The sequence below is a fragment of the Elgaria multicarinata genome, chromosome 2, assembly GCF_023053635.1.
Source record: "Elgaria multicarinata webbii isolate HBS135686 ecotype San Diego chromosome 2, rElgMul1.1.pri, whole genome shotgun sequence".
Taxonomy (NCBI): Eukaryota; Metazoa; Chordata; class Lepidosauria; order Squamata; family Anguidae; genus Elgaria; species Elgaria multicarinata.
The window spans coordinates 33,030,884-33,099,766 of record NC_086172.1 but is presented as its reverse complement, the minus strand read 5'-3'; the positions used below and the strand labels follow the sequence as shown (position 1 = coordinate 33,099,766).

The window sequence follows — 68,883 nt, the reverse complement described above, 5'->3', positions numbered from 1 at the left end:
TCTGTAGCAGACAAGCAGGAAAGGAAACACTTCTCATAAGTGCTTGGATCTCAATTCTGTGATGAAACTGAAGGTAAATGCAGCCAATTAACAGCTTCATTTAGAAAAGCTCTGCTTCATTGTTTCAGCCTGCCAGCCATTCCCTCTTTCAGGCTACTCCATTCCATTCACCTGGTTTTCCAATTTTCCCTACAACTGGTGTTCAGCATACTATTTATTTATTTATTACATTTCTATACCGCCCAATAGCTGGAGTTCTCTGGGCGGTTCACAAAAATTAAAACCATTCAAAGTATAAAACAACAGTATAAAACCATAATATAAAATACAATATAAAAGCTCAACCAGATAAAATCAGCAGCAATGCAAATTTACAAATTTAAAACACCAAGTTAAAATTTATTTATAGACTGTTAAAATGCTGGGAGAATAAAAAGGTCTTCACCTGGCGTCTAAACGCATATAACATAGGTGCCAAGCGAACCTCCTTAGGGAGCTCATTCCACAGCCGGGGTGCCACAGCAGAGAAGGCCCTCCTCCTACTAGGGCCACTGAGCATGCTCAGTTCTTTTTGAGCTGCTTCTTTGCACGGGGTGGGGGGAGGTTCCTCTAAGTTTTTTGCTCAAAGGATTTTTCCTATTTCTGCAAACTTTCGTCTGCCCCAGAGAATGCCTTTACCTCCTCTCTGGTTTCTTACTGACTCCAATTGGCCTGCATTCCTGTCAGTACTCGCCAGCTAGATGAGTGAACTATTGGTATATATGATACTAACCAAAACCTGTGTGCTTTGGGAGTTCAGAAAAGTCAGCATTACTTTTAAATGGCAGGCTTCTTGGGCATTTCTCTTTAACCATTATAGATGTATAAAAGTAGGTGTGGTGGATTCCTAAGGAACTTCAAACAGATTGTTTAATCATCGTATTATCGTACTAATCCTTCCCTGAGGCAACACATTTTAACGTTATATTTTCATACGGAACAATGCAGGCAGCTCCAAGAGGGGGTAAATAATCATCAGTTTAATTCTTAATCAGAAGTGATCTTGGGAATCACCAATTGTGTGCGCCAACTGATATGTACTGACATAAATCTGAAATTGCTTTGCATTTCCCTAAGGAGAGAAAGGGGTTACTAAAGGTCTCAAGCATCTGTTACGTAGAGCAATTTCTCTCTCTCTCTCTCTCTTTCCCTCCTGTTATGATTATCACAAGACACCTTCAATCTTTCATAACTATGATCTGTCTAAAGAAGTGTGATGAAGTGTCAAACTCTATACCATTGGGGGAGTTCTGTTCAGTTCAAAATTCATCAAGCTCATCCCCCTTCAATTAAGGCAAGATTTTCCATAATCTCAATTACGGTGCACTGGAAGCATTTCAACAAGCATGCAGTTCAACAGCTAAATCTTTAACCTCCAGAAAGGGGTGTACCAGCCACACACCTAAAAGCAATGCCTCATCCAGCAGCATTTCCACATGGCAAAGCTACTGCCTCTGAGGAAGTGTGGCCCCACTGACAATAGTCTCCATCATCCATTAGCATTTCCATCTTGCCTGGGTTGAGATTGAGTTTATTGTCCTTAAATTAAGTCTTTTACGGTACTCAAGCAATCATTTAAAGAGAATTCAACTACTCCTGATGGCAAGGGAAAGAAAAATAAAGCTGACAATACTGTACCCCAAACCCTCAGATAAACTTACAGTAAAGTTTTACCAAGTCATGCTTGGAATCAAACTTTGGGGGCCTGTACGACCCACCTCCCAAGGAGAGCTGAATTTTACAAGTCTAAAATTCTTGTCCAGCTTGGTCTGAGCTGCCTAAATCTTTCTAATATTCCCTCCCACCCCCACCCACGTTTCGAGTCCTCAAAGGACTTCCCTGGCAGCCCTCAGCTTCTTCCAAGAAGCAGCAAAAAAGCAGATGGGAGGATTCTCCCCCGCCTTTCCTTTCACTGTTCACATCTCTCCATCATGTTGATTAGGGGCATGTTGGGGTAACAGAGAGATGTTCATCCCTCCACCTTGCAGCAGCATCTTGTCATGTGAAATTGCTCATCATTAATTACTTGAGTTACCAAAAAAATTAAACCTCCAGGCATATCTATAGGTTTTCCTAATTGAGGTGACAAGGAGTTATGCCTTATCATGAGTATCCAAGCATGCTTTATAAAAATGAAGCAACATGTTTATTTTAGTAGTCTACTATGACTAAACATTCTTATGAAGATTTTGTATAAGACGTTTACTGTAAATCCAAAGGGAGACACATTTTATTTATTTATTGTTCTATTCATATCCTACCCTTCATTTAAAGATAATCCCATTAAAAACCTTTACAATTTTGTACCATCTAGAGAGAAGAGCATGTAACATTGCCCTTGTATATGCACAGGCAAGGCCACAGCATAGTATAGAATAGATTTTTTTTCCCACATCACAAAGCCATAGGAAAACAATTATACTTCGATGTCTTGTTCCGAAATACTAACCCAAATGAATAGTAATTGGCACAATTCACAATATTTAAAAAGAACTGGTTCCAACAAGATTTAGGTTTCAACCCATATACCCATATGTACCTGCCCGGACCTTAAGATCATATACAGGGGCCTTCTCTGTGAGCCCCTGCCAAAGGAAGTGAGGCAGGTGGCTACTAGGAGGAGGGCTTTCTCTGCTGTGGCACCCCGGCTGTGGAACGAGCTCCCCAGAGATGTCCATCTGGCGCCTCTACTGTACTCTTTTCATCACCAGCTGAAGACCTTTTTATTCTCTCAGTATTTTAACACTTAATTTTATCTTAAATTTTACTGTTCTAACTCTGTATTTTAATCTTACATCAATTTTGCTGCATGGTTTTATCCTGGTTGTGCTTTTTATACTGTATTTGTGTTTTTAACCTGTTGGTTGTTTTATTATGGTTTTAATTTTTGTGAACCGCCCAGAGAGCTTCTGCTATTGGGCAGTATAAAAATGTAATAAATAAATAAATAAATAAACCTGAAGTTGGGAATAAATCTAACTGAAGTTAGTAAAGGCCACTTCTGAGTAAACTTGCCTAGGTCTGGGCTGCTATTTAAGCATGCTTGATTGCACCCAGTCACTATGCTGAATTAATTCCATATTACCTAGTCAGACAGGAAATAATTATTTGAAAGCATTATTACTCTATTAGTTGTCTATAGTCAACAGACAAAATCTAAAGCCTAGAGAGGAAGGTCTCCTCTTCCTCCTCTCCTGTGCAGCTTTCTGGATTCCATAGAATCACATGCTCTACACTGATTTTTGTTTATATTATTACTAAATTGTTCACATTTGAAGTTGGAGATAATATGAAGAACAGGAGTCAGAAGTTACTTCCAGCAAATGCAATTGACAAATATATCCCAAATTAAAGGTTTGGAAACCCACACATATACACATGCTGTATTTCCAGACATTGAAGCCATATTTTCCCAACTGGACTAAGCAACAGTTTTTCCACTAGAAAACCTTTTTGTGTGTGTGTGTTTTGTATGTAAGCAAGGACTCTCATAATGGTTCCAGACACTATGTTATTATAGCTCAGTCATTCAAGGGGGAGCTCTCCTCAAGATTTCTTTCATTTAAACAGTATTTGACTTTTGAATAATGAAAAACAGATTGCTAGAATTACACAGTAAATGCAGATAAAACAAATCTACATTTGGCACTGCTGTATTCACAAATATAACATTCTCTCTTTAAATACTACCTGAGCAAATGAAGGAAAGTATATTGAAGGGAAAAATCATCACCATAGAACCTCTTCTCAGTAGGGGAACTAAAATTCACATAACTCTGGAGGAAGCTGCTTTGTTTAGTTTATGGTTTCCAAATGCTAACAAACTCAATTTTGCCTAATTTATTTTACACTGTTGTTTTAATCTTAATTGAACACCATGGGTGAACTGGCCCTGGTCCAATTTGTCAGACGCTCGCCCTGTCTTCGCCCCCACGCACAGTACTGTGCAATCTTCTTTTGTGGCTCAGCAAGCATCCGATGTCATGAGCATGCCCACCCTCGTCTAGAGGCTCCGTGGTGCGTAACAATGGAGGCTCCGGAAATTGCACATTTTCTCCTTTGCTTAAATGGGGTCTTTACGGCCGCAATTTACACAGCGGTGGAAATTACATAATTTCTGGAGTCTCCACTGTCACCCACAATGGAGGCTCCAGACAAGGGCAGATGGCTGGGAGGCACTTGTTGGGCTGCACGAGCACTTGACCTTTGGGCCCGCGAATGCACCACAGGCACCCAAGGGGGTCTGGGGGGAGGGCGGACACACAGGAATCTGTCAGGTTCCTGGACTCAGTCAGGTGCTCACAACATCCCTATCCACAGAACATCCTTCTCCTTCCAGCCTAATCCATGCAATAGTTGCGACTAAGTTATGAAGAACTTTACATTTTCTATCGCATTTTTCCCGTTTACAAAACGCTCTGCCTTCCTCATTTTTGTTTATCCCAACAAGCCTGTAAATTAGAATAGATTGAGAGGAACAGGTTCCAGCAAGTGCTTTAGATATGTTACCCCCTTTAGATATTGTACTATTTGTATGTTTGATATTGTTTCATACTGTGTATTGTTGGGTTTCCTTTTATTGTATTTATTATAAAGTGCCTTGACTGTATTGTTTGGAGAGAGGCAACATAGAAATTAAATAATAGTAATTCACTCCAAGGCCTTCCTTTGAAACCTAATGCCAACTGTGCTGCTGTATCACACACCACACACCACCCCCTCGTAACAATAACAAAAGTATTACTAAGGATAGCTGGGCTACAGCACTTTGCAATAAACTTTGACCAGGATCATTATGGAAAGTATTGCAGAGCAGTTAGTATGACACAATTGCTGGGGCCTAGTGGAGCCTAAACAGCCTAAGTGGAGCCACTCTATAAAACTTTGGTAAAATCTCTCATCAAAGCTGCAGATAACTATGTGCAGAATGCCAACAGAAATTTCCCTGAAGTTGTTTGAAATCAAATATTAATTACTTTTCCAGTGAAAGAAAAATGATACTCCAGTGCCTCCTGGTGGTTGTGTAGTTAGTCCACTTATCAAAATACAGAATTTTGGAACTCTGCAGACAAACAAATGTTAGCTGATAAATGGTAGAAGTGAAAGAAAGAAGTATCATAAAGTGTTTTTTTTATAGGTTCATTATATAGCAATAACAATCCAACTCATATGTTTCCTTCCATTTTATAGATTTCTCGCCATGTTAAAATATCTTTTTGTCCTTAAGACTTCCTGAGGTGATTTTTTCCCCTGCCCTCCACTAACATGAGGGAAATTAATATCTTTCCACAAGGAATTCTCAAGTTGCAAGTTCTCTCGTCCTCCTATCACATGTGTGTGTGTTTGTGTGTGTGGACAGAATCAAATTAATATGTGGGGAGGCACAATACTCCCATGAGATTTACCTGCTCCACCAAAATGTTATGCTGTTGCATGGAAACCAGATTATTTTAGCCCTGGGATCTCCATTATAACTTATGAAAACTGCCAAATTTTCCATGGTGCTTGGAACAGGCCAATTCCTTCAACTGCTTTAGGATCCCTCCCAGGGCTGGTGCCAAACTATTTTGTGCCCTAGGCAAGGTGAGCTACTTTCGCCCCCCCCCCCCAATTTTTTTTTTTTTTTGCCAACTTCAATTTAAGAACAGATGTTTTGTAGAATAAATAAGCACAAAACTTGAAACTGCTAAATTTATTTTTAATTTCAAGAATAAGTAATAATCAAATTTTGATTATCTATCGCAAATACAAAAGAAAATATTTTGGCACACAAATCACTTTGAACTAAAGGGCACTCAGTATAATGTATACCTCCGCTATTGGCAACACAACATTAAAACCTTTGACTTTACACACCTTTAAGTTTATATACTATTTTAACGTAACCAACCCGTCATGTTACCACAATCCCAGGGAGCTCAGAGGTGATGGCCTTGAAACCACAGGGAGATGACGCCAAATAGGTAACAAGACTATATGGACCAACGGTCTAACTAAAAATGGCAGCCTCACATTTCATATATCGAATGAGGGAATGCTAGAAGCAGGGGGAATTTCTTATTAAGGCAGGGTGACCATCTGTCCTGTTTCCGCCGGACAAATCCAGAAATGGGAAGAAAATCTGGCAACCGGCAGGAAATTTAGTAATTGATTAAAAAGTCCAGAATTTGTGATCTCTCCGGCCCTTTTCTTGGCCAGCGCAAAAGGCCAATCTTGGCCCAGCTCTGTCCCCGAGCGCTGATCTAGCCTTCTGCTGGGTTGGCGCCATCGCATGTCCTGCCTCATTTATCCCAGGTTCTCTTACCTGAGCACTCGGTTTTGCGCCCAAGCCATGGCCCCAGGTGAGGTGGGTGGCAGCACCCAGGCCCTGCCACTGCTTCATCCTATGAGTGAAGATGTGGGGCCTCTGGCGGGGCTGCGGCAAGCCTTGCTGGTGGTGTTGGTGGCCACCTTCATCGCCTAGATCTTGTACGGCGGCAACAACTACAAGGAAAAGCCATTGGCCGTTTACTGCAGATGGTGGGGGTAGCGACTAAGCAAGTGTCTTGTCGCCCCCTCTGGCAAGTGTGTGGGCATCGGGAGCAAGGATAAGGCTTGGTGAGCATTCCTAGGCACCACTGTGGTGATTGGTGACACCTGAGGTCCTCACTGGGAGTCTTGCAGCACCAAATTATGAGATAAGGTTTACCTCTGAGGCCAACCTTACTCAGAGTTTTTCAAGATGAGAAGAAGTGACATTGGAAGGCTTACCTACCCCAAAAGGGGAATTCTGGTGGGTGACGACATACTTGCATCACCTATCAGGATATGAATGGCTCACCCAAACCCTATTATGGCCAAGACCTTGGCCAAGATAGGATGCCCACCTAGGACTCCATCTCCCTTCTCAGAAAGTTAATAAATGTGGCTCTATTTAAATCCAACTTTTGTCTCGTTTTTTTATTCTGCCTTCCATTCCCGCAAAGGCCATGTTTTAAAAATTGATTTGTCAATGAAGAATATTTATGAAGAATATAGTATCCATCCTTTGCATGGAAAGGATCCTGTAGGAGATAATATTGACTTGTATGAGATGCATATTGTAGAAAATACTTGAATAGGTCCTTGGGAGAAATCACTGAAAGCAAAGTGCTTTCCAGGCTTGTTTCCTTGTAGACATGGAGGACCTCATATTGACAGGCAGAAAAAAGTAACCAAAAATCAATATAGGAGGAATACGGTTGAATGTGAAGATTCAAAGTTCTGTAGGAAACATCCATATTTTTTCCATACATAGTGAACTAAGTGCACTGTCAAGTAGTATTGCACATACGTTAGTCTGGTGCATCAATTTCATGAGATGACTGCTAAAAGAAAACTAAATCTGATGCAGTAATTCAGGAAGATTTGCAAAACATCACATCCACAATGCGAGGAACTATCTGGTCCAGGCACCAAAGGCCACATTGAAAACCAGAGTGAGATAGATCAATTATTACAACCCTGTGCTTCTACTGACTTGGCTGGCTAACATCGATGTACACTTTATAGCAGACACTTGTATGGCATTGACTGGATAGGTAACAGCATATATTAGCAAGCATGAGAAGTCCACTTTGCATAATGTTTGGAACATTATTGGTTAAAAATCAGACGTTTTCCCCTTGTCTTTGGAGTTTGGGCTTAAAAAGTCTTGACACACAGAGTATGGTGCAAAGGAGGCTAATGATAGCCTTTAGGGCAGAGCCCTATACAGAAAGTCAGCAAGGATTTGGTTCTTGTCAGTACAGTTTAAGCAATGTAAGGAAAGAAGAATACGAAGGAGCTGAAGAACTTAGCAGAAAATAATCGGGCCAGTCATGCTGTGTTGCTGGTCTTGCTGGATTAGCATATAATATTGGGGAGGTACTCTGTGTCACCTTCTTGTGCTTCCTGTAAATCATGGGAGTAAAATGGGAGTATAGAAAATGAGGTGGACGATGCTGAAGTGTTAGGAAAAGTGTTTAATCCATTAGTTCTGTTGATCATTGATGAAATGATTATCGTTTGAAATCTGATGCTTGCTCAGATTCATTTGAGTCTGCAGGAAATTTTGAAAAGCACTGACAATACACTGTTTGGAAAGAAGCACCATCCTAGGAAATCTGTTGCAGCCTACCTCTGTAAAAGGGGAGGCCTGTATTTCAAAGTTTAAGAAATAGATCGAATACTATTCTTTGCATCATTATTAGATATGTAAATTGTTGGTAATTCTTTTTTTCCTTATGCAGGAAGGAATTATTTTGGTGTCATTCTCCACCAAAATAAATTCAAAGGGAAACTCTGTGAAATTGCAGGACTATAATGAAATTTCTTGATTAGTTCCATCTATTTAAGCTTGAATAGAAATAATGGTTCCCTACCCCTATTACACGTGTTAATTAACATAGCATGGGAATATTGTATTATCACCAATTACAGCTTTTTTGAATGGTCACTCTGCTTATGATAACTTTATGTAGAGTTGTCAGACTATACTGTCTGCATTTCATTGCCACTGTGCCATGAAAACCTATGCTAAAACAAATCACTTAGACATTAAGCTGCCACAAGACCCTTTAGCAGTTTGGCTACAATAGACTTCATCCCCTCTGAAAGTTAAAGTTGTGCTGCATTCCATGGCATTACTCATGCAAAGACCCGGCCCAATGCATCCTTTCCAGTTTATTTTTCATCGGATGTTTTCCTGACTTTTTAATCCTGAAGCTAATAAATTAAACTGTGATAGGAAAATACGAGTGATGTGTTTTCTTCCTTATATTATGGCCCATGTCTATGAACTATAAACAGACAGACACAGCTGGATAGTAAGTACTTGTCTAGCTGCTAAATGTTCCAGTTACATCCTCACTGCCAGGAAACTTTTTTCTATGTGTGTGTTTTTAATTGTGCCTTTTCAGGGGGGAAATTGTCTCTGCTTTTACCTATACAGTTATAACCGAGTATAAACAGTGGAACATGAACAAACTGCATTATTTGATTTGGACTTTCCATCACAGCTGTGCCATGTAAAGTTCCTCTCTGTATTCAGCTCGCTATTAAGAAATACAACTGATATTTCACACGTCTATTTGCCTGCACTTTTCAGGACAGAAAGCAGCATTTAAGGTTTCTTCCCAGAAAACTTGGAACAGCTTGGCTATGCATAACTACTCCCTTGCTGCCTTTACAATTGTTAAGTTCAAGGGCGAACACCCACTGGAGTACAACATCCATGCAGCACATTCATAGACATGCAGAGACACTCTCTTATAACTGTTCCACATTTTTGGAATGTCCTGCATGTTGTGCGACAACCCTGTGAATTAGCAGACAGCAACAGGCCCCTGAAATTAGTTCAAAGGGAAAGCTCAGTTTCTCCATGCTGGAGAATAACTCTTGGGGTTGTTACTCTTACTCCGTATTTGAGGCAAGCAAGCCAACAAGATTTCTATTTCCAGGATGGAAAACCTAAACCTCAGCAGCATCACCAGAAGAAGATTTAGAAATCTAATGCCTCAATACATGGTTAGAAAATTCAAAACTGAAACACAGGGATCTGCAGGCTGACAAAATAAAAGCTAAGCGCAAGGCTGGCCGCAGATGAAGGCAGTGAACGGTCCACTTTTTTTCTTTTTTGCATTTTATATGTGCTTTTTTCTAAGTAAGGTTTTATACATTTGTATTAAAATATCTCATTTTCTTTTTTGACCCCCCCCCCTTTTTGGGTTTCTGAAGTGTAAATGCAGGCATATGTTTCAAAGACATCAAAGCGATGGACTTATAGCCCCCTTCCAACACTGCTATTCTATGATTCATCAGTACTATAACTTTGTGAATAATGTCAGAGTTATTGACAAGAACAATGCTGCCAAATGCAGTCGTTCCTCAAAATCAGTTCTTTGGGAATTCTGAGTAGCATTCCACGTAATGCTGAAAATCATGCTTTTCGTACTCGCCTAACAAAAGTTTTATGTAATGCTGAAACCTGCAGCAGAGACTGGTTATGTTAGAGTATAGTAAAATAATCTCTGTACTGTATGCCAAGGTTCCGTTTCAATAAAAGTTCTACGAATACATCACTGCTCTCCAAAAAAAACCAGATGGAGCATCAACAGAGGCTGGAGAAAGCATAAAGACGGACTACCATCACATGAAAGTTCAACATCACACCAAGAAAACTATGTAGCATGGAAATCAGTTAGTAGGATAGCTTTGTATGTCACTAGAGAATTTAACTTTGGGCTGAACTCACAAAGGTCAATCCTTTGTAGTGGGGCTGTTGTGGAGAAGGCGTGCCTGTTGTGCTGAGGCCCGAAGAAAGTGTTTGTTTGCCCCACCCATGATCTCCACAGGTACTTAATAGGGCTGTGCTCTGCTCCATTCCAGATCCCCTAAATTCGGATTCGAGTCAGGTCAGGGGAGGTCCAGATCGATCCAAACCATTCCGGAGCTCCAGATGCCATTTTGGGTCAAACAGTATTGGAAGAGTATGTCTCCCATTAATGTTCTCTTCTCCTGGCTAATCTTTCAGTCTCTCTTCATAGGGCTTTGTTTCCAGACCCCTGATCATCCTGGTTGCCCTCCTCTGAACATGCTCCAGCTTCTCTTTGTCCCTCTACAAGTGTGATGTCCTGAAATGCACTTTATAATCAATATGTGCCCTAAGCAGGGCCAAATACAGAGGAGAAATTACCTCACATGATTTGGAAAACAAAACTATTTTAATTTTTCCAAAAAATAGCATTTGCCTTTTTTTCTGCACCATAACAACAATGGCTCTAATTCAGCTAGTAATGCAGTGTAATGTCACTCATGTTTCCTGCCCCTTTGAAATTACTTTATTTTAGTAATAAAGTAATTTCAAAGTAATAAAGAAATTACTTTATTTTAGTAATAATGTTAATTATTGTCATTTCAATATTCCGTGTTCTAAACTTTTTTCTGCTTTAGACAACATTATGAATACTGTACATTTAGATATTAACATTGTAAGTTATGCAAAATGAAGACTACATTTATAGCTAAGGACATATTTTCATTGTTAATTGCACACACATGTCTTTCGAAAATGGATTTGGGATTATGTAGCTATTATATACATTTCAGCACTGTAAACTAATATGAAAATAACATAAACTTGTAAAGCTTACTCTTAACATATAAGGTATACCACTCTTAAACATTTTTAGGAACACTTCTTTCAAAGAAATATTATATTTAATACTTTTGGATGTGGTACTCCTACTACATCAATGGTTACTTAAGAAGTAAAGTACTTAAGAAGTATTTTATTTCACTGCTTCTCTATAAATATATAAAGAAGAAATGATAGGCAAATGTAGCATATAATGAAGACATTACTGTAGTGCTGAAGTATCAGTAATGCTTGTATTTTCAATACACCTTGTTTTAAATTCTACAATATGGATATCGTCCAAGAATTACTATAAACACGAGCTCTGATTGTCATTACTATCAGTAATGGCAAGACAAAACAACGAAAACTATTGCCACAGTTGACCGCCCAACTCCAAAAAGATCCACAGCATTCTTGTAATAACCAGGATTTGCCAGTTTCCAGATAGATATAGCCACCTTCTTCTCAACTGGTATAGGTTCTCTCATTGCAGTGCGTTTTCGAAGGAGAGAAGGAGTTAACAGTGCTACAATTTCAAATAAGGTGGAACGACTCATCCGGAAGGTTTCAATCCACTGGGCATCACTCCAAACCTTTAAAACAAAGTTTTCCCACCAGTCTTTGCTGGTGGGTATTGCCCAGTAGCGGCGGAAGACAACAGGAAAAGTTATAAATTTGGACATTTTTGCCATATCACTCATGTTGAGGTTAAAACGAGCAACAAGGCAAGCCATCCTTCTCCGGTAAGATTTCTGGAAGGCATTCCTAGACCTGCTAATCATGCACGGCTCGTCATCCAAATCTTGCAATGCATTAATTGCCATCTCCAAGGCATGTAATGCCACGGTAATCAAGTCTAAGAAATTTGAAAGATTGAAGACATTCCTGTCACCAGCCATCACTGCACTATCGTCAATGCCAAACTCTGACAATCCTCAATACACAATACTTCTCTCCAGAACTCCCGCCACAAAGATTTCAAATTAGGAGCATGCGCATAAAGGAATGAAAAACTAGGTGCAGAAAGCACAAGAAACGGAAGTGGGAAGAGACAGTCTGGGCATTAGGAGGATCATAGAAAGGACAGGATCAAGGATCAGACAATGGGGCAACTAACAGTGTGCTCCGGTATAACGTTACAGGAAAAGGTAAGTAATGCTACTGAGCTCCGTTAAACATAGTGACGTTATAATCAATAACGGAACAAAGGCAAGAAATAACGTTGTAAGCTACAGTGTAGATTCGCCCCAGGTCCCTTGGAGAAACAAAGGTGGGAATCAGCTATGAAGTGTGAAATGCAAAGTCTGGGGGGGGGGGATTTGAAGAGTCTAAATTGCCTGAAGGAAAGTAACTTGTCGCTGGGTTTTCAAACGTAAGAGGCTTGAATCTGGAGAAGAAAAGTTTAAAGCCAGGCTGGTTGCAAGGATTTTTAATCAGATTAAGGATGTTGATTATGATCAAACTTTTTCTCCCACTTGCAAGGCAGAGACTCTGAGGCTTCTTACAATTGCAGGAAAAGAAAAATTAGTGGTCCATCATTTTGATTTTGAGACCGCGTACCTGAACGATCTCCCTGATGAGGCTCGCCTGGCACCAACGCTACTATCTTTCCGGAGCCAGGTTAAGACTTTCCTCTTTGCCCAGGCATATGGCGGCACATCCTAATTACCCACGTTTCGTTTTTAATCGGTTTTTAATGCTTTATGTGTGTATGTACTGTTTTAGAGTTTTAAATTTTGTATACTTGTTTTTACCTCAATTTTAGAATTTCTGTAAACCGCCCAGAGAGCCCTGGCTATGGGAGCGGTATATAAGTGTAATGAATAAATAAATTAAATAAATAAATGCGCAGCTTTCGGAAAGTATTTATATGAAAAAACCAGTAGGTTTCGAAAGCCAGACAGGTACCGTGTGGTGTCTCAAACGTGCAATTTATAGCTTAAGACAGAGTGCTAGATGCTGGAATGATTGTCTAAATTCTACTCTAGTCAATGAGTTGGGATTCAGCAGAAGCCTAGCAGATCTTTGTTTGTACACACAAGGAAGTGGGAAGAACTACAAAGTAATTTTATTATTTGTGGATGATTTATTAGTGGCCTGTAGTGACACTGGACAAGTCCAGGAAGTTGCAAAACAACTTGAGAAAAGGTATAGGTTAAAGGCACTAGGTCCAGTAAAGAACTACTTGGGTGTAGAGATCAAAACAGCAGAGGATGGAAGCTATGTGCTTAATCAAAACCAAAAAAATTTGAACTTGCTAGAAGCCTGTGGAATGCAGGATTGCAAAGGGGTCAGAAGTCTTTTAGCAGTAGATGTGTGCAAGAATTTACAAGCGAAAGTTTTTGTGACCCAGATCTTTATCATTCTGTGATGGGCACATTACTTTTATCTGGTGTCCTGGTCTAGGCCAGATCTTGCCGCATCAGTGGCACTTCTAAGTAGGTTCGTTGCCTCGTCAATGATCCCAGCTTGGCAGGCAATTAAACGTGTTCTCAGGTATTTAAAGGGGACTCTAGATTTTTGACTGAAGCTATCAGCAGAGCAGGACAAGCAGTTTATGGGGTATGTCGACTCTGATTGGGCCGGATGCCTGGAAGATCAAAAATCAACATCAGGACTAGTGTTAATATATGGGAAAGCCTTGATCACCTGGAAAGCTAAAAAGCAGTCATACGTGTCCACATCTTCTTGTGAAGCAGAGTATGGAGCATTGTCTGAGCTATGTGGTGAGATTACTTGGTTTATACAGTTGCTGAAAGATTTCAAAATCTCTTTTACACTACCAGTCCCTGTTTACTGTGACTCACAGTCCTGTATAACGTTAGCTAATGCTGACATGTTCAAGGCTAGGTCCAAACACATTGCTATTAAATACCAGAACGTAAAGGAACACATCAGAAATAAAACATTGAGGCTTGTTTATTGTGAATCAAGAGAGAACATTGCAGACTTGTTCACTAAGCCGTTAGGAGTTGTTAGGCACATGGAGCAGTGTGAAACTTTCATAGAATCATAGAATAGCAGAGTTGGAAGGGGTCTACAAGGCCATCGAGTCCAACCCCCTGCTCAATGCAGGAATCCACCCTAAAGCATCCCTGACAGATGCTTGTCCAGCTGCCTCTTGAATGCCTCTAGTGTGGGAGAGCCCACAACCTCCCTAGGTAACTGATTCCACCATCACACTGCTCTAACAGTCAGGAAGTTTTTCCTGATGTCCAGCTGGAATCTGGCTTCTTTTAACTTGAGCCCGTTATTCCGTGTCCTGCACTCTGGGAGGATCGAGAAGAGATCCTGGCCCTCCTCTGTGTGACAACCTTTTAAGTATTTGAAGAGTGCTATCATGTCTCCCCTCAATCTTCTCTTCTCCAGGCTAAACATGCCCAGCTCTTTCAGTCTCTCTTCATAGGGCTTTGTTTCTAGACCTCTGATCATCCTGGTTGCCCTCTTCTGAACACACTCCAGCTTGTCTGCATCCTTCTTGAATTGTGGAGCCCAGAACTGGACACAATACTCTAGATGAGGCCTAACCAGGGCCGAATAGAGAGGAACCAGTACCTCACGTGATTTGGAAGCTATACTTCTATTAATGCAGCCCAAAATAGCATTTGCCTTTCTTGCAGCCATATTGCACTCTTGGCTCATATTCAGCTTGCCATCTACAACAATTCCAAGATCCTTCTCGTTTGTAGTATTGCTGAACCAAGTGTCCCCCATCTTGTAACTGTGCATTTGGTTTCTATTCCCTAAATGTAGAACTTGGCATTTATCCCTATTATATTTCCTTCTGTTGTTTTCAGCCCAGCACTCCAGCCTATCAAGATCACTTTGAAGTTTGTTTCTGTCTTCCAGGGTATTAGCTATCCCACCCAATTTTGTGTCATCTGCAAATTTGATCAGCGTTCCCTGCACCTCCTCGTCCAAATCATTAATAAAAATGTTGAAGAGCACTGGGCCCAGGACTGAGCCCTGCGGCACCCCACTCGTTGCCTCTCCCCAGTTTGAGAAGGTTCCATTGATAAGTACTCTTTGAGTCCGATTCTGTAGCCAACTGTGAATCCACCTAATAGTTGTTCCATCTAGCCCACTTTTAGCTAGTTTGTTAATCAGAATGTCATGTGGTACTTTGTCAAAAGCTTTGCTGAAGTCAAGATATATGACGTCCACAGCGTTCCCAAGGTCCACAAGGGAGGTTACCTTATCAAAAAACGAGATCAAATTAGTCTGACAGGACTTGTCCTTGACAAATCCATGTTGGCTTTTAGTAATCACTGCATTGATTTCAAGGTTTCAGGAAGGAATTACTGTAAATATCTGTATAATGTTTTTCCCAAAAGGTAAAAGGGGTGTTGGATCCTGGAATGGATCAGTTTTACTTTGTTCCTCAGCTTTTTAGTATGCCCTCTGACTGAAGACATACTGGAAATGCCAAGGCCACCATCCGGACACTGAGATAATTAGTTGTTAGTGGGGTGGGTCTAATTGCCAATTATTGGCTGGACTGATTGTACAGGTTGCCATGTATATAATGCTCCTGATTATGTGTCTTCTATCTCTCTCCTGTGACCAATGTGAGTATGTGTATGTGCTGTAAAATATTAGATGCTACATGTGTGCTGTAAATACATATTTAATTAAACCAATCTATATTTCAGTAAAGCTCTGTTTGAAACTAAAACAGTTTGTGAGCTTTCTTGGTTTCTACTGTTTCTGCTGGGAAGCTTCTAAAACTCTGCTTGCTCTTGAGGAGTACTTCCAACAGCCAGAGGTGTCAAGGACTTAGGTCAGCGAGGAGTGGTTTCATTTGAGCTGTGTTTGTTGGAGGAGTTATTGAGGATTTTTGAGTGTGTGTGTGTGTTGGTTTCTGACTTTTTCCTTCTCCTTAGCTTTCTTGTGCCCTCTCTTGGCTTGCTTGGCTTCTGCTTTTTATATTATATAAACTCCCCCCCCCCCCCCCGTGGAGTGTGTTTGTTCCCCTCCCCCTTTCCCTCGGTCCTTTCCTTTCTAAAACCCTTTTGTCTGTGAGTGGGTTCATTCTTTCTGTTCATCTTTCTTCTTTATAAACAAAAAACAAAAAAATTACAAAAAAAAATCATCTATCCCCCCCGTTCTGTGTGTGAGACAATTTGTGTGCTTGCTTATACAGTGTGCATAAGCTTACATAAACATGAGGGGCAAAGCACCACAAAACATCATCATCCCAATTTACCCCCCAAATAAAATCATAATAAAGAAACACGGCAGCAGATGCAACCCGTCTGTGCTTAGGCGAGGTGGCAGGGGGCAAGGCACTGGCGCTGGCACCAGCAGTAGTAGGCAGGCTGTCTCTCCCCCAGTGAAAATAAAATGGCAGAGGCACCCAAGCTTCTCCCACTACTGCACACCTGTCACTTTTTGAGGCTGGCAAAAGTGGTCCATTGCCAGATGAGCAGATCAGGCCACTTTACCCCAATGTAAATGCTTCTGATGCGCCACATAGGCCACTTTCCACCAATGTAAGTGCTCCAGATGAGCAGATCAGGGCACTGTCCACCAATGTTCTTCTTGTTAGCTTCCAGTGCTCTCTGTCTTAGCTTTCTTTTCTTGTGCTTTTTATATTATATATAAAGTTTGGTTGGTTTGTTCCTCATGCAAGTCATTGACTTCACTTGCACTCAAGGTTTGTTCTTCCGCCTCACCGGGAGGTAGACTACAGTGGGAGAAGTCCACTGTTTCCCCTTTTGAGGTCTCTAGCAAGGTGTCCTCAAGGTCACTTGGCACGTCCACTTTCCACCAATGTCAATGCTCCCAATGAGCAGATCCGTCCGGGAAAGCTGCCAATAGACCAGCTAATTAGACAGAGATACAGATGTGGGCAGCGTGCCCAGACAAGCCCAAGAATTCGGCCACAAACCCAGCAAACGAACAGTGGAGTTCATCTTCAGCTGTGCTATGAAACAACACAGTTAACTCTTTAATATCAGAGTACAAGACAATTAAACATGAGACAGAGTCCAGTTCCATTCCGAGAGTCAAAGGCTTACGACAGGCAGAGAGAGTCCAAGAAAACAGTCCAGAAGTCCAGGGATACGAGCAGGTTACGAATTCCAATGCGACGTTCAACCAGGATACAAGGTCACCAAGATCCGAAACAGGAATCAAGAGCTTTCGCCAGGATGCTCAGTTAATCTCTGGCAAAGTTCCTGTTGCTTCCCTGCTCTCTAAATCCCCCTCCCTGGCAGCTACAGGTGTTCCCTATTGACCTGGCGTCTAGCATAAATTCGCAAAGACCTGCGCCGGGCTTCCTTTTCCGCCCTATGCTGCCTAAACAACTGTGCAGGTAAGTTTGTTGCTTCTCCCTCTGTCTCTTCTGAATTGGCCAAACAAGATCATCCACTTTACACCAATGTAAATACTCCAGATGAGCAGATCAGGCCACTGTCCACCAATGTTCTTCTTGTTAGCTTCCAGTGCTCTCTCTGTCTTGGCTTTCTTTTCTTGTGCTTTTTGGTTTGTTTGTTCCTTCTTGGCTGAATGTAAGGGTGTGTGATTGCCTGGGGAATGGGAATACATGAACACGGACAAGGCGGTGGAGAGTCAGAGGCACCCAGAAGAAACATGCACGCGTTGCACAGAGCAACAAGAGAACCCCGTGGCTGCGAGGGCGAGCAAGAGCACAGAACGTTGGACACATGACTGACGCCCCGTGATCAAAGAGGAAGTGGAAACAGGAGCGTGGTTCATCACCTGCCTGGTGAACCGTCACAAGAAACTGGACAGTTGGCAGGTAGAGCATTCATTGGTACCCGGAGAAACTCCCTCAAAGGACAGGCTTACAGGGGCATCCAGATCAATCGGAAGCATCACGTGGATGATTTGCTCCTGAAAGATTGCCAAGACTGCGGCCTGGATTACTCACAGTTAGCGTCGCCCCGGGAAAAAGTCTCCATCTGGATTGACCCTGGCGAAGTGTGCTGTAGGCTTGGAGAGAACAACCACTACACTTCAAGGTGAAAGACAAGGAGATCCGCAGCGGGAAAGCTAGTCCCGAGCTGGTGACATCCAACTACTATTTCGAGTCTCCCTCGGACTGCTCGTCGGAGGACAAGGGGATGGCCAAGGCTCCAGCAACAACATGGGCGCTGAGCACAAATCAACTGGAGAGGAACGATGCCGAACAGACTACCTAGTATTACTATGTGCCATCTCCTCTTTGGGTCCCATGCCCTCAAGCTGTGGTCAGCTACATCCCCACCTACCAGCCCGTCACTGTCTTCTACATACCGCTGGCTACTGTCTCAAAACCACCGGTTGCCAGGAAACCCAACCCGAACCTGCTGAAATGCCTCACCAAGGGGGCCTCCAAAATGTGAGGGTTGTGGGGATGTGGAGGAGAGAAACAGAGGCCAGGTGAAGACTGCAGTTCCTGACCGCATGCCTTAAGCGGAGTGAGTAATCCAGGCCGCAGTCTTGGAAATCTTTCAGGAGCAAATCATCCATGTGATGCTTCCGAGTTGTGCATGTTTCACGGTTGGCGGGGTCACCTTGTTTCCATGGTGCGAAACGACTTTAGCATTCCGATTGTATATTACTTAGCATGTCATCATGCAGTCAGAACCGGAAGCCTGGGCTTTGACATGGGTTAGGCAGAGGAAACCTGGGTTCTTTTCTCAGCTCTGGCAGGGAAGCAGGTGTCTAGTAGTTAGAGCAGGATAGGCAGGGGAGCTGGATTAAAAAAAGTTTTTATTATTAAGTTTTTGGAGAGGATTGAGATTTAGTGGGGAAGAATTCTCACTCCTTCGGCCAATTCCTTTTCTCCAAACGTTTAGCGCTTCTGTAAAACTGAGATAACAATGGAAACTCTGTATAGTCTGCACTTTAAAAAGTAACAAGAAAATAGAAACTCTGCTGCTGCCAAATTCTGCTGCCCTCACATTTATGTATGCTTGTTGCAGGAAGGCGGCGCAAAGAGCAGAAGAAGAAGACCGGGCTCGAGGACGACGATGGGCAGCAGAACCAGGCCACTGCTTGACTCAGTCATAGGCAGGGCATATTTACCTCCCAAGAAGTTGAGACAGTTAACCTCAAAGGCGAAACATCTATCATCAACACACTGCACAGCTTACGACGTGCAGAGCCTTCTAGGATATATGGCATCAACAGTACATGTCGTAGATTGGCCAGGACTCTTTGAGGCAATGGATGTTGGAGTTTTTTGCCCTTCCAATGATATATAGAGAATTGGGGACGTCGAAGTGCCGCCTTTCATTGTAGCCGATGGAGAGTTGCCTACTGGCAAATAGAGGAAGTAGAACTATTATTAGAAGAATTAATTAAATCAGGGCAGGCAGAGCTCCTGTCCATTTTTTAAAAAGCCGCGAGGACTCTTACCTCGGAAGGATACCCGCGGAGTGCACTACAGGCCCGCACAAAATTCAAGACCATCAAGGCCAAATTTTTTGACTCCTTGGAGTTACATCAAGGGCCACCCCCAAGGTGTCTAAGACCCCCACATTATGACGCACTACATAGGCTGTGGCGGGATGCAGGGGAGCCTAGCTGGTTGGAAAGGCGACCTGCAAGTAAGTTTTTATTGTTAAGGAATATAAAGCCACTTTTCTTTAAGTACTTCCTACTTATTTCATAAAACTAATTAGATTAAATAAAATGCATTCATTGCAGATTAATGCTGTTAAGTTAAAATTTCAGTCATGTCTGAGAACCTGACTGTATCTGCAGCAGTTACAGCATGACAGTAACAAACAAGTTAGTCTAATGTTAAGGCAGTTTCTAATTCTATATTTATAGAGTTGTGTCATTATATTAAATATATATAATAAAAAGAACTTAATGAAACACCACTGTAAATTTGTTACATAAATACAAAAAATGTGAATACATTTTGTAATTAAAAGTTTTGTGTTTCCTATTTAGTTATGAAAGTACATTGGATTTTTTTAATCATTATATCATTATATTTAACTTTATTATAAAAAAATGTAATATAATGATTTAGCTATAACTTTCTAGTGGAAAACATAAACATTATTAATTTTCCTGCGCTCAAACATACTATTACTTTGTTTACTTTTCAGACATGCAGCCAGCTCCCCGATCCAGAAGAGGCCAGCAGCAAGCCACTGCAGCAGCACAGGAAGGCGAAGATGAAATCTCACCACCACATCCTGATAACGCAGGTCTATCACTGATTACACTAAACTATAGAATACTTTAACAAACCAAGGTAATGAGTGATGCTCACTGGATTTCATTGCTAAAAGTACATGCTTCCCCTTTCAGGAGAACAGTCCACATCAACACAACCTCCAGCAGCTCACCAGTCTGGTGAAGGACCAGAAACATCAGGCATTCATAGCAATGAGGAAGTGCTGAAGGCTGTCCTTCGCTTGGAGGCATCCTTCCACAAAACAAGTAAATATGTTTTTAAATTAACTAATTTACAGTGTAAATTGCTAATAACTTTTTTTCTGCATTGACTAGTAACGATTATGCCCATTCTGCCATGCCTGGCAAAGCCTGGGCGTGGGGAGGGATTTGCGGGCGGGGCAAGGGAGAGACGTGCCCATCTAGTATTGGGCATGATTTCACGCCACTGGGTCGAGGGGTTTTGCGCCGAATAAAAGCCGGCCGCTTACCCCTCTCAGACCTTCTCGCTTTCGCAGCTTCAGGAGCTGACATCTGGAGCTGCCCTCATTAGGAGCAGCGACGTCTTTGGGCTTAAGCCCCCAGGTTTGAAGCGCGGGAATAGGAGCATGGCACAGGCAACTCTGTTGGCATACGACCGGGTTGCCCGCGCACATGAGAGGAAGCGCTCACGGGGCCGCTAGTTCCCCTTTAATCCCGGGCCTCAGTGCCTTCAGGAAGCCGCGCAGAGTGGCGCAAACTCTGGGGCAGGAAGCCCATACGGGTGGGAAGTCCATTAAACCCCCCCTTCCGCACACAGGGCTGCAAGCACCTTCAATCCCGGGGCCTCGTTACCCTTTCAAAGGGTTCCCCCCGCCCTCCCTCCAGTCCCGGCCTACCTCCGGGGCTTGCTGACCGGGCCCAGTCTGCTTTGTGGAGGCAAGTGTGCACACACAGGTTGGGCCAGCCGTCTCGGCGCTGGTCTTGAGCGCAGCGCGGGCTCGAAATAGATGGGCTCCTGTCGGAAGGGGGGGAGCGCTTGCGCGATGCCTACCAACCCGGAAAGGGCCATTGGCAGACTCGCCCTCAGGAGCAGGGTGCCCTGATGGTCCCCCGCTACAAATTGGAATGTGCGGGGGCCAGGGCTTTTTCAGTGGCTGGCCCCCGGTTATGGAACAATGTGCCACTGGAGATTCGACAGGCTCCCACTTTTAATTGCTTCAAACGCCTTTGTAAGGCTTTTATATTTTCACAAGAGTTTGGGGAGGGGGTGGTTTAAATTGGGGTTGAGGGCTTTTAATGGTTTGAGGGTGAGGGTTTTAATGGAATTGTTGTAATGTGGGTTGAGGATTTTAATGGAATTGTTTTATGTGTTATTGTAAAACGCCTCGATGCCAGAAATGGTGAGGTGGCGCTATAAAAATGTTTTAAATAAATAAATAAATAAATAAAGGAGCTTGGGTTGGATTGTGCCCAAAGATCCACTCCTGAGTTGCACCTTTTGATGTTCACTTTTCCATCCTATTCCACTTCCGCATCTCAATCTATCTGGCCCACCCCATTTTCCTCAGCCTTCTGGTCCTTTGTTTCCTTAATTATGGATCTGCTCATGTAGATATCATTTCCCACTAACTGAAAGAGTTACTAGTTTACAATAGCATTGGTATCTTCTTTTAAAGCTTTCCTGTCTGATTCCAAGTACAACACCAGAAAGCAAAGATGGAAGAAAACAGCTTGACATTTTCGGTTCCATTCCCCCAGACCAAAACAGCCCCTGGTGCCCCTCAACTATTTTCTTGCAGTCTAGTTTTAAATGACTCAAATAATGAGAATTTTTCCATTTCCCTTAAGAAACTATCCCACAGGCTGAATGATCTCAGTTAGGAATTCCCCACCCCCTACCCAGACTTAAATTTTCCTCTACTCAGTTCTATTCCAAGATTTAGTGCCATTTGTGCTTTAAAGCCTTTTTTTTTTTTGCTTCCTTCAGAGGCATCTTAGTGAAGATTAACATGATTCCACACAATATGAGAGCAAATCTACATGGAGAGTTTTGAAGTGTGAAGTCTGCATTCATTTCATTTTTGTTTATACATCAACAGGAGTAACAGAAAGAACAGCAGAGCAGAAACCAGTCATAGCAATCTTACCAATTGTAATTGAACAAGCTATTTGACTCACACCACTGAAGCCACCAGGTGGAGGGACAACACTGGCTTTATTGTTGGAATGAAAATAGAAGAAACACCAAGAGTTGCATTACTCTCACTGCAAGAAGACTTTAAATGTACTAAAGAAACTAAGGAATTTATAACGAATTTGTTGACAGCAGCAAGGTTAATCTTAGCTAGGAACTGGAAGATTCAAGGTGATTATTGTATTGAAGAATGGTATAAAGAAGTGTGGGATATTGCTATTAATGATAAATTGACATGTAATATTAAAGCGAGAAGAGGTATAGTAAAAACGAATGATTTTGAGGGAATTTGGAAAAAGTTCCTAGTATTTGTGTTTTCTAAGGAAAGTGGGAAACAACCAGCAAAAGAAACTATGAGTTTTTGGAAACAGGAATGAGATCCCGTGGTGGGGGGTGCACTTTTATGTTGAGTATGATTATGTTAAATAGATTAAGCGTGAATATTTGATATAAATGATATTTTGAGTTTATGTATTATGTTCTTTTTTTGTTAATTGTATTGATGTAGGTAAAAAGTCAATAAAAATTTATATATAAAAAAACCACTGGCTTTCATCCATTTAGTGTTCAACAATAAATCAGTAATAAACCTGGGCACAAGAGTTCAGTGACAGGGAGAAGAGGGAAGGAAAAGGAAGCAGTTTTTTGTTTCTTGTAATTAGACTACCCTTAATTTAATTGTTCCTTGTTCGAAGCAGAACAGGACATTTTCTCTAAGGCAAGGTTGACAATTTGTCTTTCTTCCTGCAAGATAGGCAATTTGCAGAATGGCCAAGGGTCCTACTTTACAGTCCTCTACTTTGGAGAACTGGCAGTTTGTATTTGAAGGTGTCCTCTATTTGATGAGCTGACCAGTCCAAGCCTGATTTAAACTCAAAGAACCATAAGAAGGGAGAGCACAGAGGGAAATGGAAAAACAAGGAGGTCAAGCTTTGGATCCCAAACCATAAAGACTAAGTGGAGCTACTGCATGTTAATTCAGATGAATGGCTATTTTATTTATTTATTTATTTATTGCACTTATATACTGCTCCCATAGCCAGGGCTCTCTGGGTGGTTTACAGAAATTCTAAAATTAAGATAAAAACGAGTATACAAGATTTAAAATTCTAAAACGTAGAACATACACACATAAAGCATTAAAAACGGTTAAAAAAACTAAACATGTGGGTGATTAAGATGTGCCGCCATATGCCTGGGCTAAACCTTGCTGTTGGTTCTGCCAACACTGATTGCCAATGACTCTCCCATGTCCTGTAGCATGTGAACATTAGCTGGTGCCACGTAGCCTGTCCCTGTCACAACTGCCTCTGGTAGATACCCACTGGCCAGGGCATGTGGGCAACCTCTTCAGCTCAGTCGCTGCACTGGGTGTAGCAGCTGTCTGTTTTCGTCTTCACTTCTCCAGCCACCAGAACAGCTTTCTTTTATTCTTCTGGATGTAAGCAAGGGCGGGAATTGTACAGCATCTTTCCATTCTTAAGCACAGACTTCTAAATGATAAGACCTGCCAGAAACTGCATGATTTCTGTTTGTTTGTCTAGCCCAGAGTGGGCTAGTTTGACTGGCAGCAACGTTCCAGGTTTGGAGGTAGAGGTCTTCCCCTCCACCTTCCTTCCAAGTGGAGATGTCAGACCTGAGACATCTTACATTCAAAGCATATGTTCTACCTCTGAGCTATGGAGTCTTCTTTAGCAGGCCTTTCTTAGCTACTGAGATATCTTCAGTGTTAGCAGGTTTGTATACCGTCTTTCCTCCCACATTTCCTTCACTCTTAATGAATTATTTCCAGTAGAGTTTTGGTGCACTCCAGTGGCTACATGTAGACATTGCATGTATATTCCTATATCCGTTACCAGAAAACCATCCTCAGCTTGCGCAGAGCAGCAATTTCTGCAGCTGAAACTCTCCCCACAACCTGAGTTCGATCCCAGCGGAAGCTGGTTCCAGGCAGCTGGCTCGGGTCGACTCAACCTTCCATCCTCCTGAGGTCGGTAAAATGAGTACCCAGTTAGCTGGGGGAAAGGTAATAACGGCCGGGGAAGGCAACGGCAAACCACCCCGCCACAAGGCCTGCCAAGAAAATGTCAGCGGAAGCTGGTGTCCCTCCAAGAGTCAGTAATGACTCAGTGCTTGCACAAGAGGTTCCTTTCCTTTTCCTTCCATCCATGTGTTTGGGTCTCTAGGGCCCTTTCTCCACCTAAGAGTTATCCCAGGAAAATGGAGAGATTGTCCCTGCCTGCTCCCGGGATCCCGTGTGTGGCATCTGGATGCACAGGAATGATCCTGGGACAATCCCAGGATATAGGGCTGGTGTAGACATGCCTCAAGTAATCTCTACATCTAGAAGAAGGAATGGTGATATTTACAGTTCATATGAGTCTTGATCCCAATGTCTTTCTTGTATACTGATGCAACAATCAACCGCTGCAGCCAGTGCTTTCCACTTGGTCACAACTAACTATCCTCAGTAAAGTAAAACACAATTAATTAATTAATTAATTAAGATATGATTTGGGGAGGGCAGTTAGAAGTTTGAATTACAGAGAGTGCTTGCCTCTGAGCAGTTATGCACAGAAAGCCTGGCTTGTGCTGACTTCTGAGTAAATCAGCCCTGCTTACTTCTGAGTAGGCCTGTCTAGGCTGGGATTTGGGAATCCTAACAGAAAGTCCAGTGCTTTGGCCTCCCTGCTTTGCCTTTGACACACAGACACACCGATCTTTTCCAGACTGAAGCCTTAGCTAAACCTAAGGTTTATCCTGGGATCGTCCCGGGGTCATCCCTGTGCATCTAAATGACACACAGGGGACTCCAGGAGCAGGCAGGGACAACCCCAGGATAAACCTTAGGCCTGGAATACAGTCCTCAGACTGAAAAAGGCTCCCCGCTCTTGCTCTCAACTAAGGGCGCAGGTAGGGATGCACGGATTGTGTAAACCCTGTTCTGTCTCTATTTTGTGGATTGTCAGGCGCCTTTTGTTCTGTCATCCGCCCATCGATAGGATTGGATTTTTTTTAAAAAAAAAATCCAAATTAATGCAAATTCACACTTGTACAAATTTGCCCTTGTGAAAATGTGCAAATCCCCAATATTCATTTTCACACTTTAACCTATGAGAGAAATGCATTTTCAGCTGTATTTTTTTTTTTTAGATTTCGTGTATTTTTCTATTACTAAATGTGCACAAACTTCCAGAAAGTTAGGGAAATGGTCCACAAGTCCGTGGAAACTACCCGACTGGGAAAAAGGCAGGTCCTTTTCTCATTTCCTCTGCCATCAGAAATGTATTTGTTGGGGAAGCGAGAGAGGGCCTTCTTTGTGGTGGCTCCCAGACTTTGGAACTCAATGCTTATGGAGACTAGGTTGGCCCGGTTTCTATTGATTTTAGCAGCATAGCTGGAAATCCCTGCTGACCTAGCAAAAACCACCCAGAGATCTACCAGTAGATCCTGATTTAGCTTCTTCCCAACCCTGTGATAAGCTGTGGCTCAATATTCAGTGTGAACCTATTGCTAGATTCAGGCAGGATCTACATTACTGCATTATAATGGTTTCGACAACCATTGGGGCCCAGGACACATTCCAAATACCGTTTTCACAGTGTTACATCCTGCTTGGTGTAGATCTGGCCTTATTCTCCTCTGGCTCCAATTTAGCTTACAGCAATTTAAATTTAATTTCTGAAGCCAGGGGAAATCACCTTACACAGTAGCAATAAGAAAGCACATCATCTGAGGCCATCACTATTGATATTTTTCTTAGACAGGTGAATGTTTGCTGGCATTCTAATTCATGCTTTCATGACAAATAAGCAAACATAATTGGAGCAGCAATGGTACCTCTGCTTATTTGGGAGGCAGCTACATTTTGCAGAGGGGGTTAATTCCAAGTAAACATTTGTAAGAGCAGGATGTGTACAACTTAAAAACAAAAACAAAAAAAAAGACACAGATATATTCAATTGCCCATGAAAGATCATTGTTCTCGGCTTCAAACTTCTAGCTTTCTTTTGCAAGTGATTTTATTCTTCCTGCAGAGGGCTGCAGGCACTATGGCATAGACTGGGGTTGGGGAGGCACTGGAGACACTCCACAAATTCCCCCATATCTGAGAGAGTGAGCTATCTCTATAGCAAAAGGAGTTTCATTAATTCATTCTTAATAGGCTCGTTATTTGGAGAAATATAATTTATTAATTCACAGAAGTCAAATATTTTGTACCTATATGAAACCATACATTTAAAAATTCATAAAATCAAATGGCCCTTGCACCTAATCGAGGTAAGAAAATATCCAGGAACATACTATATTTCCCATCTTCTGATAGCTACTAGGCTCCACCACGTATGGCTTAAATCTTACCTCTGCCCTACGTGAGTCTTTGGACACACACCCAGTGATTCCTTCCACTTGATGATATTGTGTTCCCATGAGCCAGCATGGTCTAGGGGTTCAAGTGATAGACTGGGCCTCGGGACAGCTCAGTTCTACTCCCACTTGTCCATGAAGCTCACTGAGTGACTTGGAGCCAGTCATTGACTCTTAGCCTAACCTACCTCACAGGGTTGTTGTGAGGAAAATATGGAGAGGAGGACGATGTGAGCTGGCCTTGGGTTCCTTGCGAGAGGAAAAATGGTAGGATATAAATGTAATAATAATAATAATAATAATAATAATAATAATAATAGAAAGATTTTTAAGAAAATGCTGATTCCATGAGTGAATTAAGAGTCAAACCACATCTTACATTAATTACATAGCTTATAACTGGCCCGTCTCTATGTTTTACTCTAGTGTAAGTGCATTCAGTTCGGAAGCACAGCACTCTAGAAATGGAGAGAAAAAGCTCTCCCCCAACCCCCCCTTAACATTATTGGTGTCAATTAGGGATATGCTCCGCTTCTCCTCGGACCGGAGAAGAAGGAGCGAATTGGCCTGATCCACCTTTCCCAGAGGCGTAATAGAAGCGATCCGGGAGCCTGGAGGAGCATAGCGAAGAGAAGCGGCCATAGGCGGAGTGCTTCTCTTTTCGCGGAGCGATCCGCCCGCCATTTTGGATTTTTTTTGCCCATAGGATTGCATTGCGGAAAAGATTAGGGGCAATAACTGTTTTGTTTTTAAAGCTATCTTTCTGAAATTTCTTGTGTTTAGAAAGTCGTGGCTGGGGGTCATTTTGAGCCTACTCTCAGCACTCTGCTTGGTGCGGTTCGCTTGCTATAATTTTTTAAAAAATAGGGTAAAAAAAGCGGGAGGGGGTAAGCAGCGGGGGGGGGGTAGCGATGACAGGGAGATTCAACTCCTAATCCTGATGAGAAGTGATCACGTCATGAAGCATCTTCCAATCCCAACGTTGGAGGGAGGACTAAGGCAGAGCCACCCTGAGAGCTTTCTGCTTTCTGTGTCTTTGTGGGTTGGTGTCTTTGGAGAGAGGAGTTATAGTTAGTTGCTGCTGCTGTGTTTGTTTGGAGTTGGAGGAGATAGATTTAGGATTAGATTGGGTTGTGTGTGTGTGTTTGTTTGCTTGTTTCTGACTGTTTGCTTAGTTTGCTCTGTGTTTTTCCCTTACTTTGATTTTATATAAACTTTATTTTTAATTTTTGGAGTGTTTGGTTGGTTCCCCCCCCCCTTCCCCCTCTTAAAGCCTGACTGTGTTTCATCTTCCTTCTTTCTTCTATATAAAAAAAGTACCAAAAAATATTATTCTCTATTTCTTCTCTCTGTGTGTTACTTGGACTGTGTGTTATTGTGTGAGTGTGCTGTGTGCACTGCTTGTGAAGTGCAAAAAAGCCAATACAGTTTGAGCGTTTCAAATCCAGTTTGGGCAAAGCATACACACTTGTCCCATTTCCCCAAATATATATTAGTATTAGTATTATATTATCATCATGAGAAGAGGGAGCAGGCGCATGTCTGTGGCTGGGTGTGCTGAAAGCAGTGGTGGTCAAGGGAAGGCTCAGGCTGGAACCAGTAAGCAGGCAGCCTCTCCTGCTGTGAAAATCAAACGGGCAACTCCTTGGCTGGCTGCTCCTCAACAGAAGCAGGAGAAGCAGCAGGCAGAGGCACTCTCTTCTCCAACTTGTGCCCGGCATTCTCTTTTTGAGGATGGGAATGGAAAAAGTGCCCCTTTGCAAGAGGCACGTGGCAGCAGTGCCATTAGAGGAGGAGGAGGGGTATCCCCAACGCCTTCATTATTGTTTGAGGCCACGAGCCCGCTGATGGATCTGTCTCCAGTCCTGATAGACGAGGTCCTCAGCACAGTGGAGGGGGGGAGGAGGAGGAGGCGGTGGTCCTCCAGGATGTGGGTGCTGAGGAGGAGCAGCAGCAGGCCGAGGCTCTCTCCCCAGTCTCATCCCACCTCTCTTCCGCTGTAACCCGTTTCTGTGGCGACACCAGAGAGCTCAGGCGGGCAATTGGTGTCACCATGGAAGCGAAAGACAAGCATAGTGTGGGACCACTATGAGGTGGGAGCGGATCCCCGCTTTGCTGTCTGTCGCCACTGCAAACTCACCCTAAGCAGGGGTTCAGCTACAGGGCATTATGGAACCAGCAGCCTGAAGATGCATCTTCAGAGGCAGCACCAGTCGATCTTGCTGGGGAAAGAGGCGGGCACTTGCAAGGCGACTGGTTCCAAGGGAAAGCCAAAGGCTACTGCTGCTGCTGCTGCTGGCACTGCCACTCTAAGCTCTCCATCTCCCATCCCCATGAGGGCTAGGCAGGCAACCCTCGAGGGCATGGGGTGGGGGAAGTATGGATCCACAAGATGGTGTTTTCCAACGCCCACCCAGATCACCACCTGCATCAGTGAGATGGTGGCGTTGGATGACCAGCCATTCAGCCTCGTCGACAACACAGGCTTCAAGAGGCTGATGGCGCTAGCGGTTCCATACCATAAGCTGCCGTGTCGCACCACCCTTAGCAGGTGGGTGGTGCCTTCCCTGTACTGTTCCTGCTGGGTCGTCTGTGCCAGGCAGAGGCACGGATGGTGCACTTCACCTCCGACATTTGGTCCAGCGAAGGCGGAGTGCACCTGTCCCTGACGGCTCACTGGTGAGCAGCCGTGGGGCAGGAAGCATCCAGCACTAGAGAGACTGGCAAGGAGGGCTACTGCTGGGCCCTCCTCCATACGCAAGTGATGGACCAGTCCCACATGGCAGCGGAGATTGCGGAGGCCATGAACCGCATGGTGGATGGGTGTCTAGCTGGGCACAAGCTCACCCGCGATTACATGGTCATGGACGGGGGAGCCAACATGGTGAAGGTGGTGCACGATGGCGGATTTGAGGGCGTCCGCTGCATCGCGCACAACTTGAACCTGGTGGTGAGGGATGGCCTCCTGGAGAGCTGCAGAAAGGTGTCAGGGCATTTCCACCACAGCGTCAAGGGCAGTCGATTGCTCCGGGAGAAGCAGGAGTTGAATCTCCCGCAGCACAGGCTAGTGCAAGATGTGGTGACACGCTGGAACTCCACCTGCATCATGCTGGAGCGTATGGTGGAACAACAGCGTGCCATCCACGAGCCGTTCCATGAGGCCACCGAGACCCTCTCGCTTGGAGCCGGACTAGAAAGAAACAAGCCATCCTTGGCTCACTTCCTTGCGCCCGCCTCGCAGGGTTGGTTTGCAATGCGTTACTGCTGGCTTAGAAAGAAACAAGCTATCCTTGCCATACTTCCTTGTGCCCCCAGAAATGTCTGCTGTCTGCCTGCCTTCCCTCCCTCCTCCCCTGCCCGCCTCGCAGGGATGGTTTGTGTGTGTCTTGCTTTGACTCAGGGGAGAAGTCCTTCCTGCGCTCACTTAGACTTTTTGAAGTTCCAAATCAATTTTTCAAGTGTGGAAGAAGATTCATATAGGTTTATCTACTCCCCAATTCATGGCATGCTACATCCTTAACATGATGTGAACTTTAACCCTCAGTGGGGCAGAGGATGAGGGTTTGCCTTTATGTATACCTGCATGTTTGCAATGGCACACATTGTTCCACTAGTGTAGCGGTTCTCAACCTGTGGGTCGCGACCCCTTTGGGGGTCGAATGACCCTTTCACAGGGGTCGCCTAAGACCATCGGAAAACACATATTTCCAATGGTCTTAGGAACTGAGACACCGCTCCTCTATCCGTCTCCAGGAGGGTTCGCCCACATGCAGATATGCCCACATACGAGTGCCCGACGTGATGACATTATCGCGCTAACCCTATCACATACACCCCGTACTAATACAGGTGTATATGACAGGGTTGGCACCATAATGTACTTATGCGGACAAGTCACACATGTGTATAGAGCAGCTACTGTGTAGAAAGCAGCTGCTGTGTTGAATTATAATTACTGGGTAAATGTAAAATCATGTACTGTAAAATCATCAACTACTGCAAAAAAAAAATATCTGTACCATGGGAACTTAATCTGGATGCTGATCGGACTTTTTATATTCAGCTGTGGTTGATGTGAATACTGCCCCCTTGTGATAGTAACAGGTATGTAAACAAAACAGCACAGAGAATGGTAAATCATAGGAAACTTTAATGAACTGTATTGACTGAACTATGTCATGTATCATCTTTTGTATTATTAAAGCTATTGTTATGTATTATTTTCATTAGCAAACCATCACATGACAATGGATCGTGTAGAGAAGAACATTAAAAAAATATAGTGAGGATTTTTTACAGGATGGTTTTACCTCAATAATTACAGCAGGAATTGAGAAACCGCAATGTGTTATTTGTTGTGAAGTTCTATCAGCCGAATCTATGAAGCCGAACAAACTAAAACGCCATTTTGATAGCAAGCATCTGAGCTTTGCCGGCAAGGATACCAACTATTTTAGAAGCAAAGCTGATGGACTCAAGAAAGCCAAACTTGACACTGGTGGCAAGTACCACAAACAAAACGTAGCAGCCGTTGAAGCTTCATATTTGGTGGCACTCAGAATCGCCAGAGCTATGAAACCTCACACCATTGCTGAGGATTTACTGTTGCCAGCGGCCAAAGACATTGTTGGAGTTATGATCGGAGACAAATTTGTTACAAAATTGAGTTCAATTTCCCTATCTTACGACACTGTCCGCAGAAGAATAGATGACATGTCTGCTGATATTTGATCAGGTAATCCAGGAAATTAAATCTGCTCCACTTCAAATATTTAGTATCCAGCTTGATGAATCTACAGACGTTGCAAAGTTTTCACAGTTACTGGTTTACGTAAGGTATATTAATGATGGCGACTTTAAAGATGAGTTTCTTTTTTGCAAACCTCTTGAAACGACAACTACTGCACGTGATGTATTTGACACAATTGGTTCATTTCTAAAAGAGCATAACATCTCTTGAGAAAAGGTTTGTGGTGTTTGCACAGATGGTGCTCCAGCTATGCTAGGATGTCGATCTGGATTTCAATGTTTGGTTCTGAATGAGTCACCAAAAGTCATCGGAACTCACTGTATGATTCATCAGCAAATATTAGCAATGAAGACGTTACCACAAGAGTTACAAGAAGTAATGAAAAGCGTCATAAGTTCTGTCAATTTTGTAAAGGTGAGCACTTTAAACAGTCGACTGTTTTCGCAACTATGCAACGAGTTGGATGCGCCGAACAATGTTCTGCTATTTCACACTGAAGTGAGGTGGTTGTCGAGAGGAAAAGTTTTAAAACGTGTTTTTGAGCTTCGTGATGAACTCAAAACATTTTTTAATCAGAAAGCAAGACCGCAGTTCGAAGCACTTTTCAGCGATAAAAGTGAACTACAGAAAATAGCGTACTTGGTTGACAACTTTGCCATCTTGAATGAGTTAAATTTATCACTGCAAGGACCAAATGCAACATGCCTCGATTTGTCTGAAAAGATCTGATCATTCCAAATGAAACTTCAGCTTTGGCAAAAAAAATTGGATGAAAATAAAATTTACATGTTGCCTACCTTATCTGCTTTCTTTGAGGAACATGACATTGAACCAGACAAAAGGATTACGATAATTTCTGTGAAAGAACACTTGCACATGCTTGCAGACGAAATTTCATCATACTTTCCAAATCTACCAGACACCCCATTTGCACTTACCAGAAACCCATTCACAGTCAAAGTTGAAGATGTTCCTGAAACAGCACAAGAGGAGTTCATTGAACTTATTCACAGTGATGCAGCGAGAACTGATTTCTCTACAATGCCAGTTACAAAATTCTGGATCAAGTGTTTGCAGTCATATCCTGTTCTGTCTGAGACTGTGTTGCGCCTCCTTCAATTTCCAACAACTTATCTGTGAAACAGGGTTTTCCAGCTTGTTGGTTATCAAGTCTAAATACAGAAGTAGACTTGTTGTGGAAGATGATCTTCGTTGTGCTCTTGCAAAGACTGCCCCGAGAATTTCTGATTTGGTGAGAAAAAAGCAATCTCAACCTTCGCACTGACGTTGGCTTTTTACGCATACTGTCGCAAAATGTAGCAATGTAGTTTACTGTTGTTATATTAAGAGTGTTACCCATGCTACACCATGCTTCAAGACAAAATTTCATTTATTTGTAATTAGAAATAAATATTTCACAATATATAATTACTTATTGTGTTTGTGATTAATCACTATACTTTAATTATGTTCAATTTGTAACAATGAAAATACATCCTGCATATCAGATATTTACATTACGATTCATAACCGTAGCAAAATTAGTTATGAAGTAGCAACGAAAATAATTTTATGGTTGGGGTCACCACAACATGAGGAACTGTATTAAAGGGTCATGGCATTAGGAAGGTTGAGAACCACTGCACTAGTGGATTAAGGACACCGTTAAGGACACCGATGCTCACAGCCACAGCAGGAGTAAGACATGCATATTCACGTCCGAGCTACACATCACCTTAGCTGTACAGTTCTGGAGAGGTTTGTCAAGAGAAAGGATCATATTTACACATGTGGTGGGAATGTAAATTTGTACAAAAATTATGGAAAATTGTGTTTAATGAGATAAAAGAAATTATAGGAATGGAGATAGAAGAGACACCAATCGTGGCATTGTTATCAGTGTATGGTGAATTGAAATGTAATCAAGAGATAAAAGAATTGATAACAAATTTGTTAACAGCTGCAAGATTAATGATATCCAGGAACTGGAAGGTTCAAGGGGATTATCATATAGAAGATTGGTACAAAGAAATATGAGATATTGCTATTAATGATAAATTAACATGTAACATGAGAGTCAGAAGAGGAATGATAAAAACAAATGATTTTGAAGTAATATGGAAACTGTTTTTGGACTTTGTATTATTAAAGGGGAGAGGGAAAACACCTCCAGAGGAATTAATGAGATTTTGTAAATCAGAATAAGATCCCTGGTTGGGGGTGCACTTAATGTTAATCAATTATTAGATCAAAGCAGAATTAAGTGAAAAGAATGTAAGTTTATTAATTTGCTTAAGTATGTATTAGTATATATTATGTATTATGGGGTTATTACAGGGAACACAGTTGTGTTCCCTGTAGTTAAGAACGGTCAGTAAAACGAGCATTCCACCATGTTAAATGGAGTTACTGGGGGGTGGGTCAACCTAGCAGCCTAAAATGAAAAATATTTCAGCAATCTTTCTGAAACGCAGTACTGCCAGAAAGAAAAGCTGGTTTTAAATACTCTGTGCGTTTCAGGAAGATTGGTGCAATATTGAGGGCTGGATGGCAGTTTAAAGCAGAAAAAGGGGGGAAGCATCTCTGTTTCAATCTGATCAGACATGCTTCTGGGTTGGCGACCATTTTTTTGCGCACTAATAGCGCCAAAATAGGACCCTTACCTTCCAATCCATTGATGGGATCGTGTTCCCCTGTCCTTCTCATTAATGGAATGGCCTTTCTTTTTGCAATATCTGCTTCCGTTTAATTTATTTGCGTCCAATGTTAACCTATGGGACTCTCATAAGCTCACGCATGCGCCTAAGCTTCTGAGGAGGGAGGGGGAGAAGGGAGTGAGTGGAAGAGAGATTATCAGAAAAGTTCCAGCTGGCTGCGGGCGCGAAGAGCAGCAACCAGGAAGCACATGCCCAGGCAGGTCTTCAGGAGGGCTATGGACTGGCTACAGCAAGGTGAGTGGCAGGCATTAGAGGGGGCGGCGGGCATCTGTACCATCTGGGAGCAAGCAAGGCCATCCTCTGGGGGGCAGGGCCTCCTTCCAGTACCCGGGCCTGCAGCCGCACACGGGGTTCTCTTCAGCTGGGCCCAGGCTTCCTCCCAGCATCCCCGCCCCCTCCCTGCCTCGATGGGGCCTTGTACTTGGGCTGCGCAATCGTGCAGGGCAGGTACAAGGCCCCATCGATGCTGGGGAGGGGGCTGGGGGACACGTTCTGGGGCTTCCTGGAAGCGTCCCCCCCCTGCCTCGATGGGGCCTTGTACTTGGGTTGCGCGATCGTGCAGGGCAGGTACAAGGCCCCATCGATGCTGGGGGAGGGGGCTGGGGGACATGTTCTGGGTCTTCCTGGAAGCGTCCCCCCCCCGCCTCGATGGGGCCTTGCACTTGGGCTGCGCGATCATGCAGAGCAAGTACAAGGCCCCAGCGACGCTGGGAGGGGGTACAGAGAGGGACGCATTCTGGGGCTTCCTGGAAGTGTCTCCCCCTCCCTGCCTCCATGGGGCCTTGTACTTGGGCTGCGCAATCGTGCAGGGCAGGTACAAGGCCCCATCGATGCTGGGGAGGGGGCTGGAGGGACACGTTCTGGGACTTCCTGGAAGCGTCCCCCCCACTCCCTGCCTAGGCCGAGGGGAAGAAGAAGAAAGCAGCAAGCAAGGGAAGAAGAAAGAAAGAAGCAAACAAGCAGGAGAAGAAGCAGCAACTAGAAGGTAAGACTGAGATGTGAGGGAGATTGTGGCTGGGTGAATGGAGGGGGCTGGCTGCTTAAGAGCTTTATTGCACCAGCGCTATACCTTGCAATCACTGCAAATTGCATGCAAAGGACTCAGAAGTTTTCCACCTTAAAATCAGCTTTTATTGTGAAGTACTCCCATGCATCCTGCTTTAATTGTGCTTAATTTGCAAAAAAAATCGCCATTTCCCCCTTAAACTCACATCCTGGTTTGCAAAGGATTGCTGTAAAACAACAACCTCTAAAGCTGGTAGCTCTGTGCTGCAGCAGCAGTAGCAAGACAACTGCAAAAGCAGGTACATGGGTGCTGGTGTGATAAAGCTCTAATAGACAGACCCACCCCCCTTTGTGGGTGCAGGGGAGGGTGTGTGTGTGTGGAGGGAGAGAAGGGGAGGGATATCTGGGAGGGGAATATGAGTGGCATATGTAGGGTGACCATATTTTGGAAACCGAAAAGGAGGACAATATGGCCACCCTCAAGGAAGCGTGCCCCGCCCCCAAGGCGTGCCCATCTTGACATGACCATCCCCAAGGTGGGCACAGCCTTGGTCGCATGTCTAATTCTACACTTCACAATTAAGACAAACCTGTGCTATGTACTGTAACATGTTAATGTTAAATCACTGAAATAAAGAACAAGTGAGATAGTCAATGTATCAGAAAGTATCATTTATTTTTAACAACAACACATAATAAAACATATACGTACATAACACAACATTCCTCTTATTTCTTAGCTATACAGTCTACTTCTTAATTCTTAACTCACATTAACTCAATTCTTAACCCCCACCCTCGAGATCTTATTCTAATTTCCAAAATTGCTTTGAATCTTCTGGAGGTTTTCTGTATACATGTTGCTGTATACATTTTAAGACTCTTCCTCCCGATGTGCCCAGGGATATTTTTCAGTAGATCTTATTTTTCTTAAAACGGGTCGGGTGTTAACCAAGAATCTGTGGAAGTCCTTACATGTCATTTGCTTATAATTATATTTCACCTGTAAAACCCCTTTCAGTGTCTCCACAGACATCTGGTTCCTTTCTTTAGTCCACTGGGCTTGCATCAATGAGAAAATGTGCTCCACATTGGCATTATGGGAAGGAACGGGGGGGGGGGGAACTGTGCAATTGGCAGCAGTTCGGTATAGCAGCCATTGTTTTTAGAACTCTCAAAGAATTTGCTCCATTTCTGGTGCACCATCAATTCTTTGAATTTGTCATCATCACACATGCTTTCTACAAATTTTCTCAGTTTTGCACACTGATTGAAGCACTTGACATCATCGATGGGCACTTCCTTCTCTCTTAAGTACTTATTAGTAGGCTCCACATCAGGCCATTTTGGTGCCTCAGTCAGGGCCATCCACCTGAATTTCGAGAACTCTTCAAGGGGTCTCATCCATATCTCCAGATATTCAATGCAGGTGGTATATTGACATTGTACTTGCTCACAGAAGGAGTCACATTGTGCATCAAGTCCCTCCTTCCGATTTTTCCCCAGGAGTTCCTTAACTTTAAGGGATGTGAAGTTGCTGGCGTCCCGTTCATGCAGGATATCGATTACAGAGTCCAGGACTTTTATGACTTCCACCACAGAATTGTTTGCACGTTCAATCACTTCAATGTGTTCTTGGAACATGCTCATTAGTGAATGCATATGCCACAGATAGATCTCACTAAAGTCATCCTCAAAGAACTTCTTGAGCACAGCAGGTGGTTTGCTTTGAGAGAGAAAGAAGGACTTCAAAGCCGGAAACATCTGCAGCAGCCTTGTGATTCCGGGGAATAAGGACAGCCACCGTGTCTTGCTGTGAGAAAGCAGCTTTCTGTATTCAACATCCACAAACTCACAGTACTCCTTCAGGCTCTCAGTTCTTACAGTGTAAATACTAAAGTACTGATATATTTTAAAAATAGTAGACTCCACATCCACATCAAGTGTGTCTGCCCCGTGATGTACACAATTGTTCAAAATGTGTGCTGGGCAACCCACACTAATCAGAGTAGTCTTCTTCAACAGCCTTTTCAAGTTTCCGAAGATATTACTCCCTTCCTCATCACGCCGTAGTCCACCAAACATAGTATTGCAATTGTCCCGTGAAGGCAATGCACTTCTCCAACAAGCCATTATTCTCCAGAGTGTCCTTCACATACTGGGCAATTGTATCCGATGTCTCGTTAGGTGTGTTCCTCACTTCGATGAGCTTAGACTGCTGACCACCATTCTTCCAGTCAAAATATTGTATTACAACTGGGAAGATTTTCACTGCACCATGGTTGCTTCCATCAGTCGAGACTCCACAGTATGGCATGTTGTCTTCTTTTATTCTTTGCAGAACGCTTTCCACTGACTGTGGTGCAAGTACAGAGTTCACAATTGCTTCTGTCTTTGTGCGAGCACTTGAGAACTTCCGGGCTACCTCTGAGTCAGGGAATAATGTCTTCAACAAGCCAGAGGTACAATCCATTATTCTAAAGGAACTGTGATGCATCACAGTGTGGAAGGCCATTGTACCCTCCACGGCAGAGACCGCATCCTCAGTTTTGCTTCCAGGTCTCAGAAAGAAATCAGTCACTCTGGCGGATGAGCTCTCACCTCGAACAACCTTCCTGTGCTTTTCTGACTCAACATGGTTCTGTAAATCCAAAGCACCTTTATGTGCAACAGACACAAATGTTCCAGGCTTGCATATAGTGCACTCAGCCTCACTCTCATCTCGACCATACTTGAAGCCGGGAAATTTGGCCTTTAACTCAGGTGTGAATTTACACTTTCTTTTGGGCATTCTGAAGGTATTTCCTCAAGGTTTTTACTGAATTATAGACCAGAACAGAATCTAAAAGACAACAAAGTAAATTATTTTTTAGCATCTCTGAATCCCACAACTAAACCAAACTTATTGTTGTGAAATGCAGTCAGAGTTTGGAAAAAGTGGGAAAAGAAGGGGCAGGACTACGACATCACCACTGTCTGTGTTTATTTTCCAAACACACCTCTTAAAAACAAAAGTAAGTTACATCACTATCAAAGAAATCAAATACTGAGATTTCAGCAGGCCATTATGACACACTTCCAATAACATCTTTGCAGCCATAAAAGCTAAAATCCTTTTTTTTAAATAAAAGCTCAGATTCTCAGTTGGCTATTCTAGCTATTACAGAAACAGGTCAGATCACCAGTCCAATTGCTAATCCCCAGCACAGCAGACACATGGAAGCAAATGCACAGGCAAATTGCTTTTAAGTGCAATCTCAAACACTTCGCTTATTTCAGATTTATTATGATTTTCATCACCTAGTTCTTTACCATTAATCTAAGAAAAGATCAATTATATTGAAGAGGCTAACAAGACTGCCAGAACACAGAACTGCATTAGTGTAGGGATTTTAATCATGATTGTTTCAGAAGCAGATTAGATTCAACACTCAAGAACATTTTGTATTACAACTGCATCACATCAAAGGAAACTGACCCATAATTATTCTCTTGTCTGAAAAGCCCAGTAGCTTAAAGTAGTGTGATCCTATGAAAAGGAGGACAGGGCTCCTGTATCTTTAACAGTTGTATAGAAAAGGGAATTTCTGCAGGTGTCATTTGTAGGCATACAGCACCAGGTGAAATTCCCTCTTCATCACAACAGTTAAAGCTACACTAGCTATAGTAGAGTGGCGAGATACAAAAGAGGGCAGGGCTTCTGCAGCTTTAACTGTGTTGATGAAGAGAGAATTTCACCCTCTTCAATTGACACCTGCTGCAATTCCCTTTTTTACATTACAGTTAAAGATACAGGAGCCCTGTCCTCCTTTTCATATGGTTACCCTAACTTACAGATTGGTTGTGCTTCTTTAATACATGTAAGAGGAAGCTCTTGGCATTTGGTTTCAATGTAAATTAGATCTACTTTCATTTGGTTTCAATGTAAATTAGATCTACTTTCATTTGGTGTTCACTCTGTTCCTGTGCTGGGCTTCTTAAAACCAGTGATAACCGCCCACAGATTATCAGGAACTGCATGAAGCAGGGACAAATACAGGTCATGCTCTGTAGATTCCAGAGTTACAGGCCTATGAAAAGTGGCACCCTGCTTGCATAGTTCATGAAAAGCTAGGTTGACCATATGGAAAGGAGGCCAGGGCTCCTGTATCTTTAACAGTTGTTTAAAGGGAATTTCAGCAGGTGTAATTTGTATGTATGCAGCACCTGGTGAAATTCCCTCTTCATCACAACAGTTAAAGCTGCAGGAGTCCTTCCCTCTTGAACAGATACAAAAGAGGACATGCCTTTCATGTTACTCCCATTATCATAACCCTGACCACGCAGATTTTCAATTGGTAATCCCATTTGCTCAAGCTGTTCAAGAAGAGTTTCTGCTATAAAGTAGGGGTGTGATCCGCTTCTCCTCGGACCGGAGAAACAACAGCGAATTGGCCTGATCCGCCTTACTCAGAGGCGGAGAAGTGAGTCAGGGGCCTGGAGAAGCATGGCGAAGAGAAGCAACCATAAGAGGAGCGCTCCTCTTTTTGCGGAGCGATCCGCCCACCATTTTAGATTTTCTTCGCCCATGGGATTGCATTGCAGAAAAGATTATCGGATAACTTTTTTGTTTTTAAAGCTATCTTTCTGAAATTTCGTGTGCTTAGAGAGTCGTGGCTGGGGGTCATTTTGAGCCTACTCTCAGCACTCTGCATGGTGTGGTTTGCTTGCTATAATTTTTGGAAAAATCGGGTAAAAAAAGCGGGAGAGGTACCTTTTTGAAGTGCTGAGAGGCAGATTCAACTCCCAGTCATGTTCACCTGATGAAGCATCCTCCAATCCCAAAGTTGGAGGAGAGGATAGGCAAAACAGGATACTTAGTAACTTGGGATACTGGGAAACTTCTCTTTCTTAGTCTGAACGGACTTTTCCCAGTGTTTTTTAAAACAGTAGCCCCACCAAATGCACAAACACAACCTGAAATCATATACTAAGCAAATAAATAATAGATAGGAAACACAGCACTGCTACCCACCCTAACCTTGGTCAACAACTGAATAGATGTGGTGCAAGGGGATGAGGTCCCCTAGGGCATGTGGACATGCCCAGTGCACACACACAGTGTCCTGCCCTTGGAGGGTAATTAGAGCCCTCCAAAAGTAACCAGTGGAGACTAATGCCTGTCATGAGTTGAAATGACAGGGAGCTTCTTAAAGACTGATACTTACTTACTTAGGGCCAGTAAAACATTGGCATATCCTCCTCCCCCTGGGCATGTCCACTTTCCTCTTACTGGTAAAAGACAGACATAGCCTTTTTAAAAAATTCTCCTTGTTGTCTATTCATCAACACTGCTGCTTTTTATTCCACCCCTCCTTTGTTTATTTATTTATTTATTCCATTTTATATTTATATACCCCATAGCCCAAGCTCTCCTGGTTTTTCCTCTTCAGTGAAGTCAGGCAGGCTGTCATTGTGGTTCAACTCCTTATTGTTGTTGTTGTTATTATTATTGCTATTAATATTAATTAGTACTGCTATTATTAATGTTACTATTGTTGTTGTTGTTGTTTAATAATGGCTGTGATCACAGTGCAGTCAATCAACTCTGAAGCAAGGATCACTGGCTTTGAAACAATCCTTGGCTCACTTCCTTGTGCCCCCAGAAATGTCTGCTGCCAGCTTGCCTGCCTGCCTTCCCCCCAGGATGCTGCTGTGGTGGGGCATCTGCTGGGACTGACTCCCCCATAGATCTCTGCCTGCCTCTCTGCCCGCCTGGTGCTTGGGAGATGGGCTTTGTGGTTCGTGCACAGCAGCCTCCGGCATGCTTGCTCCCAGTCATCCTCCTCTGTGCCCGCCTCAATGTGTTACTGCTGGCTTAGAAAGAAACAAGCCATCCTGGCTCACTTCCTTGCGCCCGCCTCGCAGGGTTGGTTTGCAATGCGTTACTGCTGGCTTAGAAAGAAACAAGCCATCCTTGCCGTACTACCTTGTGCCCCCAGAAATGTCTGCTGCCTGCCTGCCTTCCCTCCCTCCTCCCCTGCCCGCCTCGCAGGGATGGTTTGCGTGTGTCTTACTTTGACCCAGGGGATAAGTCCTTCTTGCGCTCACTTAAGACTTTTTGAAGTTCCAAATAATTTTTTCAAGTGTGGAAGAAGATTCATATTTAAGTTTATCTACTCCCCAATTCATGGCATGTTGGGATTTCCTTTGAAATGGCCCCATTGAGCTGTCTGCAGCTTTAAATCCCTGAGATACTGGAGTGTCCGATTTTCAAAAATTCCCCAAAAATTAGGGGAGGCTTGGATTGGCTTGAGTCTTGGCATGCATCTGTATACGTGCATGAGGTGTCATGGTGGCTAATTTGACGTTTCTAACGTGAAAATTGACGGAGATATAGAAAGGGGTGTGAATTGGGGTTGGGGTGATGTGTTAGAGGTTAAAGGCTCCCCCCAAATCAGGGGATGATGGAATTTGATTGAAACTTGCCATGAATGTGGATGTGCCTGCTTCCAAGTTTTTATCTGTCAAAATGTCGGAGAAAAGCCCATGTCTGAAAATGAGGTATCTGATTTTCAAAAATTCCCCCAAAATCAGGGGAGGCTTGGATTGGCTTGAGGCTTGGCATGCATGTGTATACGTGCATCAGGTGTCATGGTGCCTAATTTGACGTTTCTAACGTGAAAATTGACGGAGATATCGAAAAGGGTGTGAATTGGGGTTAGGGGTGATGCGTTAGAGGTTAAAGCATTCAAACCTGGAGCCTGGCAGTCCGATGATCCGGTAGGTCTTTTGTCGGCTCCTGATAAGGAAGCCTTTAAACCTTATTATCTCTCATCAATGGGCAAGATTTTGGAATGAAGTTATTTCTGAATGTCTCTGCCATCGGCAAGTTTAAAAAAAACTGTGGCGTTTAAGGCTGCGTAGGACTATTTCTACACTGTTTATTAGCGCGGCCTAATTAGCGTCCAGTAAAGCTGTCTGTTAGAGAGCAGAGAGATAAAAAGTGATTGATTGTTATTTGGAAGAACTGTAAAGTTATTTTTAACCCCAGACAAAGGAAGAGCGATAAAGAATAAGATTTATCTAGTTAGCTGACTTCCGTCTGGGAATGAATAACAGTCGACTTTGATGTCGAGTGCTGAAAGTGTGAGAGGGGAAAAGATTAAAAAACCTACGTGGTGCAGATTGCAAGCCCATCCATCTAATCATACTTCTGCCCGATTAACAAAAACATCTTCAACTGATTCTGAAGAAGAAATGGACCCTAGCGATAAAATGGCGTCAAAAGCTGGAAAGAAGCCAAGTGATGATGTGGCTGAGATTAAAGAATTTATTCTTAGTAACAACACTGCTCTGTTTGAAAGGATAGACAAAGTAAGAGAAGACATAAATAAAAGATTAGATGAGCTTGCCACAAAGGTAGCTCAAAATGACAAAGATATTAAATTAACTCAATTAGAAGTCGACTGTCAAAGCAAATGGATCAGCTTGAAGAGAAGCATAATATGGAGTTTGATTTATATGAAAAAAGACTGATTCAGCTTGAAGACCAGAATCGACATTATACGATTCAAATTAAAAAATTCCCTGAGGTCCAAGGAGAAGATCTGAGGAAGTTAATTCTGCGTTGGTTTAAAGAGATGATACCAGATCTATTGATTAATGATGAAGATGTGGACAGGGTGCACAGAGTGGGTGGACAAAGATCTAGAACCACCCCAAGGGATATCCTGATGAAATTTGGTAACTATTTTAAAAAGGAGCAGCTCATGAAGAAATTAAGGCCAATTGTTTTGATGAAGTTTCAAAATACGTCTGTCCAAATCTACAATGATCTTTGTCAGCAAACTATTAATTGGAGACGAAGTGTTAAGCCTACAGAGAAGCTAAAGAGAAAAGGAGTGTTTTACTCATGGGGTTACCCGGTTTTTTTGAGATTTACGTATGTGGGGAAACAAGAGAGTAACATCACAAGAGCAGGGTCAGGAGCTGTTAAAAAATTTGGGACTCTACGATGATGCCATATCTAAACAAGCAGAAGGAGGAAAGGAAGGAGCTGGAGCAACTGGAATATGACATTTACACTATGGAGATAATAAAAAAGTAACAAATTTAAAGTAAAAGACTTACTGTTTTGGGACTGTGGGCTTCATCTCCCCCCCTTAGGATAATTAATATGGCCAGAGTGTTAGACTTTCGGGGATTTAGATTTTAGAGGGTGGGAAAGAGGTATAGGGGTGGGGGGGAAGGGAAGGGTGTGTTTGGCTGGTGGGGGGGGAAAGAAGAAGAGAGACTGCTGGGGCTTGCCTCTGCAGTCTCTCCCCTCACCTGCTGGGCGTCAGCTGACCAAGTGCTCCACCCTCTTTCTCCAGGTACATCTGCAGCCTGCCAGAGGCTGGGAAGGTGGGGTGTGTTTGGCTGGTGGGGGGGAAAGAAGAACAGAGACTGCTGAGGCTTGCCTCTGCAGTCTCTCCCCTCACCTGCTTGGCGTCAACTGACCAAGTGCTCCACCCTCTTTCTCCAGGTACATCTGCAGCCTGCCAGAGGCAGCGCCTCGGCGACATGCTGAGTGCGGCGCCGAGTGCACACTTGGCGCTGCACTTTGCGTCGCACATTGGAGCTACGTTACTGCTGTACCTGCTGCAGATCTCCAACCAGCCAACCAGCAGCAAATTGTAAAATACATTTTAATTACTTTTAATATGTGCCTGGGAAGCTCTGGGGGATACGGGGATGCCCACATAACTGTGGTCACGGGTAGGGGGAGGTATGGTGCTAGGGGAGGAACAGGCCAGATGAGGAAAAGAGGGGATAGATTCCTTACAGCTATTCCCTCTTCTGGTTCCTACCCCAAACGGATAGTTCCTCGCGGCCTTATCAGCTTGCTCCCGGGTCTGGTGGTGCTGCTGCTGCTGAACGCAAGGTCAGTCCAAAATAAAATCTCCCTCATCCATGATCTGATTGTGGATGAGGGGGCTGACCTGGTATGCATCACTGAGACCTGGGTGGGTGAACTGGGAGGGGTTGCTCTCACCCAGCTCTGCCCTCCTGAGTACTCGGTGCAGCACCAGCACAGACTCGAGGGCCGGGGAGGGGGGGGTTGCCGTGGTCTATAGGAATACAATCTCCCTCTCTAGGCTTCCGGTTCAGTCGAGTGCTGGTCTGGAGTGTTTGTACTGTGTGTTGGGTACTCGAGACAGATTAGGGATTCTGCTGGTGTACCGTCCACCCCGCTGCCCCCAGTCTCCCTGCCTGAGCTGACGGAGGTTGTCTCGGACCTGGTGTTGAGGACCCCCAGGATGGTGGTTCTGGGGGATCTCAACTTCCATGCCGAGGCTGCTGTATCCGGAGCGGCTCAGGACTTCATGGCTGCCATGACAACCATGGGGCTGTCTCAACGTGTCATCGGCCCAACACATGCAAAGGGACACACGCTTGATCTGGTTTTCTCGACTGGGCAGGAGGATGGTGATCTGGAAGTGGGGGAACTAACATCTACCCCCTTGTCATGGTCGGATCACTTCCTACTGAGGTTTAGACTCTCGGCGGCCTTTCCCCTCTGCAAGGGTGGGGGGCCTATTAAAATGGTCCGCCCCCGGAGGCTAATGGACTCCGATGGATTCCAGAGGGCTCTGGGGGATTTTCCTGCTGATATGGCCGGTGCTCCTGTCGAAGCCCAGGTCGCTCTGTGGAATGCAGAGATGACTCGGGCGGTTGACACGATCGCGCCCAAGCGCCCTCTCCCTCTGAGCAGAGCCCGGTCAGCTCCTTGGTATACACCTGAGCTGAGGGCAATGAAGCAAGAGGGGAGACGGCTAGAACGCAAGTGGCGGAAAACTCGTGCTGGGTCTGATCGAACACGGGTTAGAGCTCACTATCGAGCCTACTCTGTGGCGGTGAGGGTGGCAAAGAGGCAGTTCTTTTCCACCAGCATTGCGTCTTCTCAGTGTCGTCCGGCGGAGCTTTTCTGAGTGGTTCGTGGCCTGTTACACTCTGGGCCAGGGTGTCATGCCCTGCATGGAAATGGAGTCGGGAGATGAGGGGGAGCTGGCAGAGGCTGGACCCAGTGCAGAGGGGCCTGGCTCAGGTAGTGAGAATAGACTGGCAGAGGCTGTGGCAGAGCCTCAGGGAGAAGAGCCAAGGCCAGCAGGAACCTCTGCCAGCTCTGAGGGCCTGATGCCGGCAAAGACTCTGGAAGAGCCGCAGGGATCTGAGGAAGAGACGGACAAGCCCGGTTTCAGCCAGTTACGGGCGGAGAAGGCCACCAGACGCCGGTCTAGCCGTCTCCAACAGAAACGCCAGGCAATCAGAGATCAGCTGCGAAACTCTGACTCAGCACTCTGACTGAGGATAAAAGAGCAGCCGGGAGCCCTGCCAAATTGTCAGAGATTATCTGAGTTCTTCGGCGGAAGCTTTGGCTCTGAGATCTCTTGACCACGCACCTTGCTCCAGATACCGAGTTCCTGAACTCAGCCTTGACTCCCGGACCCCGTGACCACGCCTGACGACTTCTGGAATCCTGTTGCGACCTTGGACTGCCTTTTGACTACGTTTTGCCCGTGCCTGCTCCCGTGACTCCTGGACTGTATCTTTGGACCTTGCTGACTGTCGGCTGTGCTTGACCTTGGACTGAATAACCGTGACTCCGCTTTGCCACGCCCCTTGGACCTCGGACCGGACATTGACCTCTCTGTAGGCCTGCACCTTGCCCTGCTACGTCTTTCTTTTGGCTTTTACTTCCCAAGCCTGTTTTTTCCCTTTACTTGCTTCCCAAGTCTGTAACTGCAATAAACTCATTGTTGCTAAGATACCAGTTGTGCTCATTTGTCTTTGTCAAGCCATTTGGCGGCTTTCCCGGACACAGGGCGAGAGATGGTGGAACCCTCGGTAGCACGCTGTGACAAGTTTGCACGGCACTTTGAAGATAAAGTCGCTCAGATTCGTCATGAATTGGACACCACACTTAATGCAGCACCACTAGTAGAGGCGTTCAGAGTGCCGTCCGGTTCAGTTTTATTGGATGAGTTCCAGTTATTGAGGATGTGGACACGGTGCTTGGCCAAGTCCGGTCGGCCACCTGTGTGCTTGCCCCTTGCCCCTCGTGGCTCATTACATCAAATAAGGAGGGGATCGCCGGCTGGGTCCAGGAGGTTGTAAATGCCTCCTTGACAGAGGGAGTGGTGCCGGCTTCTTTAAAAGAGGCGGTAATTAGACCACTCCTGAAGAAGCCTAATCTGGACCTGGAGGATGTTAACAACTACAGGCCGGTGGCTAATATCCCTTTCCTGGGCAAGGTGCTTGAGCGGGTGGTTGCAGGACAACTCCAGGCACTCTTGAATGAAACGGATTATCTAGATCCATTTCAATCGGGTTTCAGGCCTGGTTTTGGAACGGAAACTGCCTTGGTCACTCTGTGGGATGACCTCTGTCGGGAGAGAGACAGGGGGAGTGCGACCCTGTTGGTTCTCCTGGACCTCTCAGCGGCCTTCGATACCATCGACCATGGTATCCTTCTGGATAGGTTGTCTGAGCTGGGAGTTGGAGGTACTGTGTTGCAGTGGTTCCGCTCCTACTTGGATGGCCGATTCCAGAAGGTGGTGCTGGGGGATTATTGCTCTGTGCCGTGGCTCCTAAGCCATGGGGTTCCACAGGGCTCTATCTTATCCCCTATGCTGTTTAACATATACATGAAGCCGCTGGGGGAGGTTATCCGGAGATGTGGACTGAGGTGTCATCAATATGCGGATGATACCCAGCTCTACCTTTCCTTTTCATCAAACCCAGGTGAGGCAGTGACTGTTCTGAACCAGTGCCTGGGCATGGTAATGGACTGGATGAAGGCTAACAAACTGAGACTCAATCCAGACAAGACAGAGGTATTGTTAGCGGGTGGTTCATTTGTCCGGTGAGGTGATGTTTGCCCTATCCTGGACGGGGTTGCACTCTTCCTAAAGGATCAGGTCCGTAGTTTGGGGGTGCTCTTGGATCCAGAACTGTCACTTGAGGCACAGGTGAACTCAGTGGCAAAGAGCACCTTTTATCAGCTTAGGCTGATATACCAACTGCGCCCTTATCTATACAGTGATAGCCTAGCTACAGTTATCCATGCTGATAACCTCTCGTTTGGATTACTGCAATGCGTTATACGTGGGGCTGCCTTTGAAAACGGACCGGAAGCTTCAGCTAGTACAAAACAGGGCAGCCCGTTTACTAACAGGGACTGGCCGGCGAGATCACATTACACCAGTCCTTTTAGAACTTCATTGGCTGCCATTCCAGGTCCAGGTCCGGGCCCGATTCAAAGTGCTGGTATTGACATTTAAAGCCCTAAACGGTTTGGGGTCAGGTTATTTGAAGGAACGCCTCCTCCCATATGTACCTACCCGGACCTTAAGATCATCTACAGGGGCCCTTCTCCGTGAGCCCCTGCCAAAGGAAGTGAGGCAGGTGGCTACTAGGAGGAGGGCTTTCTCCGCTGTGGCACCCTGGTTGTGGAATGAGCTCCCCAGAGAGGTCCGCCTGGCGCCTACACTGTACTCCTTTCGTCGCCAGCTGAAGACCTTTTTATTCACTCAGTATTTTAACACTTAATTTTAACTTAAGTTTAAATTATACTGTTTTAACTCTGTATTTTAACCTTATATCAATTTTGCTGCATGGTTTTATCCTGGTTGTGCTTTTTATATTGTATTTTGTATTTGTGTTTTTAACTTGTTGGTTGTTTTATGATGGTTTTAATTTTTGTGAACCGCCCAGAGAGCTTCGGCTATTGGGCGGTATAAAAATGTAATAAATAAATAAATAAATAAGGGGACAAGGGGGTGGGGAGGGGTAAGAATTGTTAAAAAAAATGTTGAAGGGTTATCTTTTGTTGGCTGGGAGGTTTAAAAAGGGAGTTTTGTGTTATTAGGTGTTTGAATTTGTGTTATGGTTAAGGGTGGGCACAAGGGATCTAAAAGGACATGAACAGAGTGAATATGGATAAAAATTAAGGATAACAACACTCAATGTTAAAGGTCTCGGGGCAGTGGTGAAAAGGAGAATAGAGCAATTGTTAAATAAAGAAGGATCTGACTATTTTTTTGCAGGAAACTCATCAAGTAAAGAATGGTGTAAATGAAATTCATTTGAAATGGTCAGTGTATTATGAAAAGTCCTTGAGGACTTCAAAAAAAATGGAGTGGCCATTTTGATTTCTAAAAGAAATGGATTTAATATGGGAAATATAAAAAAAGATGCGAAAGGTAGATATCTTATGATTAAAGGGCAAATTGAAGGTAAATTTTACACATTGGTTTATATATATGCCCCAAATGAGAGACATAAAGAATTTTACAAAGAGTTATTTAAAGAAATAGAAGAATTTTAAGAAGGATATGTTATTTTAGCTGGAGATTTTAATATGGTTATGGATAACAGATTGGATAGGTCTAACCCCACTAGTGTGGAAAAGAGGAACAATATTACAATTTTAAACTAGTTGATAAAAGAGAAAAATTATGTTGATGGTTGGCGTTTAATTAGAGGGGGGGAGCCCAGTTTTACATATTACTCTCCAGTTTATAATACTTATTCTAGAATAGATTATGTTTTTGTTTCAAAGGAGTTTGCAACTAAGGTATGTAAAATGGATGTGGGTGTAATTAAAGTAACAGATCATGCATTAGTAAGTTTAGATTTTACAGTTAAGAAGGATTATAGAGAAGCGTTTAGGTGGAAGCTAAATACTAGGATTTTAAAATATAATGAAATTGTGGAGAAAATGCAAAATGAATTGTCAGAAATTTGGGAAATTAATGAAAAGGGGGGAAATGCAATGTCAACCGTTTGGGATACCATGAAGGCTGTAGCGAGAGGGATTTGTATTAGAGAAACATGCAATTTAAAGAGGCAACAGGTTGTAATACAGCAAAAGTTAGAGGAAGAGATCAAGAAGTTGGAGAAAGAGTATTGGTATTCAAATAATAAACAAACACTAATAGAATTACAAGCAAAGAAAAAAGAGTTAGAGAATAAAAATTTAGAGGAAGTTCAGAAGAATTTAATTTACATGAAAAGAGTATTTTGAAAATAATAATAAAAACTCTAAGATGCTTGCTAGGCTCACACTAAAGGAAAAGTCTAAGAATTCGTTAGGAACAGTGAAAGATAAGTTAGGGAATTATTGCTCTACAATGAAAGGTAAAATAAAAAAAATTCAGGAATTTTATCAAGAATTATAAAGAAAAGGATTGTGGGAAGAAGAAGATGGAAGTTTACATTGAAAAGTATATAAAGGGATTGATAAAAGAACATAAAGAATTAATGGAAATGAGTATATCTCAAAGAGAAATTGAGGAAGTTATAGAGACTCTGAAGGGGGGTAAATCTCCCGGGGTAGATGGATTGGGAACTGAATATTACAAAACTTTTAAAACGCTATTAATACCAAAATGATTAAATTTGTATAATGGAATAATAGAAGGCATAATATAATCTTCTTCTGCAGACCTTGCAGTACTCTCACTTTTCTTGACATACTCTTGTTCCTCTGTGTGTTCTCCAGAAATATCTTCAATTTGCAAAACTTCTGTGTTAATATCACTTGTAGTAGGAGCACCACATTCAGCTCCCCCAGTGCTAGTTTCAGCTTGTTCTTGATCTGCTTTCTGTGTACGAAGGTATTTCAGGAACAACCCCTCTTGCTTTGCTTGCTCCTTAGCTTTTTCTGCCTTTCGTTTGCGGTACTGGGTTCCAGGAGGGTATTTTTATCAGCCATAGTTCACTAGAAAAAAGAAAAAAAAATGTATGTAGCACCTGGTGTAGTTCCTGTTCATCACAACAATTCCAGCTGCAGGAGCTGTGACCAGATACAAAAGAGGAAAGGAGTCCTGCAACTTTAACTACTGAAATCCCATTTCAATACTGATTCAGGAGCCCTGTCCTCCTTTCCACATGCTCATGCGATCAACAACAGCTGCCCCCAACCTGGTGCTCTCCAGATGTTTTGGACCTCAATTCCTATCAAATCTATAAAACAAGGCTTAAATGCACGCACATTTAAATGCACGCAGGCTTAAATAGAACATCTTTAAAATTTAAATGTACTACCTTCAAAAGGAGTCCTACTGAATTAATACGCTTTGGGACTGACATAATTCTGCTACTTGACTATATATGAAACCCTGCACAAGAGCACATTATTACACGCACACTCTCAATTTATTTACAGACAAATGGCACACAAAACAACAACAAACAAACCTGGGGTAAACACCCTCCAACCACAAGCTTTGTTTGTAGTATTTCCAACCACCGCCTCCTTCTATTTAGGTAATGTTATACATTAAAAAAAAGACAATGTTTTCATTTTCATCCACAACGGCCCTCTTTGCAAGCACATAAAAGGTTGGATATAAATGTAACATCAATAAACGAGACATAACAGTCAAAAACAACCAAGAAAAACACACCTACTTCATTGAAATTGCAATACCTAACACCAAAAATATTGCAGAAAAGGAAAAGTAAGAAAAATATACACCAGTGGTTACGGAAGTTAAAGAACTGTGGCAACAGGAAAAACTTACAATTATTTGTTAGTCACATCAGTCAACAGCATGACATCATTGGGTTTTGTTTTGTTTTTTTACAGAAAACCTTCAGAAATTAGGCCTACCAAAATACATGCACGCCAACATCCAGAAAGCAGTCATATTTAAAACAATGGACTTACTTTCAAGTCAATGTGCACAAAATAGTACTGACAAATCACCTCACGTTTAGCAAACAATTGGCTATATTACGTCTTAATGTAATTCTGCATGCATGTCAATATTTACTCTGACGCACGTTAGTGCTCAGTATGAAAAAGTCATTTAAAAAAGGAAGAAAAAACCCTATCAGTCAGACACATCATGAACTGTAACCCCATGTGTAACCATGTTTGTCAGTTTTACTACAATCCCACAGACACACGCACTGAGAGTAAACTCAACAGGACTTTCTTCAGAATAGACATTTAGAAGAGCATACTGTAAAAAAAAAACCTATGAAACCTTAAAAGGCTAACAAATGTACAGCTAAATTTATGCCACAATGTATTAATCTTTAAGCTGCCACAAGGGCTCTTTGTTGTGGCACCTTAGAATCCATGGAATTTCTTTAAAGTATTTTTAACCACCTTAGACAAAAAGGCTCCTAGAACAGCAATAAAATGAGACAGATCCTGCCTACAGACTTAACAATCCAAAATGACACAAGATTTTTTAAAAAATTTAAATTTCCCTCTATATATATCTCACTTCTTCCTGTATCATGCTAGTCTAGCAGCTTTCTGTAGACAACTTCACGAATACTTTAAAGCCCTGAGGAAGAACGCAACTGCGTTCGAAACGCATAGGCACCTTGGCACTTTAATAAAACTTTTGCTAATATTTATGTTTTAAGATTACTTGGTTCCACCCTTGTCCATGAAAACTTCAGCCACAATAAATATCAGACTTTACGGTGCCCCAGTTCTCTTATTTTGTGATTACTGTAACAAACTAACAATTAGTTGTTGTTTAGCCATACCGTTAAATACCAAGTTACACCAAAAAAAGGACAGAGGATTTAACACTAAAAACCCTTTAAAGGACGCCCATCTCCTCTGCCTTCATTAGCCTAAATCGATTTTCACCATTCAGGATTTATTTATTTATTACATTTATATACTGCTCCACAGCTGGAGCTCTCTGAGTGGTTCACAAAAGCCAAAAACAGTAAACATCAAAAGTATACAAAATTTAAAAAACATCAGAGACATAGAAACAACAGTATACGGCTATAACAGGATTGGCTATAAAACATCACAGAGCCCCTCTCTGCAGGCTCAACCAGTAACACGAGGCACCGGAGACTATGTGTGGTGGGCGGGGCCTGGCGAGGAAGAAACTGGCAAAGTAAGAGGGGGACGAACGGCTACTACGCCCCAGTCCCAGAGCAAAGCTAACGGCGACAAAGAAACCAAGAAAATCGCTTACGTTTACGCTTTAGTCCGAACGTGTGCGCCGACGAGTGGAGCCGCCCCCAGCATCCCTGGCTTTGCTTGGCTGGGCGGGCGTAGCAGTACGCCATCTCACCCGCCCAGTCATTTCGCTCTAGAGCAGCTCTGGGAGCGGAGGGTAGCTTCCGGGCGCGTTTCGGAAGTCCGAACGTGAAGCCACCGCCCCCCCCCCCCCCCAGCGTCCCTGGCTTTGCTTTGGCTGGGCGGGTGCGGGCCGGCTCACATGCGCATAGACTCACTCAACGCGTGAGTGAGTCTATGCGCTGTCCCTGGACGGTGGCGCCCCTGAGCTTGGTGCTCTAGGCGGCTGCCTGACTGGCCTCTATGGTCACGCTGGCCCTGCCTATGAGTTGCCAGTGCTGTGGCCATGCGTATGTCTGTATAGGGAATCTGGATCAGAACCGTAGTGTGAGGTAAGGAGCATAAGCCCTTTGACAACTCTCCCCCCTGTAGTCCCAATCACCCAGTGCCTGTACGTATTGCTACTTCTTAGAATCCCTTTCCTTCTGGCCAAACAATCTGCATTTCCCCCCCCCCCTTTGCAAGTTTTACCCATACATACTTTCCATCTTAATAGACCATTTTATTTTACGCATCTGGTGGAATTGTCTCCCTATCACGATAGCTTATACTATGATAAATTTATTGTAGTCTTTAATGTAGTACAGACTTTTTTGTTGTCTTTGCATCTACGTATGTATGTCTGCATTCCAGCTGAGATCAGAGTTGGAGATCAGAGAGTTAGCATGCAGTCAGCAAATATGATTCATAATATGCACTGTGAGTAATGATGTTAGATAAAAGCAGGCAATTATATTTTCAGTATCTCTTTTGAATGTTTGCTCATGAATACACTTTTCTATATCTGAAATGAGACATACACTAAAACATACCCAAAGTACCAGCCTATTAACCACATGAGCTCAGTAGCAATAGAAATACACAATTATGCCATTATTATACTGCATTTTTCTGTTCATTCTACCAACAGACTCATTCTCCATAAACACGAAATCCATAGATGCATGTGTAGTTGGATGGTCCCAATTGCTCAGGATCTTCAAGAATACCATGTTTTCCAGCATATAAGACGACTTTTTAACCCAGGAAATTCTTCTCAAAAGTCGGGGGTTGTCTTATACGCCGGGTGATGAAACTTCCGAGCCGGACTGGAGAATCTGCGGTCGCCGCATATGGTGGGGGGAGCTCAAAAACGGCTGCGGCCACATCCCCGCCGTATGCAGCGACCGTATGAAAGCAGCAAGGGCGGTGTTGTACAAGTACGGTAGAAGAAAATCCACTCACCAGGATTCATGGAAAGAAGTGACTTAACGCGGTCCCGATGACAAGGTGAGGGGGCGCCTCACCGGGAAGGTGTTGTAAGGGTAAGGCAAGGGTTAAACTGGCCAACAGAGAATGGCATGACTTTTAACTTTATTTTATGAACTCATTTTATGGTGTTAGAGAAGAACTGATAAGAACAGCAGATGCATGGGGGCAGCACCGGAATGGAGAAGCTGTAACTGTCTAACGGCCTTGAGCGATGAGCCAGGCGGCCCTGGGGTGAAAAAAAACACTATACATCTAATTTGGGAAAGGAGGAAGTTTGGAGCCTGGGGAAACCCATTACGGAGATACCCTTCGAGAAAATGGGGGTTGATATTTTGGGGCCGTTTAACCCGACCACCCGATCAGGGAAAAAATATATTCTCACCCTGGTTGATTATGCTACCCGGTTCGCAGAAGCAGTTCCCCTATCTACGGTATCGCCCCCCCACAGATCGCAAAAGCTTTAATGACTGTTTTTACCCGAATAGGAGTCCCCAAGGTTTTGGTTCATGACTTGGGGGGGGGTTCATGTCCCAGTTATTGAAGGAGCTATGGAAACTGGTGGGGGTACAGCAATGTACGTCGGCTGCTATAACCATGAGGGTAATGGGTTGGTGGAGCGGTTTAATCAAACGTTGGGGCGGATGTTAAAAGCTTATGCCGTCAAGCACACCGTGGATTGGGACCAAGCTCTGCCCTATATTCTCTTTGCCGCTCGGGATGCCAAGAGTGACAGCTTGGGGTTTTCAGCGAATGAGTTGGTGTTTGGGCGCGAACTGAGAGGGCCACTGAAATTATTGAGGGAAGGATGGGAGGGGCGGAGCCCTGCCACCCCCGTCTCGGTAGTGGCGTATTTGCAGAATCTACAGAATATATTGAGAGAGGTGAATGAAGCGGCACAAGAGAACTTAGCCCAAGCTCAACAGGAGCAGAAGCGGTGGTACGATCAGAAAGCCCAGCAGCGAGTGTTCAAGGAGGGAGATAGGGTGTGGGTGTTAAAGCCGATTAAACCAGAGAAATTGGCGGTTCGGTGGGAAGGACCCTTGGTAGTAGAGAAGAGGCTTAATGAAGTTAATTACTTGTTGAAAGATCCTAACTCCCAGAGTAGAGCCAAGGTGTACCACGTTAATATGATGAAACCCTACGTGGATAGAACAGTGCGACTGTGTCAAGTTGAACCGGGAGACAGACAAGAGGGGGAGGCGGGGCTGGATGTGTTAGCTAGTTACCAGGAGAGGGAAGGGCTTGCAGCGGTGCAGATGCTGGAAGAGCTGAGCCCGGAGCAGCAGCAACAGCTGGCAGTGTGTTTGAAGAGATTCGAGGGGCTGTTCTCAGGGCTGCCGGGACGAACGTCTTTGGTGACTCACTCTATTGATACCGGCAATCACCCTCCAATTCACTCCCCTCCCCATCGGTTGAATGGCAAGCAGTTAGAAGTTGTAAATAAGGAAGTGGAAGAGATGCTAGCCATGGGGGTGACAGAGAAAAGTCAAAGTCCCTGGTCTTCCCCCCTCATGCTGGTGGCTAAAAAGGACGGGTCCATTCGTTTCTGCGTGGACTTTAGAAAGCTGAACAGCGTGTTGAAGATAGCAGCATACCCCGTATAGATGATTTGATTGAAACCTTAGGGAAGGCGAAGTACATCTCGACTCTGGATTTGACGAAAGGATATTGGCAGGTCCCTTTAGATAAGGATGCGGCGTTGAAGTCAGCCTTTTCCACCCCCAAGGGGCACTTCCAATTCAAAGTGTTGCCGTTCGGCTTGTCCAATGCACCTAAGGGCTTTCAGAAATTAATGGATAGAGTCCTAGAAGGATTAGGAGCCTTTTCATGTGTTTATTTAGATGATGTGGCGGTATTTAGTGACAAATGGGAGCAGCATCTAGAGCATTTGACCCAAGTGTTGAGTCGGCTGCAGGAGGCGGGGTTGACAGTGAAAGCGTCCAAATGCCAGTTTGGCAGAGAAGTTACATACTTAGGACATCGAGTGGGGCAAGGAGCATTGAAACCTATGGAAGCTAAGGTAGAGGCAGTGCAGCGATGGCCCATCCCTCAGACAAAAAAACCAAGTCCAGTCTTTTTTAGGTTTGGCGGGGTACTACCGTCGGTTTGTGCTGAATTTTAGTCAAATGGCCGCCCCTTTAACGGTTCTGTGCCGGAAGCGGCAACCCGTGCGGGTGCAGTGGACGGCAGCCTGTCAGAAGGCGTTTGATGATTTAACAGAAAAGTTACAGAAGGCGCCCATGCAGCGAGCCCCCAATTTTGACCAGCCTTTCATAGTACAAACAGATGCTTCCGAGGCAGGGCTGGGAGCCGTGTTGTTGCAGGAAGGGGAGGGAGGATTGCCTCAGCCAGTGGCGTTTTTGAGTAAAAAATTGCTGCCGTGGGAGAAGGCGTTGGCTACCATCGAAAAAGAGTGTTTAGCAATAGTGTGGGCAGTGCAAAAGTTACAGCCGTATTTGTGGGGGCGGTCTTTCCAACTCCAGACTGATCACTCGCCGTTGTGCTGGCTGTCGAGGATGAAAAATACCAACCAGAAACTCCTGAGGTGGAGTTTGGCGTTACAGGACTATAATTTCACCTTTTCCCATATAAAAGGCAAAGAGAACGTAGTGGCAGATGGGCTGTCCCGGGGCTTTGGGGGAGACGAGAAAAGAAGAAATGCCGCCCCTGCGCGGGCATGTTATGAAAAGAGGTTTAAAAAAGAAAAAAGTGCGTTTTAACTTGAGGGGGTGAATAGATGAAATTTCATTAGGAAATTCCATCTTGAGGGGGAAGGTGTTGTAAGGGTAAGGCAAGGGTTAAACTGGCCAACAGAGAATGGCATGACTTTTAACTTTATTTTATGAACTCATTTTATGGTGTTAGAGAAGAACTGATAAGAACAGCAGATGCATGGGGGCAGCACCGGAATGGAGAAGCTGTAACTGTCTAACGGCCTTGAGCGATGAGCCAGGCGGCCCTGGGGTGAAAAAAAAACACTATACATCTAATTTGGGGAGGGAGGAAGTTTGGAGCCTGGGGAAGGGTATAAAAGAGCTTGGGGAAAAGACGGGGGTGTCTGCTGTCAGCCGAAAAGGAGACCGGTGACGTATGTAACCTGTAATAGATTTTAGCTTGTGGTGTTGGGTTCTTTTAGTGTGCATGTATTAGACTTGAAACCTGTGTTCCTACCCTTCTCCTAATAAATGGTCTAAAACCTCATATTGTGTGAGCCTGGAGTGTCTCCCTGGGGTTCCATGCTAAATCCAGTGTGAAAAACCAGTGGTTGCTGGGCACGCTTCCTTTACAGGTGTAAGTGAAGGGCGGAGCAAGTTGCAGGCGTCCGGGACGCCCGCAGTATGGAAAAAAGAGAGTGGCGCTGTGCCCAGAAAAACACGCCTCTTTCACCCGTCTGGCCCGCCCTTGTATCCTATCACCGTACCTCCTTCTCTGCCTCTCAGATCTCGCTCCTGAGGACTGCAGTGAAGCGGCGCAGGTGCGCAGGTGCGAGATCTGAGAGGCAGAGAAGGAGGTAATAGGATCCAAGGGCGGGCCAGATGGGTGAAAGAGGCGTGTTTGCGCTACCCCTCTGATAGTCTTAGAGACAGGGAGGGCTGGGCAGGCAGGGAGAGCTAACCGATCCAAGCAGGCTTTGTATACAACAACCAGCCAATCGCCGGTAAGGTACATCACTTGCCATGATTGGCAGGTTGTTGTATACTGGGTACCACATACAGTACAGCACCAGTATCTGTACCTGTTCATACAGTATAGCACCAGTACATACAGTACAGTATACAAATGTCCAACAGTCAAAACCCCATCATGGCTCCACCAGGAAGAAGAAAGAAATATGAAGCCAGTTTCAAACTTAAAGTTGTAAACTTTGCCATGGAACATAATAACTGCGCTGCTGCAAGACAATATGGAGTAACAGAAAAGATGGTTCGGGACTGGAAAACAAATGAAAAAGCATTAAAGAGTATGCCAAGGGGTAAGTGTGCATTAAGAAAAGGCACCCCGGGGGGGGCGGAGCCTGACGGCCATGATTCAGTAAGCAATCTTTGGAGCTCCCGAGCGGGGGCCTAAAAAAGCGTTAATAACTTTTAAAATTGGCAAGATACTTGAGAAATGTTTATTCTAAATGCTTGATGAGATTTCTTTGCCAGTGAAAAGCTAAGATCTGTGTCGCAGAAGGCTGGAAAGAGCTATAACTAACTTAGTTTCGTTTTTGCAACGCAGCCCGACTGCGAACAGTAATTTATGGCTACTGGAGAGCAGAGACAGCAATTAAACTTCTTTATCAGCATTTGGAAGATATATAACAGACGTTTATGTTACTGAGCTAAAGGGAGAGTCGAAGTGGCGATTTACAAAGGACTGACTTCCGCTCGGTAACTAGCACATCGGAGTTAAATGCCAAAACGAAAGAATAAAGCAAATAACCAAAAAAAAACCACCTGGTCCAGAGACAAAGTTCATCCTTCTGATAAATCACACGCACGTTTAATAAAGGTTACTTCTAGTGAGAGTGACGAGGAGAGTGATCAGGACTTTTGTAAACAATCGGGAGAGCTTGGAGAAGCGGAAAAAATGGCTGCAAAAGCTGGAAAGAAGCCAGATTCAGCTGTGGAAGAGCTCAAAGAGCTATTCGCTCAATGAAATGAAGCAGATGAAGGAGAAAGTTTTTTTAAAAATGCAGTAGTTAACTATTTCAGTAGCTAAAATGGAGAAAGATGTCAAAGAAGTTAAAAAAGAAATGAATCAACTCTCCAAACAAGTAGATAAACATGAAAAACAACTAACTGATCACAATCTGATTTTTGATCAATATGAGAAGAGATTGATCCAACTCAAAGACCAGAGTAGACGGGAAAATTTGAGAATTAAGAATCTTCCAGAAATACAAGGAGAAAATTTGAGGATGGTCATCTTGAAGTGGTTCAAAGAGCTGATCCCAGACTTCCAGATAACAGAGATGGAGATAGACAGAATCCACAGGGTAGCAGGAAATAAATCCAGAGCAATGCCAAGAGACATTTTGGTTAGATTTGCTAATTACTACAAGAAGGAGCAGCTTATGAAGAAATTAAGATCAGTTGCAACATTGAAGTTTCAAGAGTCAACAGCGGAAATTTACAATGATCTGTGTCAGCAAACCATCAGCTGGAGGCGGAGTGTTAAGTTGATTACAGCAAAGCTTAGAAGGGAGGGTGTTGCTTATTCTTGGGGGTACCCAGTGTTTTTGAGGTTTACGCAAGATGGAAAACAATACAGAGTAACCTCGTTGGATCAAGGATTGGAGCTGCTGAGAAGCCTGGGGATGGATGCTGAATCATTATCCCAAGAGGAAGGAGAAGAAAGTCCTGGCACAAGTTGAAATTAAATTTTTCTTGTCAAAATATAATAATAATAATAAAGTATGAATAGTTAAAATAGAGGCTTGCCGGAGGGGGACCGTGGGCTCCTTTCCCCCCCCCCAAGGGTATAGCCATGACCAGGGCATTAGGCTTACGGAGAATTAGAGGGGGGAATAGAAATGGGGGAGGGGGAAGGGAAGAGGGGGGAGGGGTTGTGGGGGGAAAGGGGGTTATGTTATATGTTTGAAATTTTGTTATTGTTGTTCATATGGGGGTGTATAAGGGATCTAAAAGAAAGAAAAATGAATATGGGTAAGAAAATTCGGATTTCAACACTCAATGTCAAAGGATTGAGCAATTATTAAACAAAGAAGATTCTGACTTTATCTTTCTGCAGGAAACTCACCAGGGGAAGGATGGCACGAATGAAATACGACTGAAATGGTCAGTATTATATGAAAAGTCTCTGGGGACTTCAAAAAAAATGGTGTGGCTATAATATCAAAGAGAAGCGGATTTGATATAGAGGAGATACAAAAGGATGAGAAAGGTAGATATATAATGATAAAAGGACAAATGGAAGGTAAATATTATACATTAATAAACGTCTATGCCCCAAATGAGAGACAAAAAGATTTTTTTAAAGTATTATTTAGGGAAATAGAGGGTTTTAAAAAAGGGAGTGTTATCATAGCTGGAGTTTTTAATATGGTATTGGATAATAGGATGGACAGGTCTAATCCCACTAGATTTGAAAAGAGAAATAATATTACAATTTTAAATAAAATGATAAAAGAAAAAGATTATATTGATGGGTGGCGGTTAGTCAGAGGTGGGGATCCAGGCTATTCCTATTACTCCCCAGTCCACAAATCTTACTCCAGAATAGATTATATTTTTGTCTTGAAGGAATTGGCAACCAAGGTTTGTAATATGAAATTAGGGGTAATTAAAGTAACAGATCACGCATTAGTAAGTTTAGATTTTACAATTAAAAGAGACTACAGAGAAGCGAAAAGGTGGAAGTTGAATACTAGGATTTTAAAATATAAGAAGGTTGTGGAGAAAATGCAGAAAGAACTGTCAGAAATGTGGGAAATTAATGAAAAGGGAGGAACTTCAATGTCAATTGCGTGGGATACAATGAAAGCTGTGACTAGAGGGATTTGCATTAGAGAAATGTGTACTTTAAAGAGGCAACAAAATGTAATACAGGAAAATTTAGAGAAGGAAATTAAGAAGTTGGAGAAAGAATTTTTACAAAGTAGGAATAAACAAATATTAATACAAATGCAAGCAAAGAAAAAGGAATTAGAAAATATAAATCTAGAAGAAGTACAGAAAAATCTAATCTATTTGAAAAGAGAGTTTTTTGAGAATAGTAATAAAAATTCTAAAGTGCTGGCGAGGCTCACACAAAAAAAATAATCAAAGAATTCAATTGGAATAGTAAAAGATAAGTTGGGGAAATTGTATTGTACTATGAAAGGGAAAATAAAGGTATTTCAGGAATTTTATCAAGAATTGTATAAAGGAAGGGATACAAATAGGATGAGGATGGAGAATTATATAGATAGGTATATAAAGAGGGGATTGATAAGGGAGGATAGAGAATTAATGGAAAGGGCTATATCTCAAAGTAAAATTGAAGAAGCTATTGAGAAATTGAAAGGGGGTAAATCTCCCGGGTTAGATGGACTGGGATCGGAGTACTATAAAACTTTTTAAAATATGTTGATACCAAAATTATTGAAATTATATAATGGAATAATAGGAGAGAAGATACCACCATCTTGGGAACAATCTTTAATTATATTAATTCCAAAACCAGATAAGGATTTGACAATCCCTGGTTCTTATAGGCCTATCTCTTTAATAAATCAGGACACACAAAAATTCTCAGCTATCTTGGGGCAAGGAGGATGAATACTTTCATAGGGAAATATATTGGAGAGGATCAGTGTGGTTTTGTTGCAGGTAGACAAATGCATAATTTAGTGGGAAGAGTAATAAATATGACGTATGACGTGGGAAGTAAAGAAATCAGAGATAAAAGCGGGAATAGCGCTGGATATATTTAAGGCGTTCGATTGTGTGAGCTGGCAAGCACTAAAGATTGTAATAACAAGATTGGGATTTGGAGACAGATTTAAAAGTATAATAGAACAATTATACTCTCAAAACACAGCTTCAGTTGTAATAAATGATGGGATTACAGAAAAGATACAACTGGCCAGAGGAACTAGGCAAGGATGCCCACTCTCGCCGGTCCTATTTATACTGGTTATGGAATTGTTGGCAAATGCGATAAGAGAGGATGGGATTATAGAAGGAGTAGGTTTGAAAAAAGAAGTAAAATTAAATATGTTTGCAGATGATACGTTGTTAACTGTTAAGGATCCACTTGAGATAATGGAAAGAATTAAACAACATTTGAAAGAGTTTGAAGAAGTTACTGGATTAAGAATAAATTGGTTAAAATCAGAAATGGTGACATTTAATTATACTAAAAAAAGAATTGAAAGAATGGGAAGGTAAGGAACAGAGATTGAGAGTTAAAGAACAGATTAAGTATTTGGGAATTAAAAGAACTAAAAATTTAGAGGAGTTAGAAAAAGGAGAATTTACATAACCAATACTTATCTACCAATCTCAACCATAACTCACTACCAACAGGAAAACAGGCACAATTAAGACTCAGCAGTAACTTCACAGATCCCATATCCTTCACATAAACTAGCTGTCTCCCCTATTTAACCTACCTCACAGGGTTGTAACTTGCTCACATGTTTTTAGGACACAGAACCATTTAAGCTCTACTGAGCTTCTTCAAGAAACGAACGAATACCTGGCAAAACATCGGCCAACCCCTGTGGCAGTCAATGAAACATCTGTACCCAGCAGTGCATGGACAGAGGCAGTAGGAGCAGCATTAAAAGCCTTGGAGACTCGCTGGACTTCATTAGAAGAGGCTTGGGCCACGGAGGTGAATAGTGAGGAGCCGTGCCAGCCAGAAGCAGGAACCTTCTTCTGGGAGAGAAATGCTGGACCATCAAGGGGGAGCTATTCCACCTGCTCCCCTCCCCCCCCACCTGGAGACATTAAAGCAAGGCTGGAGCTGAAGGCTGGGAGGTGCTGCTTCTGGGGGAGAAATGCTGAACCATCAAGGGGGAGCTATTCCACCTGCTCCCCCCCACCTGGAGACATTAAAGCAAGGCTGGAGCTGAAGGCTTTTTTTTCCTTACCTGGTTTGTTTTGCTGTACATGCGTATTTAGTATATTTTGAATATTGTGATATTGTTGATTTGTACATTGTTAAATATTGTAGTTTTTAACTCTTGTAAACCGCCCAGATAGCTTCGAGTATTGGGCGGTATAAAAATGCAATAAATGAAAAAATGAGATGAAATAAGTTGAAAAAAGACGTTATAGACAAAATAGAAAAATATAAAAGGTTAAATTTATCGTGGTTTGGGAGAATAGCATTAGTAAAAATGAAAATAGTATCAAAGCTTAATTTTATATTTAGAATGTTACCAATAAGAACATCGGAAAAAGAGATTGAAAGTTGGCAGAACATTATAAATAATTATTGTAATGGGGATAGGAAAGCAAGAATAAATAAAAAGTGGTGGTACTTAGCACAGAAGAAAGGAGGATTGGGACTTCCCAATATAAAGGAATTCTATACAGCCAACAGGTTAAGACATATAGTAGAAGGTATTATAGGAGTAGGGGAATTAGATTGGTTGGAAGATGCAACAAAAACGGATAAAGAATGGCAACTGGAAAATTTATTTTTTAGAGAGTGTAGTAAAAAGAGGGGGGAAGAAATAGAAAACCCTCTTTTGAAAAACCATTGGGAAATTTGGCGATCACATAAAAAGGAGTTATTTTCGAGTATATCTCCATTAACACCTGTGATAGTGTTAAGGCATTTCCCTGGGAATTTAAAAGAGACTGAGCAAAATTTTAATAGAGAAAAAAATAATGAGGTTAAAAGATTGGTTGAGAGAGACGAAAACAGGTGGGAAATTAGAAGAGATGTTTAAGGGGGAGAACTTAACTTGGTTAAATTATTGCCAATTGGAGCAATGGTCGAAAAAATGGGTAAGAGATAATGGAAAGTGCAGTAAAATGACGAAATTTGAAGAGCTGATTTTAAAGAAAGAAATTGAGAAAGAAAAAGAAGAAAATAAAAGGATAAAAGGTTTAACAAGTGAAATATATAGAATTTTGGTTGAAAGGTTTCGGTTCTAAGATGGCGACTGGAGCATAAGCTGCATTCTCAGCTCCGTCCTTTTATCTCTTTTTATCACATTGTTTTAATTATTTTTACTGCTATTTTATCTCCTATCTCTACCTGGAACTAGTGCAGAGAAGGTAACTGTATTCCTCAGCTTTTTATAATTGCTTCTATTTTATTCTGAATTTTGGAACAACACTGGAAATGGGGAAGAGGAAGAAGAGGCAGAGAGCTTTGTCTGGGCAGGTCTATCAGAGGAACAAAGCAGCAAAACAACTCTGCTTGGAAGATCTGTCGTTTTGGACCGAACCCGTGGCTGAGAGCTCAAACTCAGAGGCAGTAATTGAGTTGGATGCTGTGGAGACAGATGTGGGAGCTGCCGATAAGGCGTTGCCACACAATGAAGCGTTTGGATTTACGACTCAGGGAGAAGGTGTTAAGACAGTCTTCTCTGAACCTCATGATGTTATCTCCCCCAAACAACTTAAGAAACCTACGGACTGGCAAATATATAAAGACACAGATATTTGTCAACATCCAGAGCAGAGGGAAGGATTGATGATAAATTTTAATTCTTTGATAACTTTAATGGGGGAACAATGTGTTTTAAATGGGAATACACTCCTAATTATTTTATGAAACCAGAAGCAAATAACAGCAAAAATTAACTCTTACCAAGAACTGCTTCTTAAACATCTTGATACTACTCCATGCGCTAAGGTTTGTACTAATACTAACAATATTGCTACAAAGCAACAAACCTCGCCAAGTGTAGAGGACATGAGTCTAATTGCTAACCAAGAGGACTGAGGAAAATGCCAAACTTCGCCTTCTCTCGATCTCTATCAGCTAAGCAGATCTCACTTGAAGTAGAGGATAATCAAATGAATAGGGACCGATGGAGAAATAAAAGAACTATAAGGGAATCTCTGAGTAGACTCCTGAGAGTGGAGGAGAGTCAGGTTGATTTACAATCTGTTGAGAGATTGCCTGGACCTTACCATCTGTCTAGGCTAGTTTTGACCTTTGTTAAACCGACTATTCCCTCTATGCTGTTTAAAATGAGAAGGCTGCTGTGCTCCTTTGGCATTTTGACAAGGAGGGTTTTTGTTGATTCAGGCCCAGTGCCGGCGCTGTCAGCCTCTCTGAACAACTGTGGATCTGTGCCTAGAGCGGAGAGACTTGTCCCTTGTTCAACTACCCCAGTTCCTGTCAGTCTTGTCCTAAAACATGCGGAATGTGGTGGACCTAATTCCGAAGGAGGCGTGCCAGATTGTACTGGCTGGGATGAGAAATTGCGGGATGATCCGTTCAAGATAGAAGGAAACATTCTCCACTTGGAGGCAAATCTAACTAAGATACAAGATGAATTAAAACTGATGTCTGTAACCTCAGCAAAGAAGCCCGTTGAAATAGGGTTGGCAGTGGAGGAAGAGGAGGAGATGGAGGCGAGTCCAGTTATGGAGAGTGCACAAGGAAATCCCCTCCTCTGCCCAGCTGATAATTCTAATTTTGATTTTTTAAATAAATCTTCAACCTTGGCTGTGGCTCCCTCCCAAAATGGGGGAACATCTCCTATCCAGCAGGAGTTGATGGTAGAGGAGTGCAGTGTTCACGTGAATAATAACGCTCTGACTGAGCTGAGTAAAGAATTGCCCTTACGTTTGGATGAAGGTTGTACTACAGTTCAGAGTGTGGTGGAAAACCTAACAGGGAGGCCAGCACAGGCTCCAATTCTGGAATTTCAATCTGGATGCGACAATTTAGCTCAAGTAGCAATAAGAGCCCCCAAGGAGCTATTGAGGGCAGGTCAACTATCTACCACTATGAAACTGGATCAAGTCAGGCTGGATACCATAGGCAACATCAAGGATTTGCCATCCCCTTCTGAGTCCATACGGGAGTCCTTGCCTGGTGGGCTGCCTCGAATCATAGTGGATATACCAGTTATGGATACCATTCAGAATGAAGCACAGCATCTAACACCTATGTCATCATTGCCAAGAGACCTGGAGGGATCAGCTCCAGTAATGGCAACGGTATCTATTCATCACCCAAAATCTACACCCTTGCCAGAACTGCCTGACTCAACATCTGTCAGCAATATAAGGGGTTATCTAGCCCCTTCGGTTTTAACTCGTTCGCCTTGTGTATCCTTAATGCCTTTAGAAATTGAGTTTCTGTCACAAGGTAAAAATTGACTTGTGGGGCGTCCTGTGGCAACTACCCCACCTCATAAGCCCCTGAGAATTATCTCATGGAACATTGCAGGCTGGGCCAAAAAAAAAAAAGATAATGAGTTTTTGGAATATATTAGGACCTTTGATATAATGGTATTGCAAGAGATGTGGGCCCAGGAACAGATATGTATTGCAGGATACAATGTATATTCTAGCCAAGCATTAAGATCTAGTTCTAAGGGGCGTCCATCAGTGGGCTTGGCTACGTGTGTTTCCAAACATTTAAAATCAAGACAGATGGAGATAATCTCGGGCTCCTGTAAAGTGCAGGCTACATCTATAGCTTTGCTGGATGTCCAATTAATCTGTGTAAATGTGTACGTCCCATCACCCCTTAACACTGACCAGCAATCCCAATACTGGGAAGACCTTCTGGTCTGTATTGAGGATCTAGAAAGTAAATACACGGTAGCAGAATTGATTATTATGGGGGATATGAATGCTAGGACGGGGCACTCTGGGCAGATTTTCTTAAAAGCACTGGAGGTCGAAGATGAGGAGCTTCTTCCCCCGATTTGCTGGTTCAAAAGACAATCTAAGGATCCTGTACATAATAGCGCTGGAATTAGCTTGGCTAAATTTAGTGTTGCCCTCAATAAGTTTTGGTTAAACGGCCTAGAAGAGTTTCCAAATTCAGGAGAGTTCACGTACGTCTCTGGCCGAGGTGCGAGTGTTGTTGATTATATGTTGATCTCTAACTAACTGAAACCATATGTATCAAAATCACCTCCCACTAATTCTGGTCCTGGACTGCATTAGTCCTAATACAGACCCAGCCCCGAGAGGGGAAACTGGCTCAGAGTATGGTTATAAAATTCGCTGGGACAGCAGCCTCTCTGGAAAATTCCACCAATTAATTAAGCAACCCTGTTGTAAGGAGCTGATTGATGGCATTCTCAGTGGAGAAAAGAATATAGATATAATAAGCAAGTATGAACTTTTGATTAATCAACTCCTTTTAAAACTAGGACAGGAAATGAGACCATCAAGTAGTGGGGATTTAGGATATAGGAAATCCTGGTTCGACCAAGAGTGCAAGGATGCCAAGAAACAAATTAGAGAGTTGTATAAGGATTTCAGACCTTCTAATGACCACAGCCTTTTGCTGCAATACTCGGAATCAAAAAAAGATCTAGGCAAGCTAATGATAGCCAAGCAACAAAGGTTCTATCAGGATCGATGGGAGAAATTATTACAAGCTGTATTAACAAAAAACAGCAGGTTATTTTGGAAAATAGTCACAGGATCATTAAGGTTACCGGGAGGAGATTCGGCAAAAATTGCCCCCAATGTTTGGGTGGAGTATTTTGAGGAGACTTTTTTGGATAGTAGCCTCGCCCAGGTTACTGACTTAGATCTGCCTAACTCCGGGATCCCTAAATGGCCACCGGTGGACCCAGGGGAGATTTGCCAGTTAATTGGTTTTTTAAAACCTGGGAAGGCTCCTGGGCCTGATGGAATACCTGCCGAGCTTCTTAATTGTAATCAGGACTGGTGGGCTCAGCTTCTGGCACCTCTCTTCACAAAGGTTAATAACTCTGGATATCTCCCCAAAGACTGGATCTCTGCAATAATTGTGCCTATATTTAAAAAGGGAGATCCTGATCTTCCGGTTAACTATCGCCCAATTAGTTTACTGTCAGTTATTGGCAAAATCTATGCAAGATATTTAAATAATAAGTTGGAGATCTGGGTAAATTCTCAATCCATTCTGGGTCCTGAACAGATGGGTTTCCGGAAAGGGAAATCCACAATTGAAAACTGCCTGATCCTCTCCCATCTTATTCATAAACAGGTGAAGATAGCCAAGGCCAGACTGTATGTTGCCTTCATTGATTTAAAAGGGGCTTTTGATTCAGTTAATAGAGAACTGCTGTGGGTTAAACTTACTCAACAAGGAATTGACAGGAGACTTCTACTAAAATCCCTTTCCTCTAATACAACATGTAGGGTTCGTTGTCCAGGATCAGGGGAATTATCTCAAAAATGCTCTATTAACCGAGGGGTTAAGCAGGGCTGTGTGTTGGCACCTTTACTTTTTAATCTCTTTTTGAATGACCTACCTCCAGCTCTGAAGAATGTTAATAGCCATTGCCCAAAGCTGGGGAATAGCTGGGTGCCTGTTCTCTTATATGCGGATGACATGATCCTTATTTCACGTACCCGAGTTGGCCTCCAGAGGTTGCTAAATAGAACTACTGAATATTTAATAACCAATAAGCTGGAGATAAACTATAACAAGACCAAAATTATGGTCTTTGCTAATAGGTGGTCCCCTCATAAGTGGACCTGTAAGGGTAACAAGATCGAGCAAGTGCGGTGGTTTAAATATCTGGGAATTATGTTTCATTATAATCAGGCATGGTCATGCCACCGCCATGCAGTGGAGAGTGGGGCTAAATTCTCAGCATCGGCAATTTCAAGGTTTTATTACTCCCAGGGTAACCGCTATGTACCAGCAGCCATTACGGTTTATAAAGCTAAGGTGGTTACTCAAGCCTTGTATGGTATTCCAGTATGGGCCAAGGCATTGGGCCCAGCCTTGGAACGTCTTCAATCGGTCTTTCTACGGAAGATACTAGGCATGCCGTGCTGTGTCCCGTACGCTGCTCTGTGCCTTGAAACTGGACTTGTAAGGCTAAACACACAGGCTTGGTTGAGGATTGCGAAATACCAGATTGGCATCCTCTATAAAGCAGATAGTGGTAGCCTGATTTTTCAACTCCTCTCCGATTCAGTTTTGTGTTCAGGGATGTTAGACTTCTATGCCAAATTAAACTTGCTTGGACTAGACCTTTTAAATCTGGGTATGTTAAACCAAACTGAAGCATTCAGGGTCATTAGAGAAAGAACTTTAGATGTCGAGTACCAGGAACTCAACAGTGCGGCAAATACTTCATGCTCCCCACTACATCTCCATCTGCCTGTTAAGCCTGGTAAAATGGCACCTTACTTACAGCTGCTGCACAACCCGCAATTAAGAAGAGCGTTTGTTAGCCAGGTGCAATGCCCTTCCCTCTGCATTACTAACGGGGCGGTTCAGAGGTATACCATATTCAGCTAGGCTATGTTTATGTAGTGGGGGTTGTATTGAGACCCTGGAACATATATTTTTGCACTGTCCTCTTCACGTATGCCAACGGCAGAGATATTTGGAAAAGATCTTATCAAATTGTCAAGGATCTGCGGGATCTGACATTATACGGACCCTATTATCTGCAGGGGGAGGGGAAATGCTTGAAAATGTTGCATTATTTGCTCATTATGTAATGACTTACCAAAGACCAGGAGCTACACCCAGAGGCATGATGGAATTAGCAGGGAGATTAGTACTGTCTACTATGCTAGCTGGCTGAATTGCACAACGTAGAGTGCTAGTTTGTCT

General features: G+C 43.2%; 2 pseudogenes; both read left to right on the top strand.

The window, feature by feature from the left end:
• Positions 1 to 13,733: 13,733 nt before the first annotated feature.
• On the top strand, positions 13,734 to 18,525 carry LOC134393268 (maternal B9.15 protein-like; annotated as a pseudogene).
• Positions 18,526 to 31,108: 12,583 nt separating this feature from the next.
• Positions 31,109 to 33,039, top strand: LOC134393538 (SCAN domain-containing protein 3-like; annotated as a pseudogene).
• The last annotated feature ends 35,844 nt before the right edge of the window (positions 33,040 to 68,883 follow it).